We start from the raw sequence: 72,089 nt of genomic DNA, 5'->3' as shown, positions 1-72,089 counted from the left end.
TCTTAGCATTGGGTTCTAACAGTTCTGTTTCTAATTTCGATTTCTCCACCTGGAAGCCAATTTTCCTGTCATCCTCATCCTCCTGCCTTTCTGTCCAGGCTCTGTCCAGGATTCGGGAAAGCTATTCCTCCCCCAGTTGCACCAAGAGCAGAGAAAACAAGGTGGAGTCATTTTAATGAGTTTTATTCAATCTTAATAGCGAGAGATGAAAGAATGCCAACAAGCCTTAACAATGGCATTGCTCCAAACTGGGCTCCACACCCCCTCCTTCCTAGCAACAGCATCTTCACTTCTGGTGGCCACTCGTGGTCAAATGTCTCTGATTCCGTTGTTCCTGCACCCTTAATGAACACTGAGTTCTGGGGGAAGAGGGATCAGAAATACGATCCAGTGACAACGTGTCAGCTGGTTGCCCTTCCACATCACCCCCTTCTTCTAACACTTCCCAACACTTCTGTCCATCTGTCTCTGAGCTGTGACTTCCCTCAAACTCCTCAAAGCCCAGCTTTAATTCAATACAGTGGACGCTCAGGTTGCAAACGTGATCCATGCAGGAAGCACATTCACAACCTGCAGTGTCCGCAACCCGCAGTGCCGCATCTGTGCATGCACGGGTCATGATTCGGCACTTCTGCACATGCGCAAAGTGCAATTTAGCCCTTCTGTGCATGTGCATGTGTCGAAACCCAGAAGTAACCCCTTCTTCTTCTTCTTCTTCTTCTTCTTCTTCTTCTTCTTCTTCTTCTTCTTCTTCTGGTACTTCTGGGTTCGGCATGGTGCACAACCTGAAATCATGCAACCCGAAGTGTCTGTAACCCGAGGTATGACTGTACTGCATTTCTCTCCTTCTGCAGCATCAGGAGAAAGGGGGGCCAGTGATCTCCACCATTCCGTCTCCTCCTTCTCACTGTCTTGATTCCAATCTCTGACATCCTCCATCATATTACATTTAAGCATCACCCCCTCAAAAAAGAGAAAATGAACCACCCAAAAGTAGGCACATATTTGCATACCACCTACATACATTAATTTATGCATCTAGATTCAAAGTTACATTGGGAGGAAGATGTGGACCTTAGCACTTTCCAGAGCCAATCCTCAAGGGAAGATTGCATTGGGATTTCTGAAACATTGTACCCTGAAACACTGAAACAGCCTCGCAATCCACTGTCCTCACCGTATGGTGCCTGGCTGAGCATCTGAATACTATTCAAAGAGCAAAATACATCTCAATTTATATTTTCATCACAGGACTGTATGCTAAAAACAGGAGACACATGTTCTAGGAAACACACCGAGTCGGTTAGATTTATTTCTGGCATTGCCTCATGTGAAATATTTTAAGCATATCTGGCTATATCCAGCATAGACAGTAATTTACATGATATATAAAAAGCTCCCATCCTGTTAGAGAGAAGAGGACTCCAAGAGTTATGTTTATTATGAGATAAGCCTACTCCTGGGGAATGGAGACACTTAAGGTAGCTGCATCTTCTGCTTTGCGATGCTTCAGGTGGCTGACTGATGTATTATCTACCCCCACCCTGTGCTACACTTTAGATAAAATACATATAAAGTAATAAAATACCCATAGAGATGAACCATTTGGGAAAGTGGAAATTATATACATTTGCTTTACATTACAGCCTCAAAGCATCTGGGCTGAATTCCGACCATGTGGATTTTACCTCCCATCTGATCAGAACTGCATTCAGGTCGCAGTTAAGCTGTCAAGTACCGCATCATCATCAGTCCAAAGAAATTGAAAGTGCATATTAGCACCTTGTTTAACTACGAGCTGTAAAGGGAGGGTGGTGCAACAGAAAATTCCTGGCTACAAATAGCAAAACAGATTCCCATATTCTGAATGCAACTGAAAAATAACCACCTTCCAAGGCTATTGCTAGGGTGCATGGACAACTGTCCCCTCTCTTGAGTTCATATCACTCCTGTTTATACAGGTACTGTTTATACATTACCATAGAATGCCAGGTTGCCTGCACTATCTACTGGAGTAGAGAGCCCCAAGACATTTAGAAATCTATTGGATTTCATTTTGTATTAATTCTTTATCTACCTTTGATTCTTCCATTGCAAAACCTTTTTTCTTATCTATCTTAAACACCTTGTTTAATTGATAATATTGTAGCCAGCCTGTCAGGTGATGTTTTATTTCCTCGTATTTTTTCACTTTCAATTTGTTATGTTCTTCTTCTAAAATATCTTTATATGTAGCCCAGTTTGTATCCGTATTTTTCCGTTTCACTGCTTTCGCCTACAAAAGGGATAGCCACCAAGGAGTTCTGGGTTCCAGTAGATCTTAATATTTTCCCCATACCTTATATAGTGGCTTCCTTAGAACATGATTCAGGAAGGCTCTATGAATTTTAACTTTCTCATATCCCAGGTATGCATGCCACCCCAAATGATTATTGAAACCTTCCAGATCTAATAAATCTGAGTTTTGCAATATCACCCAGTCCTTTAACCAACTTAAGAAAGCCGATTCATAATAAAGTTTCAGGTCTGGCAGTGCAAGTCCTCCCCTGTTTTTGCTGTCTGTTAATAATTTATGTTTAATTCTAGGTTTGTCGTACTGCCAAATAACCTCGATAGGTCTTTCTGCCAAGACTTGAAACATCCAGTCTAAGTCATTCTAGACTACAGAAGCCAATGCCAGCTTCTATTTGGATCCCAGAATGTCCCGTTTTTTGGTCCAGATGACCCTGCTGACGATTGCCAAAGCACCGGACCAGAAGGTGCACGCCACCTGATGTCCTGATTTGGGGGATGAAAATGTTGGAGGGTACGGTGTTGTAATCAGAGGTGTAGATCCAAACTTCACCAGGAAGTGGGCTGACCATGACAATGGGGTAATATACACCCCTCCCCTTTCCAAATCAGCCCTTCCTCCATCTGAAGCAAAGTCCAAATCGAGAATGTATCCTGCCCTGTGTGTCACACCAATGACAACCATTGACCCCTTGGTCAATATGGAGGCCATGAAGTCCTGAGCCTCAGCATGTATGCTGATGTCACCAAGAACTATTTTTCTGGCTTCCTTGAAAACCACAGCTCAGAACACCTCTGAAGGTGGATGGTATACCAGCAGCAATGCTAGTTTACTGTCCCCATGGCCCAGCAGCCCATTGTAACTAGCTCCAAGACAGACAGGTTTCCTGGTGATGGAGATAGACGTCTTATTAATCACAGCAAGTTCCTCCTGTCCCACCATCTGGCACCCCTCCATTCTATGACTTTGGGCACAGCTGGATCACATCAGCTCCTTGAATTCCACCCACCCAGATCTCAGCAATGCACCACAGGCCAGTACCCTTATCCATGATCTAATCATAGAATAGAAAAGACTTATTTTGTACTAATAAGGCGTTAAACAAAAGTACACATTTGCAAAAAAGAAAAGAAAAGAAAAAAACTGAGTAACTAGTTCTTAAGTAGTCTCAGGTGAATTGTTAATAAGGGTTTGTAGGCGGCTGTGTTATAAGACTCTGTAGGCAGCAGGGTAATAGTATTATTTAATCTCCTCCACAGAAAATTACATTGCCTCTGCATGTTTAGTTGATGACGTTTTGGTGGAATGTTCAAAACAGATTTCATAGCCATGCTGGCTTAGAAGATCACTTCACAGAGTCAGATCTCATGTGAGGTGGTTGTTATACAATAGGGTAGGGAACTTTAGGTCACAGGACCAAACACGGCCTTCTAACCTTTGTATCTGGACCTCAGGACTCTCCTCAGACCACAATCCTTCTGGGGCCAAGGTCCCTTTGGACTCCCAATAAAATATTTTTAGGGGCTGCAGCCCAAAGTTAACGGGCTTTGTCTTTCAAAAGGTGTGTGTATGTGCCATGTCATGTGATTGATTATGAGGGAGGGGGCTTACCTGTCCCCTTCCCTCAAAAAAATTCAAGTTGGCACCGCTACCTGCCATTCACACTGCTCCCTTCAGGTGTTATTGCTATACACACACAAAAACCAACTGTATTCGCAATTGAATTTTCATTTGCAATGGTGGACCTTAAAACAAAATCAGAATGGTGGATATGCTAGCTCAAGATACAATTTATACTGTGAGAGCTTTTCAGCGGCACTTTTCAAGGCCAACTTTATACACCAGGAGTCATTTGAAAGAACCTCACACATGATTCTTTGATTTCAGACAGCACAGTTAAGCCTGATGTCATCTGACAGGAAAACATAATGGATTCTTGGAGAATTGGTAAAGTATTGTTTCACTTTGTCATTTCCCCCCGAGGTGGAGTGTTTTAAGAATTCATATAACCTTTTCACATCAATAAAACGTCTCCTTTCCATGACTTGCACTCACCTGCATTCTCATCTATTTTAAGAGCTTCCTGGGACTTATAAGAGCCTTAGTTCAAGTGGATGTCCCACTCACCTACTTTTGACAATGTTTGACAAGTAGTTGGAAACTGTGTGAGGTGTTCATGCTATTGTGCGAGCAAGAGTATTTAAATTATGCTTTTATGTTTCTTTTAAGCACATATGCATTTGAATATTATGTTTAGGATACAAGAGCTTCTGTGTGTGTGTGTGTGTGTGTGTGTGTGTGTGTGTGTGTGTGAGAGAGAGAGAGAGAGAGAGAGAGAGAGAGAGAGAGAGAGAGAGATTCAATACAACACAACCCAGAACATATGTATTGGTTATTTTCCCTTTACAGTGGTGCCTCGCAAGACGAAATTAATCCGTTCCGCGAGTCTCTTCATCTAGCGGTTTTTTCGTCTTGCGAAGCAACCCTATTAGCGGCTTAGCGGATTAGCGCTATTAAAGGTTTAGCGGCTATTAAAGGATTAGCGGATTAGCAGCTAAAAGGCTATTAGCGGTTTAGCGGCTTAGAAAAGGGGGGAGCGGGGAAAAATCGGAACACTTGCAAGACGTTTTCGTCTTGCAAAGCAAGCCCATAGGGAAAATCGTCTTGCGAAGCAGCTCAAAAACGGAAAACCCTTTCGTCTAGCGGGTTTTCCGTCTTGCGAGGCATTCGTCTTGCGGGGCACCACTGTATATAACAAAAATGAATAAAAGCCAGTAATGAATAAAAGCCAGCAATGAAAGAAAGCCAGTAGCTCTCTTGGTTAGAGTGTGGTGCTGATAACGCCAAGGTTGCAGGTTCAATCTCCATATGGGACAACTACATGTTAAATAGTAGTAGTAGTATTTATTTGTATACCACCTCTCATCTGCAGATCTCAGGGCAGGTCACAACATTAAATCACAATATAAAAGTCACAAATATACAAAGTAAACATAACAACAAACCAAGAATCACCCCTCCCAATTCTAACATATAAAGCCTGTTGGGAAACTGTGTACATGCAGCTACTCACACAGAGTCAATTACGGTTTGGCAGACAGCCAGAAGGTCATGCGAAGGAGTAAGTCTGCCTGGTGATAACAGAGACATGGAGACAGCTCCCTGTTTGGTCAAGCTCTCTCAAAGGAGTGATAATAATGGCCTACTAACTGGAATGTGTTAGTTCAGAATTCTGTGTGTCAGTGTAGGAGCTGTGAGCCGTGTCAGAGAGAGCTAGCTAAAGATCTGTGTTCTGTTCCTGTAACTAGTCCACTGTATATAATAAACACCTAACTACAAGTTCCTGGTTCGTGCTTCGTCTATCCTGTCTGCAGCCAAGTCGCCAATTGCTTCCGTGGATTCCTCGTTTACTCTGCAAGGTCTGGCTAAGGTCCTGCAACTAGTCAGAAAGTTGTGAAACACCAAATAGGTTTTGCCAATAAAGCCCTTCACAGATCAGGATTCCAATATCGTTCAGAGTTCCACTCCACATATAAGCCTACCTGGATTCTTTGGTCTTCATCTGAGGCCATTCTCTGGGTGCCCCCTCTGAGGGAGGTTCAGAATGCTGTAGCAAGAGAGAGAAACTTTTTTGTTTGGACTCCCCATGTAAAAGGTAAAGGTAAAAGACTCCTGGATGGTTAAGTCCAATCAAAGATGACTATGAGGTGCAGCACCCATCTCACTTTCAGGCCAAGGGAGCCAGTGTTTGTCCACAGACAGCTTTCTGGGTCATGTGGCCAGGTCATGACCGTGACAGGAACCAGAGCGCACAGAAACGCTGTTTACCTTCCTGCCACAGTGGTACCTTGTTATCTACTTGCACTGACATGCTTTCGAACTGCTAGGTTGGCAGGAGCTGGGACAGAGGAAGGGGAGCTCAACCCCATCGCGGGGATTCGAATCGCCAACCTTCTGAAAAACCCTCTTAAAAATAAGTAAATTAAGGAGCATAGAACTCTTGAAAGTGTCAGAGAAATTTCTCCTCCCTGCCAACGACTCCTTGGGATATTTTCATTCCACTCTAATCCCTTTACACGACTATTTCAAATGCAATTTTCAGTTCTGGTTAACACAACTTTCCTCTTCCACGCAAACTCTGCAATGGCAGCTGGGTCATGAGAGCACTGCAGATAGCAAACAGTTGGTGGTGCTTGCTGCCCTTTAAGGAACAGATGTAACTGCAGAGTTAGCAGCATCAACATCAGAACATCAGAAAAACCACAGCAGGCAACTTGTGTACAGTTTCATAGGAAGCAGGGATGATCCTTGCCAAGGAGCAGACACCAGCGGTACCACCGGCACACACTGATCCTGAAAGTTAACTTCTGGAGTCTCCTGTTTGCTTCCATCCACAAAAAAAGTGAAGTCATGAGTTAAAACGGTGAACAGAAAGGACACTGCCTACCAACTTATGTTCAGATTATGAGCAAACTTTGTGTATATGATGCGGAACAGAAAAATCACACACATGCAAAAGGGTAAAGGTAAAGGGACCCCTGACCATTAGGTCCAGCCGTGACCGATTCTGGGGTTGTGGTGCTCATCTCGCTTTATTGGCCGAGGGAGCCAGTGTACAGCTTCCGGGTCATGTGGCCAGCATGACTATGCCGCTTCTGGCGAACCAGAGCAGCGCACGGAAACATCATTTACCTTCCAACCGGAGCGGTACCTTTAAATATATATATATATATATATATATATATATATATATATATATATATATATATATATATATATATATGCCTGCATTCCTGTACCCGTGAAAATCTACGAAAGCAAATATATATATATATATATATATATATATATATATATATATATATATATATATATATATATATTACTTTTAAGCCTTACAAAAAGGAGAAAAGAAAAGAAAAAAGAAGAAAAAGCAAAAGAAAAAACAATACAGTACAATATATAAAAAATACACAACACAACATTAACACATTAAACAAAACGAAAGCAAAAACAGTTCAAAAAACGCACATCATACCATCTCAATATCCTCTCTTTCATTCCCTTGTTTCATCGACCTCCTCTCACCTCCCTTTTTGTATTTCATTTCTATTAATTATTTCCGATAAAAGCCTGATGTTCTGCGGCCACTCCTGGTCGTCACCATTATTTATCTTGTGAAGGTCAAGTTGGTAAAAATCTCACCTCAGTTCATTAGCTCCGTCGGGTGTTGCAGGAGGGTTCTCCGCGGGACTGCTTCCAAGGTAGGCAGGTAATTGAGACCAATTTGCTGAGCTCCTTTGCCGTGGTGTTGGAGGCCGCGGCGGCGTCAGCGGCGCCTTTCTGGCCGTGTCGCCCTCCTAGCTCAGTGGGAAGGCGTCCGAGATAACAAGGAGGTAAAGCCATGAAATGATAAAATAGGGCAGTAAAACAATAAAGTAAAACAATAAAAGGACCATAAAACTATAAAATGGTGAGAGCAGCTGCCTCACCCTGCCTCACAGATCGGTGGCCATCTTGGAATCCTCTATTAATTATTTCAGCAAATCCTTTCCATCTTTCTCTATTTTCTGTCATATGATTATCTTAACATATTTTAACCGTATTTTCCATTAATACTATAATACCTATTTATGCTTAATTCCTTAAAACATTTCTACTAAAGCCGTATAATTCCCTTCCAACATTTTTCTAACACTCATTAATTTTACATTATTTCCATATATAGATTTTAAACTTTTTCCAATATTCTTCCACCGTCTCTTCTCCCTGGTCTCAGATTCTGCCAGTCATTTCCGTCAATTCCATATAGTCCATTATACTGGTGATCTTCTGTCCGAGGCTCTTAACTCTTTTCCAAGTCCCTTCTGCAGGTCTTCTTCATATTTATACATGCACTTTACTTTGTCTTCTCCTGATCTTGTTCTTATTTTCCTTCCTTTGATGCTGAAAAGTGGATCTCGGGGAAATTCCCACCTAGCAATGTTTTTATTCCTTCTCGACAAGTCAGCCAAATCTCCATAGTTAAAACTAAAATTCAAAAGATATTTCCAGTCGTATTTCAAAGTTCCTCCAAGTCTGGCGGTCCCCACAACTCCAGTCTCCTCCTGACCCAAGTCCAGGTCCCAAAGGTCAATAAATCCCTGCATGAAGGGATCTATCCAACTTTCCTTCTCCAGTCCAAGCGGGGCTCCAATCCTCAAAGTCTGGCTTTCTCTAAATTCAGTCATAAAAGGCATCAACTTATAGTCATCAAATTGCATCTGTGAGGCTGGGGCTCTCTCCCTCTCCACTTGTACTACTTTAGGCTCTACTTTAGGTTCCACAACAACAACTTTCTCCCCCGCCTTCTCCTCAATTCATGTCAAAGTAGGTCCCTGTATCAATTCCTGAATAGCTTCTGTATTAATATTCACCTTTTGTCCCAAATTAGTCACTTTTTGTTCCAAGTTATCAATTTTTATAATCATCACATCCGTCTTCTTATGGAGCTGTTCCAGTGAGTCATTGATCTTACATAATGCAACCACTAAGGCTTCTTCTGTCAACATTCTTAGCGGTCCAAGGTCAATCCCAGATTCTCACAGTCTTATCTTGCAGCTGGAAATTCCCCCAGCTCAGCTCATGTAACAATTTCAAAGGCTTCCTCTAGGGGGAAACAATTTCTATTTGTATCAATCCTTTTAAGCACAGTTCAAGCAATAAAGTTAGTTTCAATTTTCAATTACTTTTACTCCTTTAACACAGAAGGAGACAATGGAAACAATGTATTTCTCTTCTTTAACTTACTGTCAACAAACGATCTATTCACAGTCAATGAGCATATCCAAAACTTCAGTCTTACTAGCAGCCCGTTTCCAGGTTCAGAGCGGTGGTAATTTGACTTTCTTCACTCTCTCCTGCAGGCTTACGCGGTCTAAAATTTCCCCCCTCTTCTCCTGCTTCCAGGGGGGGGGGGTTTGATGATTTTAGCCGATGGAAGTTTAATCCTTTATCAAAAGCTTTCCAAGACTTTAGCTTGCAGCCTCTTTGCTTCAGTCTATTTACAAAAGGGGAAGGCGGACTTCCTGTTTGAAACCTCCCCGTTTCGGTGCCAAATTAAGACGTTTAAAAATCCAATTTTCCGTTCTACTCACGGGTAGTTGTTTTAAGATCAAATTGTCCACAGGAAAAGGTCAGCACTCTCCGGCAACAGCAATGCGGCTTTACTCCGTGAAAGAAGCAGTCAATTCAAAGCACCGCACCACTCACCCCACGTTGCTCCGGATCCCCAAAACCGGGTTTCCCCGTGAGTAGGGGAGGCGCAAAAGGTGCCAGCCGAATCCCACGTTCACAGGCTTCTCCTGCCTGTGATTTTTTGTGGGTCCCCACCTTCGCCGTGGCGGCCAGACCCTAATTTCCACGAAGCAAATTCCTCCCGATCAGAGGAATTCAGCCATTACCGGAGGCGCTAACCCGGAAGTCGGAGTGGTACCTATTTATTTACTTGCACTTTGACATGCTTTCAAAGTGCTAGGTTGGCAGGAGCAGGGACCGAGCAACGGGAGCTCACCCCGTCACGGGGATTTGAATCGCCAACCTTCTGATCAGCAAGTCCTAGGCTCTGTGGTTTAACCCACAGTGCCACCCACATCCCAGTATGCAAAAGGGAGGAAGAACCAAAACAAGCTAACCAAAACAGACCCCCCCCCATAAATAAGAGATTGTAAAGTTTTCCAACTAGTTCAGGGTTCTTGACCTGTGGTCCATGGACCTCTAGGGCAGTGTTTCCCAACCTTTTTTGGGCAAAGGCACACTTGTTTCATGAAAAAAATCTCGAGGCACACCACCATGCCAGATGGGGAAAGGTCACTTTTTACTTATGTAAAAAAAAAAGAAAAAGAAAATAGTAACAGCATAGAAGGTAATGGTTAGGCTAGCATCCCTCTTCCAAATATGCTAGGTTTTTATTTGCAGGGACTGTTCTACATGGGAAAGCATTCAGCACTGTCATTCTCCCATCTGCCATCTGAATTGGTACTATTCTGGGTCAACTTACTCTGCTGCATGTGTAGATGAAAATGGCACCAAGTGTGGGGGAGGGGGCAGAACAGGTTTCAGATACAGGATATTAAGCATACACGTACTTCAGATTGAACTGGTTGCTTGCTTTGCAAGTTTTCATTTCCCAAATGACTGCCTTGGCAAGCGCAATACCTACCAGACTCAACGCCGGTCTCGCGCTGCCGCTTCCCGCGCTCTCAAGGACCCGGGAGGAGGAAGGCGTGAAGGGAATCCCGAAGGCGCGAAAACCTCGCGCATGCGCAGGCCTTCCGCCTGCGACAGCCCAGTAGGCCGGCCGAAGCGAGCGGCGATGGGATGTGGGAGGGAGCTCGCTCGCCGCCCCGCATGTGCCTATGTGGGGCACGTTACAGCCCCGTGACGTCAGCACCACGCAGGCAGCCAGGCAGGCAGACGGCGAGAGCCCCGCGCTGGGCGGCCTCTCCTCGCCGCCGCCGCCCCGCCTCTCGCCGCCGAACTCGCCCGCCTCCCTCCCACGGCACACCAGGCAACGTCTCGCACCGGTTGGGAAACACTGGTTTATCTCTTTGATGTCTGATGGGAGGGCATTCCACAGGGCGGGCGCCACTACCGAGAAGGCCCTCTGCCTGGTTCCCTGTAACCTCACTTTTCACAGTGAGGGAATTGCCAGAAGGCCCTTGGCACTGGATCTCAGTGTCTGGGCTGAACGATGGTGGCGGAGACGCTACTTCAGGTATACTGGACCGAAACCGCTTAGGGCTTTAAAGGTCAGCACCAACACTTTGAATTGTGCTCGGAAAGGTACTGGGAGCCAATGTAGGTCTTTCAAGACTGTTGTTACGTGGTCTCAGCGGCAGGTAGCAGCGCTCACAGCTTACGGACTGCACCGTGTAACAGGTGTCTGGCCCAGCAGCCTAAGGCGGACAAGCCACTGAAACAGGCATTCAGAATCCATTCATTTCATAAAACCTGCAGGGCTCAATCTCTGTGTTTGTGTATGTGTGTGTTTCTGTTTTGCCCAAGGGTCTGGGGGTGGGAGAGAGCTCTTTAGCATGATGCTTTTAAAACAATTAAATTATCAACAAACAAACCTGATGATACGAATAGCAACGTCAGGTGCTACGGGGGGGGGGGGGGAGAAGGGCGCCTACTCGGAAGTAAATACTGCGTCCAGGCGCAATTAGCGCTGATTTAAGGTGCACCAAGACTGCCTAAAAACCTCACCCAAGATATGCAACAAAGCGCTTCGTTGCAGAGGACAGAGTTTGTGCACCGTGGAGGCTGGAGGGCTTCTATTCTACATGCGGGGGTTGGGGGGGCGAGGAAAATGTGCTCCGGGGGGGGGCCGGGGAAGGCAAGAAAAGGAGCTGAGCTCTAACTATAGGCTCCCACGCTTGAGCAGGCACGACTCGGTGGGGCGGACCACCCTCTCTCCTGGAGGAGGAGGAGGAAGAGGAGGAGGAGATTCCCATCCACGGCGTGGCCTCCCGCGCTCCTGAACGGGAAATCTCTGCAGCCCAAGACTCTCTGCAAGGCAGCTCCTCCCTTCCTGCCTTGAGCCGCCGCCAGCCGCGCCCCCCTCCCCAGTTATCTGCTGCCTGCCAAGCCCCGCCCCTCTTCATTGTCCTCCCCTTCTGTTTATACACAAATACCCCCCATCTTCTTCCCCCTTCCCCTTCCTCCATCCCTCGCTTTTTCCCCTCTCTTTCCTTTTTTTAAAAAAAATATTTTCTCTTCCCCTTCTTTTTTCCACCCTTTCTTTTTTCTCTTTCTCCCCCCCCCTCCCCGCCCTCCTGCCTTCCTGGGTTAAAGGATTTGAGCAATGGGTCTGGAGGTGGAGCTCGTCGGAGGATTAGCCCGACTCGCCCGCCTCCCTCCCACGGCACACCAGGCGACGTCCGGCGGCACACTACTGTGCCGCGGAACACCGGTTGGGAAACACTGCTCTAGGGACTGACTTTTAGAGGTCTGTGAATCAAGTACAAAACCCCGCAAGATTCTCCAATGCAATAAATTCTATGTAAAATTTTGTGTTTATGTGATTATGTGCATATTTCTGGGGAAGGGGTCCATAGCTTTCATGAGATTTTCTAGGGGGTCTGTTACCCCGCAAAACATTAAGAACCACTAGGCTAGTTTGTTCAAGCATGTCCTAGCTTATGGCAGTTTCCATTGCATGGTCTCTTTTCTGCCTCCACTTTTAATAGTTAATAAATAAAGTTAATTTCTTAATAGATTTATTATCTTGAATTATTGGTCTATTTCACTTATCTCCATTCCTGAATCTTACGTTTTGTCAAAAAAAATAATCAGCCTTAAAAAATAAGAATCACATTAATGTGTTTACAGTAGTTCTACTCAGAAAATATATAATATGTAAGTTTTAAAATTATAGCTATGCCCAGAATTGTAAAGAACAATACTTTTTTTGCACAAGAAGACATTAAAAAAGATGTATGGCAGTTAATATACTGACAATCATTTTGACATCTGTTTTTACAACAGTTTACAATCATTTATTTATTTTGTCGATTAGTGTCCGTTTAGGTTCAGTTGTACACTTAGCGCTGTACTCCCAGTGTATTGTAAAGCTTAATTAAACCTAATATTTAAGACTCATGAGAGAGGTGGCTTCATTAGAGCTTCAGGCATAGTATTCCGTGGTCAAATACAGGCACTTTCACAAGCCTATTTATTGTCAAGTGGACCTTTGTTTCCAGAGGGATTTTGCATGCCACAGCAATGCTCAGCAAGAATACACACTCTGGGAAAGGAAGATAAAATTCAATGAAATTATTGACAGCCAAGAACCCTAGGAAACAGATTATTTTTAACCTGTATAGTTTTTTACTTTGAGTGTGGAAACGCTAGAAGTCATTAATATACTGGCTTTTATGCACTGGTTGAGCATTAGAAACTACAAACGGAATACAATAGGAAACAATGAAGAGCTCCTCAGAGAGTTTATCAGTTATGAAATAAATTTTCTTTATTTCTCTATGGGACTCAGGCCCAACTCAAATGTGATATTGGGCACTTAAGATGAAAAATAACTGTGTGGCAATGGATACGGTCAGCAACTTATTTAAAACAGGTTGCACACAGGTTCTGCTTGCAGTCTTCCAATAGGCCTCTGAGGAAGCAGGTTTACATGTGTTCATCTGAGACATGCTGACATCTGATTGTGTGATAGCATCAGTACTGTGTGGTGCTCAACTAGGCTCTATTGAAATTTCCGAATGGAGTCTTTGATATGGAATACAAATGTGCAATCCCATCCTGGACTACCAGTTGTTGCACACTAAACTAGAACTGGAGGGATGTTCAGCTATAACTGATAGCACCGAACTGTAATAAAAATCAATTCCTTTTCAGATGGGAGCATGAATCACTTCCTTGTTAACCCATAGAAACCTGACCCTAAAAGTATGGGTGGAATTTGTGATTGAAGCTTTACAACCCAATTCTTGTGTGGGGCTGTGTGTTTCCTCTTTGGAAGAGTCGTGTTACTAGATAGCCTTTCTCCCCCCTGAATAAAAGCCTTTAATAAGTACACCCTTTGAAACTCTTTGAACGCAGAGGCAGTGAAAAGAACTGAATTGCTCTGTAAATTGACCTTACCCATCCATGTTTCCTCCTTTCTCCAAAGTGCTCTGACCTTCCTTTCTTTATCTGTGATGGCACCTCGATGACCTGCTCTCCCACGGCACAGCCTCACAAAGCTTATCGAGCAGTTTGCGTACTCTGTGGTCCTATAAAAATCCCCTGTGGTTATTTTACTAGTCTGGTGAGGATTCTACGGCGCTATTTAGCCTCCAGTTTCATTTTTTGCAACCAAGCACTTAGTGGAGGAGAAGATTCATTTGCTACCACTGAGACAAAATGATTAATCTGTATTCATAATTAAATATTTCTGGGCTTCAGTGAATATCTGCATTCAAATTCTACATCCTCTTTTATCCGAGGGGTGAAGATTGTTATTTTCAGACTGGGGGATCTTGAGATTCCTCAAGGGATGATTATTAATATTAGGAAAGCTTTCCTTACCATGCAAGGTCTCTCTCAGCACTAACAATCTTCCCCTGCAATGAGAAGCTAGCAGGGGAGACTAGGTATGTGCAAAGGTTATCCATTCATCTTGCGAAAAATGAAATAAATGGGTTTCACTCATACATTTGTTATGAATCAAATGCAATAGGAACAAATCTGTTCCAAATGGGGGCAAAGATTTATTCATTTGTTTCTTTCATTTCTGCTTCTGCTTGAAGTAGTAGCCAAGTCAGTTTGAGATTACATACATGGATGAGGGAGAGAGATAACTATGTTATTTTAAGCAAAAAAACTGGTCACCAACTGTTGCTCACAGAGAAGAAGAAGAAAAAAAAGCCCTAATGAAAATTTCTTCCCACAAATGAGAAATACTTTATGACTCTTTTGCATTGTTTTGTAGTTTCCTTTACACTGAAAGGAATATGTTACATAAGTACTTGATAGACCTGACGGAGCCCAATTTGAGAAGAGCGTTTACTATGGCCCGTTTCCTTTTTTTTAATAAAATTTTTATTTGGTTTTCTGGTTTTATAGAGACAAAACATACACAAAGAAAAGACAAAAGACAAAAACATGTATAAAATCAGCAAATCCCCGTTTCATAAACTTGTTCCCTGACTTCCCCCCACCTCCCCTCGTGCATCCCAGTTTCAAGATTATATCAGCAAGTTGGTATTTCTCCTCTCAACATTCTTATTCATCTTATTACCTTTTTTATAATAAAAATTAATTTTCCTAAGTTGGACTTAAGTTCTCTTCCATCGATTTTCATTTTATCTTAATTAAGAGTCATATTAACCAAACCTAGAAGTCTTAAGAGTTTTTAAGAGTCCCTTCTTCCCTCCCTCCCATCCCCGGTTTTTGTCCCTTCCCAATAAAGATCCAGATTCGAGATTCTCAGCCTGGGTTCCTCACGTCCGAGGCTTTCAAATCCCTTTCAGTCCCTCTCCGCCTGTCCTGTTGGTAGTCCTTTATGTCAGTCGTCAGGTCTGGGAAAAGCTCTTTCACCATCAAAGTGTATCCTCTTCCCACAAGGGGGTTCAAAAGTAACTGCTGGAGAATTTCCACAAAGCCTATCTCTTCACAATCAAAGTCCAAACGGAGGCCCCAATCGTATTTCTTTATTTTAGTTTTCTGTATTCCATTTTGTCCCGGGACCTCCTCCTTCTTCTTCTGTGTCTTTCGCAGAGTTGTAGTAGATATGTTCCCAGCATTTCCTTGCTTGTGTTCCGCAGATGTCAGCTTTTGGTTGTTGCTTCCCAGGATTACTTCTTCTTTTTCTTGTTGTTTAGTCTCTTCCAGCTCTGTAGGTATTGTTTCCCATTCAGCTGTGGATTCTTTCTCATTGAGGTCCTCAATACTAAGAGCAGAGTTGCCTGTTCCCAAGGTCATAGTCTCAAGTTGTTTATTCATGGCCAAGCTCTGTTCTTGTAAGATTCCCACCAATTGAAACATCCTTTCGATTTCCACTAGTAACTTTCCTTCCACAGCCATTGTATCCATTGTAGTTTCACAGAATTCCCCCTAGGGGGAATCTGGTTACTTATTAGCCTTTTCACCAACAATCCTTTAACTGATTATTATTACTTTGTTTCCAACAGTTTTAGCTCAATTATAACTCGTCTTAGTCCAGAGGGATCTTAGATGACAAATTTTCCACTTTAAATCGGCCGTTTGACAGCTTTGACAGCTGTCAAACTCCGCAGCTCTTACACAGGCACCAAGGCAGGACGTTCCCGGGCCCGGGAGGGGGGGTTGTTTAAAGCAAAAAGAAGGTTCCCAAAACTCCACTCTCCAGCCCAAAATTTCCCTTAGTTAAATCTCGGAAGTTAATGTCCTTTTTAACTCACCCCACCAGGGGTAGGCTCTCCAGCTTAGCTCTTGCGCCGTTGCTTAGATCGTCTGCAAGGGGGGGGTGCGGACTTCCTTTTAGACACCCCCCGCTCGTCTCCAATTCAAGGTAGAATTTTTATAAAGTCCCAATCCGTCTTACTCACGGGCGATTCTTTCAGTCCAAATTTTCAAGGAAGGAAGTCAGCGCTCTCTGGTTATGGCTCGCGGCTTCGCTCCACCGAGGTAGCGATCGACTCTCAGTGCCACGCCACCCCCGTATCCCCTCCGCAGCCTTTAAAAAGGCTCTTTGCGAATCAGGGGGGGCGCTTAAGGCACCCGCCGAGTCTTCAGTCCGCAGGCTTCCGCGCCTGCGGTTTTTAAGGGTCCCCGCGTTGCCGGCGCGGCAAAGACCCATCCTCAGTGGAGCCGATTCCCTCCGGAGCTCGGAGGGAATCCGCCATTTCCAGATCGCGTCAACCCGGAAGTCCTACTATGGCCCGTTTCCATTCTATACCCACGGCCTTCCTGCAGGGGATTTACTCTAAGACCCCTATTACTCAGCGTTTATGTCCATGCACAATGAATGAAGTAGAGGACTTCATACATTTCTTTTTCTACTGCCCTATTTATGAGCCAATAAGATCTAAGCTCCTCCTCTTGATCCCGTCCACCATTACATCTAAGGAAGACTGTTTGAAATCGCTTCTTGTGGACGCAAATCCCCAAATTTCACGTGGGGTGGCAATCTTTATAGTGCAGGCTCTGAAACTCAGGGCTACTCTGATTGGGTAGTGAGTCCTAGACCTGGACCTGTTTTAATTCTTTTATTACTTTTTCAACCCAATGTGCCGAGCCTATTTTGGGGCCATTTTATGTTTTATATACATCCGCACTTTAGATTCTTGGCGCTGGCAACTAAATCTTTACATTATTGTCTTAGGGTAATTTAAATGTCATTACGCCAGTAATATCGCTTTGAATTTTGTTTGCTCGCTTGTCTCTAGTATTTTTGTCTTATTTTGCTATGGCTGTATGCTAATGCAATAAAGGTTTATTATTATTATTATTATTATTATTATTATTATTATTATTACATAAGTAAATAGTTATGTAATTTATGTAATGTATGTCAAGTAGCACAAAGATAATATACCGTATTTTTTGCTCTATAAGACACACCTGACCATAAGACGCACCTAGTTTTTAGAGGAGGAAAACAAGAAATAAGAAGCCTCCTGAGCGAAGAGGGAGCGCTCCAACCTCCCAACCTCCCGCAAGAGCCACACACTCTTTAAAGGGAGCGCGGCTCTTGTGGGCTTTTCTGGGAGGTGGGGGAAGGGACAGAGACTTGTGCTCTGTCCCTTCCCCCACCTCCCGCAAAAGCCAGGGGTAGCTGCGCGAAGCCTCCTCAGGGCAGCGGGATGAAGTCTGCACAGAGCTCCCTCTCTCTGTTCTGGCTTCTGGGATAGCCCGCGAAGCCTGCATTCGCTCCATAAGACACACAAACATTTCCCCTTACTTTTTAGGAGGGGGAAAGTGAGTCTTATAGAGCGAAAAATACGGTAATGCTTGGAGGAAACCAAATGGCAGTGGAACAGAAACAGCACAGACTGTGTTGAAAACAGATCAGAATGGAAATCACTTCCTTTTTGTATCCCTAACTGGTCATCTGTCACTTCTTGAGATTTCTGCATTGAAGGGGGTGGTCTAGTCGACCATCAGGGTCTCTTCCAACTCTACAATTCTCAGATTCTATGATAACCCACAACTAGTCCAGGACGTATGGATCAGGCAAAATCATCGTATCAGAATTCACAAAAAGCAAATTTCTCAAACATCCCTCCTCCAAAAGACATGGCTCCACCATCTATCACCACAAGATATACTTAATTCTGCCTTATATTTGGCAAAGAACCAAGAAAATGTTATAAGCAAAGCTTGGGGAAAGGGGGAAACTAACTTGGCTTGGGGCTGTTTGGAATAACTTCAATACAATGGATATCAGCTTAACAGGAAATATTCTTTCTAGCTCAGCCATGTAGCACACACATAGTTTCAAGATAATGCATTCTGTTAAAAATGTTGTTTCCTAAATGGGAGGTGATCATTATAATTTGACTCTATATGTTCATATTACTGCTTGATGCAATTACTATAAAAGTCTTACAAGGCAACAATCTTCCATAATCTTGCCACCGCTGAGTATTTTCCTTAAAAAGACCATAGAATATCATTATGAAATGATATTAAACTCACCATGTCCTACAGACGTATCCTTCCACCCCAAAATAGATGAGGCTTCAAAACAGCAGGGAGTTTATTGAAATATGGCACATGCTGTCTCCCTATTCTGTGAATAGCCATTAAAATCAATTAGTGCCTTTATTTCCATAGAGTCTCCTGTAATCATTTGCTCAAAGAGCTTCCCTAAGATTAATATTGCACATTTTTCAAGTCAGTCACAACTGATCATTATTATTACTTACCAAATAATCAGTAATATTCTCATCATATTTTGTTAAATCATTTATCATCTATCAACAGGTTGAAAATCCAAAAAGCTCTGTAACATCACAAACCGTTGCAGCCATAAGATTTTATTCCTTTGCTGCATCGGAGGTAGCTTGTGGAGAAAGTCAGATACAATTGATTTGAGTAATTTCCTGTACATTGTGCATTTTTCACAGTCCCCATTATCAAAATCCCAAGCCTTCCTTGCAATGCATTCAAGGGATTTGTGGAACATGACTTGAAAGATTTTGCCTTCATTAATATATGTTCTTTCGTCATAATCCACCTAAATGAGATCATCCACACAATGGGCCCTTCCAGATATACCACCTGAAATTTAAAAATAAAAAAATACCAAACAAATGCATGGCCCTGCCATGCTAATTGGAGAGCCTAAAGGCAGCCCTCTTTAGGGAAGTTTTTAATGTCTAATGCTGTATTGTTTTTAATATTCAGTTGGAAGCCGCCCAGAGTGGCTGGGGAAACCCAGCCAGATGGGTGGGGTATAAATAAATTATTATTATTATTATTATTATTATTATTATTATTATTATTATTATTATCTTGCCTGCACTCAAACCAATTCTCATGACAAGTAAGGTAAAGGTAAAGGTACCCCTGCCCGTACGGGCCAGTCGTGTCCAACTCTAGGGTTGGGCGCCCATCTCACTTAAGAGGCCGCTGTCCGGCAGCCAGCGCTGTCCGAAGACACTTCCGGGTCACATGGCCAGCGTGACAAAGCTGCTCTGGCGAGCCAGCACCAGCGCAGCACACGGAAACACCGTTTACCTTCCCGCTATAAAGTGGTACCTATTTCTCTACTTGCACTTACGGGTGCTTTCGAACTGTTAGGTGGGCAGGAGCTGGGACCGAAAGACGGGAGCTCACCCCGCCACAGGGATTCGAACCGCCGACCATGCGATCGGCAAGCCCTAGGCACTGAGGTTTTACCCACAGCGCCACCCACGTCCCTCTCATGACAAGTAAGTCCTACTAAATTCAGTGGTATTAGACCCAGGTTCTGAAGGAACCTGGGTGTAATTCTGAAGGAAATTAGCCCTGAGTGCTCACTGGAAGGACAGATCCTGAAGCTAAGGCTCCAATACTTTGGCCACCTCATGAGAAGACTCCCTGGAAAAGACCCTGATGTTGGGAAAGACGGAGGGCACAAGGAGAAGGGGATGACAGAGGATGAGATGGTTGGACAGTGTTCTCGAAGCTACCAGCATGAGTTTGACCAAACTACACGAGACAGTGGAAGACAGGAGTGCCTGGCGTGCTCTGGCCCATGGGGTCATGAAAAGTCGGACACGACTAAACAACTAAACAACAACAACAACACCCAGGTTCACGAGGTTCAGATATCATCTGAAGTCCACCTATGAATTTAGAAGATATGCCTCCTGGAGCTTTTATTTAGAAGATTGACAGACCACATTTGAGCAGAGCTTCCAGGATAGTTTGCAAAAGCACGAGGACATATGCAAATAAAACATAAGCTGGAGAAGAACCTTCAAATATAACATCAATGTATGGGCAGGTTTGGTGTGGACCTTTTCTGTACTAGGCAGATCAAAAGGAAGCCCAACCACATGGATAAAAGTAACAACAATAACCATCATGCACACAGCTTTTTGCCACTGTTTTCCAGAGTTTTGCGGCAGTGCTGCTATGTCCAACACGGGGATAGTTCGACACCATGCATGCTACACTGTCCTCAGTCATGAGCAGAGCCAATGATGTGTTTGCATGGTACCAGTTTTCCCACTGCCTTGTTCCCTCATCCTCCCAGTAAGCAACAAAGACAAGAAGTGAGCATAGCAACTCTGCCCCACTTTACAAGGAGATTTTGTTTGCCCGGCTACTTTCAAAAGCACAGGAGCTCTCCTATAACTGGAAGAGTGGCAACTTCATCTAGATCAGTGGTTCTCAACCTGTGGGTCCTCAGATGTTGTTGGACTACAACTCCCATAGAATCATAGAATCATAGAGTTGGAAGAGACCACAAGGGCCATCGAGTCCAACCCCCTGCCAAGCAGGAAACACCATCAGAACACTCTGGCCTTGCTAGCTAGGGGTGATGGGAGTTGTAGTTCAACAACATCTGGGGACCCACAGGTTGAGAAAGGCTGATCTAGATGTTTTGCCTTCAGAATCCAATTCATCATTGATGACATTCACATATCTGCTAACATTTATCTAATGAAAATAGAGATGACCTATTTAACAAGTTTGACCAAACTGCGGGAGGCAGTGGAAGAGTGCCTGGCGTGCTATGGTCCATGGGGTCACAAAGAGTCGGACACGACTAACCGACTAAACAACAACATTTAACAACAGCAACTGCGGCAACAACAATAATAGTAATTTTATTATTTATACCCTGCCCATCTGACTGTGTTGCCCCAGCCACTCTGGGTGGCTTCCAACGTATATAAGAAGATAACAAAACATTAAACATTAAAAAACTTACCTATACTGAGTTGCCTTCAGATGTCTTCTAAAGGTTGTATAGTCACTTACCTCCTTGGCTTAAGGTTCGCATAAATCCAGACCCTCCAACATTTCTCCAATTAAAATAGTGATATCCTACCACACACTACAACATTTCTCCAATGAAAATGGGGACATCCTAATGAAAAGCAGGACATTCTGGGATGAAATTGGAAACTGGGATGGCTTCTATAAATCTGGCACTGTCCTTGGAAAATAGGGACACTTGGAGGGCCTGTGTTCAATGAAAGTCATTTTCAGCTGTGATCACATGAGACAGCGGAAAGAGGGCTTTGGCACATTTTCATAAACAGATCCACACACACAGCACATCTAGTTCAGCTAGTTGTTACATTCCCATTTCTTTCTAAATTGCAAAAAAAGAGAAAGTTAAATCTTATGTAAGTGCAAGAAATTCCAGTTAACTTATGTGATAAAAAATGTTTTTCATACACTAATGGTCTCTTTCTTTGTCCAACATAACACATTCAGCTATCAGTTAGCTTAACTCTCATGTCTCCATAGGAGTTGTGTTTTCTTTTGAGCATTGAAATGAATAATTAAATATTATATATTTAACAGGTAATGAATTGCACACACTCTTTTTTCTTTTCCTTTTTGAAGGAAACCATCATCTTGCTGCAAGACAATTTTACTTTGCTGCAATTTGATTCATGATGTGAAGCACTTTAGATAATTTTCTTTGAATGTCAGCGTAGCTTTGTGTAGAAGTGAGAAGGTTCCCAGTAGGGAATAAATGGAGATATCAGGTTTTTTTTTGGGGGGGGGTGTTGTTTTTTTTAGGAAGATGAAATATGCACAGTTCATTTACTAAGATACATACAAATGCAACAATGCTAAGAGAAATGGCATCCTGAATGACTTACAGTATAATATAATCATAATGGAAAAGAGAAAACACAATTACTCTTCATCCTCTTGAGTTGTTGCAGACCTTCAAGTCCATAAGAACCTCATCCCCATAAGAACTTTTCTAGGAAAAGGAGTCTGATAGCAGTGTTCCCAGGAATCCTCCAAAATTATATTCCATGCCCAATATATTCTGGACATTTTGTACACCATCTTAGGGTGCCAACAAACTACACCCTGTGGTCATGTGTAAATTAAGAGCGCTTGAATAAATTTTTTGGTCTTTGAAATTCCAATACACATGGCCTTGATCCACACTCTCCACATTTAATGTGCAGTTTGGAACTGAGGCCTGCTCTGTCTCTCACCACTCTTGATGCTCTGCCCATTGGGTGGGAAAGGCACCCAGTTCATTCAGAAGGACCAAACTGACTCTTCACTCTTGCTTCTCCTTGGCGTTTCCTGAAGGCAACCAGCCTGGTTGAAGGCTTACACTTTCCCTTGTAACTCCAGATTGTCGTTCTCTGTTGCTGCATTGTAAAGAAGCAGGAGGAGGGGGCAGGTGGTAAGGCCATATATATCCTCTGCTGGCTCCTTCCTTGTGCTGGTGTCTGCATTAGCCAAGCACCCGAATCAGCTTTTTACCAGTCTTCTGACCTCAGCCACAAATACACTCCCACTCAGATTCCTTTTGGAGCCAGATGGGAAGCAATGTTGTTGTAAGGTAAGCTTGTCAGTTGATAAAAGAAATCTGAATTAAAGAAGTCAAGCTTCCAAAAACCTCATTCATTCATTCATTCATTCATATATAGATTTGATTTGATTTGATTTGATTTGTATACCGCCCTTCATCATAAGGTCTCAGGGTGGTTCACCAGACAAAAATGCAAGGTAAAAACACAAGTAAATAGTTAAAATATAAACAACAAAACAATAACTCCCCTAACACAAACACATTTAAAAGGCTGTAGAATATTAATCAGCCTTATGAAACAAAAATACACATTACAGATTATCATATAACACTTAAGAACAATTTAAAATATCCCCAACGCAAATAAACAACACCCACCCAAGTTAAAATCCCATCCCCATTAAACCATATTTTTAGCACAAGGGGGCTGACCCAGGCCTTTGCTCCACCCCGAAGTGCCGCCCCCAAAGGGATGACCCCCTTTGTGTTGCTCCTGGTCTGGAGATCTAGCAGAGGCCACAGGTCCAGCAGGCTGGGGTGGGATGGGGGTCCCCTGGCAGCAGCTGCAGGCAGGTCCTCATTCCTGTTAAGAAAACAATGACTGTTGCAATAAACCAGGCATAGGCAACCACGCCCCTCCTGATGTTTTGGGACTACAACTCCCATCATCCCTAGCTAACAGGACCAGTGGTCAGGGATGATGGGAATTGTAGTCTCAAAAACATCTGGAGGGCCAAGTTTGCCTATGCCTGCAATAAACCATCCCTGTCTGCATCTGGTAAGTTTTAAGTTGTAGCACATAAAGGACTAGCAGGCATTCAAGCAAGGCACTTTCAGGTGCTTGAAGGTGTCATGTTGCACAACAGCCTCCTGAGAGAAAGGAGCAGTAAATGCCTGAGTCCCTCACAAGCAGAAGTGACACAGAGAAGAAAGTGAAACGTTCTCCCATCCTTACTGTGAGTGGCCCTGAGCTATCAGATTAAACCTAAATGCTTTTACATCACAAGAAGGCAACACATCACAATATTTCTCAATAGAGGCAGCTGTCAGATTCAGCTGTGGCACAACCAGCAATGAAAGGTCAAGCATTGTACACCCATGCCTGAACCAGCCGCGCATTTCTTACTAATATGGCATTGCTGACTTTTAATTAACAACTAATTTTAACTTACATATTTTGCAAACCAATTCCGTTTTCAAATTTTAAAAGGCATGGGGATTAAGAAGTGCATTTAGGCTTGCAGAAGAGAAACACAATTAAGCACATGGGGGAATAGACAAATGAGTCTTGGCAGTTTCATGGTTCTATTGTGCATATTGCCAAATCAATCCAGCCTTGAAGGGGTTTGGATTGGCATCAAATATTTTAAAGCAAATCCTGTCCATTTCTTTACAACAACTGATTTTTGACGTGCTAAACAAATGGGGCGTAAAATCCCAGCTATCGTTTCCCATTGTGGATTTCCCATTGTGGTTGATAGTCATATGAATTATGTATTTTCCTCCAAAACGGAGGAAGCCAGGGTGTTCACACATATCTAACAAGGCCACTGAATTTAATTTGATTTCCAATTATTAAACACATTGTTGAAGGATACTGAGCCATCACAGTGTCAATGCAAATGTTAGGAGGGGAATCTTGACCCCTTCCAAACAACTGCAAAAATAACTTTGGATGAAGTTAAATGTTAATACTTTGACCTCTTAGTGATTTGTCACTGTTGATTTTCACTGCAGTCAATAAACAAATTATCAGCTCAAGGTCATCACCTGTAACAGAATCCTTTGAATATTCCAAGGTGCAATTTTTGGACTATATTCAGTGATGGACCTTATTATTTCCTAGATTATTCCCAATTCCTGTTTCTGAAAAAGCTTTAATTGTAACTCCTGGCCAAAATAAATGTGTGGAACCAGCATGAACAAAGTGAGATCACCACCAAAAAATCACCAAAGGTTAGATTACAGGCTTTAATCTATGTAGAGATGGATGTTCTTGAGGGCAGGTGAGGGAATTATATGAAACTTAAGGATGGACAGCCTGATGCATTATTGGGTTAAGGGCATTCTTCAGGCATCTTCAATTGTCTTTGGTTTGTCAGGTCCTTGAAGGTTGCCCCTTAGGACTGATATGCACACTTTGGTGAATGCTGGACATTGAGGCTGGGATGCACGTATCAAAGGCTCACTTAGCAAGGGAAGAGATATTTGCTTCCAGTCCTCGGATGGAAAATCCCAGACTATGGCTGTAAACATGCCCAGATCTCTGGAGGGATGTGTTCCTACCAGATTTCTCCAGGAGTTCACCTGCACATACTTTCTGAATTTAGCTAACCAGGTTACAGATCTTCTGTTCGTTATATTTAAGAAATAGAACATTTCTGCTATTACATTGGCTCTCAAGTCTTTGTTTTGTGGTGGGGAGGGGGATAATGAAGCCATAGCAAGCTACCATAACCAGGTTTTTTATCATTCTGCTGAAGAAGGTCAGCAGCACGTTCCCAGATTTATTCTTTCTTTGTTGTATTTGTTCTAATCTTAAAGGAAGTTTCTATTCAAACTGACATTCAAACAACTTCTATATAAACCAAGTTCCAAATTAAGAACTGACTTTCCAATTTGTTCTGCATACGTGAAGTCTTCCTTTACTATTAGTTCTGAGATGCTTATAGAAAAGCAGCTTTCGGATGAGGGAATTTATAGGGAAGTGGTGGGATATATAACAGGGATGGGAAATTCATGGCCCTCTTGATGTTCTGTCTGATGACAGCTTCACTCAAACCCTGCCAGCATGGCCAGTGATCATGGGAGATGAAATCCCATCTCATCCATCCTTACGGGGTCCTCGCTGCGAGATCACATTCACCCGGTGCTATACCAGCTGCACTGGCTCCCGGTGGAGTACAGGATCAGGTTTAAAGTGCTGATTTTAAACTTTAAAGCCCTATACGGCCTAGGACCCTCGTACCTATGGGACCACCTCTCCTGGTATGTCCCACAGAGGAACTTACAATCTTCAAACAAAAACATCTTGGAGGTCCCAGGCCACAGAGAGGTTAGGCTGGCCCCAACCAGAGCCAGGGCATTTTCAGCTGTGGCTCCGATCTGGTGGAATGCTCTGTCACAAGAGACTAGGGCCCTGTGGGGCTTGACATCTTTCCGCAGGGCCTGCAAGAGAGAGCTGTTCCGCCAAGCCTTTGGCCAGGGCACAGCCTGACTCCCTCCTTTGGCAATCTTCACAGAACTCTAGCCCAATGGTTGCCATCAATTTGATTTGAAGTAATTTTTTAATGAAATGATTTTAGAATGTTGTATTATTTTATTGTTGTTAGCCGCCCTGAGCCTGGCCTCAGCTGGGGAGGGCGGGATATAAATAAATTATTATTATTATTATTATTATTATTATTATTATTATTATTATTATTATCCCATCCATGATATACAACATCTAGAAACTTCCAGGGGGAGACACAACTAGAAGTGGAATTTGAAGCAGAAAAATATGGAAGGCACAGACTTCTGGAAAGGATAAACTATCCCTGATCAGTATTTATCCACTCTAATGGGTTCTTTCTGAATTTGCTTTTCTATCAACAAAATGGCTCCTGTTGTCTTTAAACAACAACAACCAACATAAAATTGTGTCATGAGTCATGTGGGCTGGGGAACCTGTCACCCTCCAGATTTTGTTGGACTCCAATTCCTGTCGGCTCCAGCCAACATGGCCAATTGTTGCTCTGTAGAAAAGCAATAACTTTTAAACCAATTTAAATATGTAGCATTGCTAAGTCCCATATACAAGATTTTGCACAGTGTAGGTGCAGTTCAGTAAGAGTAACTGCAAACAAGCCAACCTGAGCTCCTCCCCTCAAAAAATAATAATCTTATGTATGGCATATACAGTGGTACCTCGGGATGCAAACGGGATCCGTTCCAGAGCCCTGTTTGCATCCTGAAGCAAACACAACCCGCGTCCGCACATCTGCACGTCCGTGGGCCGCGTTTTACCACTTCTGCGCATGCACATGATGTCATTTTGAGCATCTGCATATGCGCGTGCGGTGGAACCCGGAAGTAATGCACTCTGTTACTTCTGGGTCGCCGCGGAGCACAACCCAGAAATACTCAACTTGAAGCACATTTATCCCGAGGTATGACTGTACGGTGCCAAATGTAAGCAAGTTGCAATCTAAAAGGCATATGGCATTAATAAATGGTGTGGTGAGTGAAACATTTAGCTCGCATATTGTTTATTCATGGCTCATAAAGCTCACTATATGCATTATAACCTTAGGGCATTTTTAAATATGGTCTTGACCCTGAGTATTTTATCATTTGACTGTGCATACAGGAGGTCAGCAAAATAACATAATTGAAACTTCCCTGAGGTTTATGATGGGACAAAATGAGCCAAATGTTTTATCCAGAATGACAGTGAGCTATCAGTTGGCTAGAAACCCTGAAATGAAAGTCATCAGTTGACTGGCGTTTAAAGTAAGGTTACCAGATTTTTTTTCAGTGAATCCGGGGACACTTTTCAAATTCAGTGGGAATGATAGGATTTGGTACGGGGACTGATTTGTAAATCCGGGGACTGTCCCCGGGAAACGGGGACGTCTGGTAACCTTAGTTTAGAGTATACTAAAAGAAGTTCATAGCAGAAAATACTCCCCAGCCTGTCTTGCATGACACAAGAAAGGTGATTTGCCCTTACTCAGGATGCAGCACAAATCTTATTGGCTGTGGAACCTTTGCCAATTAGGTGTAGGAATGGCCACTGTATTGGAAATACACAGAGGAATATTGAGATCAACAAGAACAATTATCTCTGTCCCTTGATACCTTGTTTAGGACCCGTGAAAGGGCTTGAATTGACTTGATACTCAGTCATTGCAATATTTGGTCTTATAAGCTGCATCTTTTAAGAAGTTAATTTTATATGAGAAGGTATTGTATGAAAATGAGAAGGCATTGAAATAGCCTTGCATTACAATTATAATAAACAAATGAGGTCCCAGTATTTGTCAGGCATAACACATTAAAAAGATTACAGATAGGTAGCCATGTTGGTCTGCCATAGTCAAAATAAAAAAATAAAAAAAATAAAAAATAGACATTAAGAGTCGTCAACAGGCTCATCTCAGCTATCTGCCAATCTCCCATTCCCACCATCCTTCTGAGTTATACCCCTCCCCACCTTCTCACTATATAGAAGGATCTGGCAACTTCTGTTTCAGTGTATCTGAAGAAGTGTGCATGCACACGATAGCTTATACCAAGAACTAACTTAGTTGGTCTTTAAGGTGCTACAGGAAGGAATTTTTTTTACATTAAAAAGATGTGTGACATCTTTCTCACACCCCACCCAATCCCCCAAAATGGGTGTGAGGAACTGGTCTGGTATTCAAACAGCAAAAAAGGAATTATGTCCCGGGATGAAATATGCCAATATCTCAGTGTTCATATCAAGGAACTGAACAGAACCGTGAGTTAAGCCTAAGGTTTCACTTGGTTCAGCAAACGTCCAAGACAGCACTTCTTTGCAATAGATCAATACATTTCTTATGCAAGGATCAATATGTGCAATGCATTTTAAATGTTGTGTTTTTCCAAATGTGTTTTTGCCGCATATATTCCTACAATAGCACTGTTGTAGCCACAAGCACACACCTTCCCAACTGATCTTTGGAACAGCTGTGTAGGTGAAAATAGCAGCATCACAAACACTTTCCCCTTCAATCGCTATGACTACTGTGGGAAAAGCCATATCCGTTCAGAGACATTGCATCCAATCCATTAAGTCATTTCCCTTTGGTGTTTTAATTAAATAAAGGAGGTTAATTGCTGTGGAAATGGCTTGTCAAGGCACAGTCAGCACAAGCATCCAGAAAGTTTGGCGTATTTGACCTGAATAATTAGAGCCGCACACTTCTGCCGCTGACCTGAACTTGTTTAAACACTAGTGGGATAGGCAGTATACATTATTCCTGCATTCTTGTTTGCTTTGGAAGTTTCCACTCCCTTCTTTTCAAAGAGCAGCGTCTGCACATTTTCGCTGCTTCCCTAGTCCTGGTCAGTAATTCGATCAGCCAGAGAAAAAAGTTCTGGATAATCTGGTTAGTCCTCTGCACCCTTGTGTAATCTGCACCGCTCTCCTGGCTCCATCTAAGACATGCTGTGTAGGATTAGAGTTGCTGCTCCCACTATTGGCACTACTGGTGCACCCCTCCTGTTAAGTTGTGGGTAAACATATCAGACGACACAGCAATTCTTCAAACAGCTCTTGTTTATTCAGAGGCCAGAACAGAACTGAACTGAAGAGCTCAGTCAGCCTGCTTATATAGAGCTCCAGAACAATATAACTGTAGCAACTTTCTAAAACTATCCAATCACTGAACGTCACTTTCGATCCTTCATTTGCATACAAACTATCCAATCACTGAACGTCACTTCCAATCCTTCATTTGCATAACTATCTACAGTATCCCCCTGCTGGCCCAGGGTGAGAACTTCAGTACATAACCCCCCCCCCCCAGAATATCAAGCATTTTTTTAACCCCCACCCTCTCAAAGTATCTCAAAGCCACATTATTCTTCCCTGTCCCAAACACATGTTGTACTTCTGTTTGAACTCAAGGAAGCTCTGCAGACATTTCTGTCAATCTACTGTTCTTTGTCCAATCAGGTCTCTGCACCACTTAGCCAATCCTAATCCAAAAGTATAGCTATGGGAGGGATAGTGACTGGGCCCAGGTCCCACAATGAGTTTCATGGGCGCTGTTAACTCTGGTTTCCCAGGTCCTGGTTCACTTTATATCTCCCCCCACCCCCATTATTCCACTTTCTGGAAAGAATATGTCAAAGGGAATAAGTTTGGAGGAAAAGCAATAATAATTTCCCATAGCTCTGGAAGTTTGTGTGGTCCCTTGTTAACAGGAGAATGGCCCCCTTAAATGAGATTTCCGGTCCTGAGTTACTGTGGCCCCTCAGGATTTCCCTGCATGCTTAGAGATACAGATTTGGTTCACAGTTAAAGGCAAGAAGACTTGATTAGTGCTATTCAAAACAATATGCAAATCCAAAGAATGGCATCCTGTAGATTTCCAGTTCTCCAAATGGAGTTGTCTGTCTAACTAAAGGAGGCAGGGTGTGCTGCTGAAGATTGCAGTAAGGAACATTCCAGACTCTCCGTGGTGCCACACATTTGTGGTTTTACCTCTCTTAATCCTAGTAGAGTGACAGTATGAAGTGGGGGAATTATAGACTTGGATTGTTAAAGGGTCCTAGCTTGGAAGTGTATCATCTTGTTGTTGTGGAACTATGCCGACAAAGTCAGCACTGAACATTACTGACTGCAGGAAAAACAATTTTGGTCAATATCTAATGCACGAGGTGTGAATAACTTCTACTTCCTGTTTCCACTTCATTGCAAAATAATGCATTTATTCATTTCTTTTAACGTTTAGCTGTTCTCGGGGACAGTATTTGTTCAGTTGTTCTTCCTGTTCATTTCCAGGACTGCTGCCTTTTTTGTACTATGCTATTATCTTGTTTTGGAACATGGGTGGTGCTGTGGGTTAAACAACAGAGCCTAGGACTTGCTGATCAGAAGGTTCGAATCCCCGTGACGGGGTGAGCTCCCGTTGCTCGGTCCCTGCTCCTGCCAACCTAGCAGTTCGAAAGCACATCAAAGTGCAAGTGGTAAATAGGTACTGCTCTGGCGAGAAGGTAAACGGCGTTTCCGTGCGCTGCTCTGGTTCACCAGAAGCGGCTTAGTCATGCTAGCCACATGACCCGGAAGCTGTACGCCGGCTCCCTCGGCCAATAAAGCGAGATGAGTGCCGCAACCCCAGAGTCGGTCACGACTGGACCTAATGGTCAGGGGTCCCTTTACCTTTATTATCTTGTTTACATTATCCAGTGCTTTTTTTTCTTAAAAAATGTTTAGGGGTACTCTCATTTTGACTCAAGAAAATCACAATTTTATTGTTTAAATCAGGAAAAATAAATACAGTAAATGGACAAAAGTACAAAGGTTCACAAAATGTTTAGGGGTATGTGTGCCCCTGCGTCCCCCCAGAAAAAAAGCAATGACATTATCCATTGTTTTGCCATACCAGTAATGCCTACTCTTAAAACAAAGCAAAACACAAACCCTGCTCACTCTTGCAATGTATTCTCCCCATATATATATATATATATATATATATATATATATATCTAATTGTTATTGTTTTCAAAACTGATGTCTTTCTCTATTATTGATCACTTGTGTCTGTCTCCGTGTGTGAAAAATGAACTTCTCCTACTGGAACCGCAACACCTCTGTGGATGTTTTTATTGCTGAGCGATGCAGAGAAACAACTTGTTCAAACAGTAACTGGCTCAAAACGTTCCAGCTCCTTGAATCTACACTTATTATATACTTGAGTGCCCTCATTCAGCAGGGAACTCTGTGCATAATGATGTTGACAAGAGCAACAGAGACCAAACAAATGCCATCCCTCTGGCATGTACTGAAATTGCATAAGCATGCCTTTCCTCATGGCCACAGGAAAATGATCATGCCTTTTAGGCAAGATCGTTTCCTTAATATATATGGTGTTTTCACCAACCTGTTACCCACTCCTTTGTAAGAACAGAGCTCCTATTTTCCAGGGACAGCCACAGATTTACAGAAGCATCCCGGTTTCTGATTTGACCCTGGAATGTTCCATTTTTCCTTAAAAGGTAAAGGGACCCCTGACCATTAAAATCCAGTCATTACCGACTCTGGGGTTGCGGCGCTCATCTTGCTTTATTGGCCAAGGGAGCCGACGTACAACTTCTGGGTCATGTGGCCGGCATGACTAAGCCGCTTCTGGCAAACCAGAGCAGCCCACGGAAATGCCATTTACCTTCCCACCAGAGGAGTACCTATTTATCTACTTGCACTTTGACGTGCTTTCGAACTGCTAGGTTGGCAGGAGCAGGGACCGAGCAACGGGCGCTCACCCCGTCACGGGGTCCCTTTACCTTTACCTAGATTGCAGTCTCTTGGGAGTCCAACTAGATTTCAGTGGGGGCGGGGGGTTGACAAAAATTTTCCCACACCAGGTACCAACTGACCTTGTTACGCCACTGACACTGGGGGAAGTGGGACTGGAGTCTGATTTCAGATAGTGGAACAGTGGTCTGTGGGGATCTGTCCAAGCCAAGACGCAATAATCAGAAGCATGGGAAGCTTCAGAGCTGGAGGAAGAGGAGGCAGGCTGGGCAAGTGGAAGCCAAGTATTTCTCAACCTTTCCTTGCACCACTGTCTCCTAGAACCAGGAGAGAATGGACACAGGAAGAGCAGAAGCAGGAGTCATCTCTGGCCATGTGCATGCAGCCTGTTGTGGGCGGGGACGTAAAACGATCTGGGCCTGACGTCATCATAAGGACATTTGTTGGAATTTCTTCCATTCAAGGAGACTACAGGTGCCTGTATGACAGAAACTCTTCTTGGACAGCTTGAGCCAGTGTGGTGTAGTGGTTAAGAGCGGTAATCTGGTGAACCCGGTTCACGTCTCTGCTCTTCCACATGCAGCTGCTGGGTGACCTTGGGCTACTCACACTTCTTTGAAGTCTCTCAGCCTCACTTACCTCACAGAGTGTTTGTTGTGGGGGAGGAAGGGAAAGGAGAATGTTAGCTGCTTTGAGACTACATAGGGTAGTGATAAAGCGGGATATCAAATCCAAACTCTTCTTCTTCTTCTTCTTGAGCAAATGAGATTTTTGTTTGAGAATCTGTGTGGTCAAGGTTACAATAATGGGAAGAACATGAAAACCAAAGAAGATGGTATGCAAAGGACAGTGCTGGACATAAACTCACATACATTTTCTGTGCCTTGCAATGATGCTCTTTAAACTTGGTACTTGACATGAAGTCAATGATGACGTTGACGACATATTTTTTTAATACCCCACCTTTTTCCCTGATGGGACTCAGGGTGGCCATGATGCCACTAAGTCTGGGAGCCACCAGTTTCTTCAGTTTGATTCAACAAATCTTTAACTTTTCTCTCTGAATCAACTCAGCAATGACACATTCTACCCAGCCTTGTATCAGACTCGGACATAACTGTTAAGCCATTGAGTGAAACAAGATGAGCGAGTCAGATCAATGCTTTGAAACTTCTGAGATATCGTCTTGGTACTATGTGTGATGCTTTAATAGAGATCTTTGATGACACAAGCCTAAAAGGTTCATCTGGAAATACTTCCCAAATTGAAGCTAAGGCCTTTGCTGATGCCATTTGTAAGTTCAAGTTTGTGGTATCTCTTATTAGGTGGTACAACACCTTTTTTGAAGTCAATTTTCCAAGGAAGCTATTACAAAGCAAGGAAGCTGATTTAAATTCAGCTGCAAGCCAGTTGCAAGTGACCACAAATTACCTTGTGGCCTGCAGGTGTGATGAGGGCTTTCAACAAGTTTTGATAGATACTACGGAGCAAAAGGAGCTACTTAGGAATACTACCAAACTTTGAGACATAACGAGTTAGAAAAAGGAGAAAGAAACAGCAGTTTGAGGGTGGTGATTATCTCTTATTTATATGCTGCCCATCTGACTAGGTTGCACCCGCGACTCTGGGTGGCTTCCAACAAATTAAACACATTAAGCACTGTAAAACATCAAACATTAAAAAAACCACACCTCCCTATACAGGCAAGATTGAAGAATTAGCCCAACAAGAGCCAAATCAGAAAAGTAGGTTTCTATGATGCTGTCTTCGATGTGGCTTCACAATCGGTTGAAGAGAGATCCAACAGCTACAACAATATAATTCCCTATTTGGCTTCCTGTATGATATATGCAGTATCAAGGTGTACTTTAGGCCTGCAATGATTTGGGGGGGGGGGGGAATCATAGATGCACAATGGAAAAAAAGATACGGATTGGAAACAAAGGTGTGTGTGTGTGTGTGTGTGTGTCATATATATATATATATATATATATATATATATATATATATATATATATATAGGTTTTGGTATCTTCGGGTGTCTTCCCGTGTAAGAGTTGGGGTGTCTAGGCGACGTTTCGACGAGGTCTCACTCGTCATCTTCAGGCTGGTGCTTTTGGCTTCTGTTCTAGTAACAAGAAGCCAAAAGCACCAGCCTGAAGATGACGAGTGAGACCTCGTCGAAACGTCGCCTAGACACCCCAACTCTTACACGGGAAGACACCCGAAGATACCAAAACCTGCATTCCTGTACCCGTGAAAATCTACGAAAGCAAATATATATATATATATATATATATATATAGTCCCTGTGTCTACTCTGGCAATAGAACTGCAGGACCCAATAATGTCATCTATACCTTTTCAGTATTCAAAGCAATATATGCTATTAACTTAAAGCAATGCCCTTCTGTATTGTAGATAGGACATAACATGCCTGTCTCTGTGCAAAACAACAAATTGGCACAAATGGAAAAACGGAAATATTCAAAAACCAGTGAGGGTACATTTTCGACCTCCCTGGACACTCTGTAACTGACTTTAAAGTGGCCATCCTCAAAAGGAAGGAACTTCAAAGGGAGACTGTAATGTGAAACCACTGAATTGCAATTTATCTGATGGCTCAATTTGATCACTTGTGGTTTGAATCAGGACAAGGCTCTGCTGATGTATATATATACTTTTACTTTTGTGGAGGACAAATGACCTTACAAAAGAAAGTGTATTTGTCTTGCAATTGATTGAGACAAAACTTTTTTTTTTTTAAAAAAAGGTCCAGTTACACCATTAAGACTTACAGACATATTCTTATTGAAAGAGCATGCTATTTTGTAGGCAGCGACATAATTCAACAGCTGCCAGAGTATACCAGTATGATGGAGTGGCAATTTATTTGCCACGTCTATAAACTATCCTAAGTACCCTTTAAAATGGAGTGGGGGAGGGCAACACAAAATTGTTGAGTGTTGCATAAAGGTAAAGGTAAAGGGACCCCTGACCGTTAGGTCCAGTCGCAGACGACTCTGGGGTTGAGGCGCTCATCTCGCTTTATTAGCCGAGGGAGCGGGGATTTGAACCTCCAACCTTCTGATCGCAAGCCCTAGGCTCTGTGGTTTATTTTTTTTTTTTTTAATAAAAATTTTTATTGCGTTTCTTTCCATAGGTTAACAAAATAGTTTACATAGCAACATGCAAGAAGCATTTTTTTATATATATATAGGAAAAATAAGAAAAAGAGAAAAAAAGATTAAATATCTTTCACAACGTCCTTCAACAATTCACTTTCTTTTGGACCTCCTCACATCCTCTCAACATTGCATTCATTATTCTAACCAGTTCAGCAATTTGTTATCTTGTTTCACATCTTATTGTACCTTTGAATTTATTATGTTACCAATTTCAGAAGTTTGTAATTTGGTTTTAACACTTTTAATAAACATAATATTTTGTTTCTAATTTATCTTGTTTTTTCTTCATTACTTACTTTATCATTCACTTAGATAGATTGCAGAGGCGTAACGTTTCTTAATCGTGCACAGTCTTAACATTCAAACAACTTATAATATTTTTGCAAATAGTCCTTAAACTTTTTCCAGTCCTCCTCCATTGTTTCTTCGCTCAGATCTCGAATTCTGCCAGTCATTTCTGCCAACTCCATGTAGTCCATCAGCTGCGTCTGCCAGTCCTCCAGTGTGGGTAAATCTGGTGTCTTCCAGAACTTTGCAATAAGAATCCTTGCTGCTGCAGTTGCATACATAAACAAGGTTCTATCCTTCTTTGGCACCTTCCGGTCCACCATGCCCAGGAGAAAGGCCTCTGGTTTCTTGGAAAAGGTATATTTAAATACCCTTTTCAGCTCATTATATATCATTTCCCAGAAGGCCTTTACTTTCGGGCAGGTCCACCAGAGGTGAAAGAATGTCCCTTCTGCCTCCTTACATTTCCAACACTTGTTATCAGACAGATGATATATTTTAGCCAACTTGACTGGGGTCATGTACCACCGGTATACCATTTTCATAATGTTCTCTTTCAAGGCACTACATGCCGTGAATTTCATACCGGTGTTCCATAACCTTTCCCAGTCCTCAGACATAATGTTGTGTCCTACATCCTGTGCCCATTTTATCATAGCAGATTTCACTGTCTCATCCTGTGTATTCCATTTAAGCAGCAAGTCATACATTCTCGAAAGTACCTTAGTCCTTGGTTCTAATAACTCCGTCTCCAGTTTCGATTTCTCCGTCTGGAAACCCACTTTTTTATCCATTTTAAATACCTCTTGAATTTGAGCATAGTGTAACCAATCTCGCACCTTACTTTTTAATTTATCCTGGCTTTGGAGCTTCCAATTGTCTCCAACTCTTTCAATTAATTCCCAATATTTTGGCCAGTAGGCCTCCATATTGGGCCTTTTTTTAGAGATCTTGGCTTCCACTGGTGATAACCACCTCGGGGTCTTACTTTCTAGTAAGTCCTTGTACTTCATCCAGACGGCAAAAATTGATTTTCTGACAATATGGTTTTTAAACAGTTTGTGAACCTTCGCCTTGTCATACCACAAGTATGCATGCCAACCATAAACATTGTCAAACCCTTCCAGATCTAGGACATCGGTGTTTTCCAACAAAAACCAATCCTTCAGCCAGCAGAAGGCTGCAGCTTCGTAGTATAACCTTAAATCCGGCAGGGCAAACCCCCCTCTTTCTTTTGAGTCAGTTAGTATTTTGAATTTTATTCGGGGCTTTTTGCCCTGCCAGACAAACTTAGAGATGTCCTTCTGCCATTTTCCAAAACATTCCATTCTGTCCACGACCTGAAGGGTTTGAAATAAAAATAGCATTTTTGGCAAAACACACATCTTTATAGCTGCAATTCGGCCTGACAAGGTAAGTTTCAATCTTGACCAAATATCCAAATCTTTTTTAATTTCCAACCAACATTTTTCATAATTATCTTTGAATAGGTTTAAGTTTTTGGTGGACAAAGAAACCCCCAGGTATTTCACTTTTTTAACCACACTTAACTCTGTCTCTTTCTGGTACCCCTCTATCTCTGTAGGTGTCAAATTTTTGACCAAAACCTTAGTTTTTTGTTTGTTTAGCTTAAATCCCGCCACCCGACCAAACTCCAAGATAAGTTCAAGAACTCTTTTTGTGCTAGATTCTGGCTCCTGTACTGTCAAGACTAGGTCATCTGCAAAAGCTTTCAGTTTGTATTGTTTCGCTCCGACCACTATACCCTGCACCAGCTGGTCCTCCCTGATCATATTCAGCAATACCTCCAGAACAGAAATAAATAACAGAGGGGATAGAGGGCACCCCTGTCGTGTCCCTTTTTCAATTTGGAGTTCCTCCGATACCACATTGTTCACTATCAGCTTGGCTTTTTGTTCTGAGTAGATTGCTTCTAATCCATTTTCAAACCCCCGTCCCACTCCCATCCCTTTCAAGTTTTTCTTCATAAACATCCAAGAAATGTTGTCAAATGCTTTCTCCGCATCAATAAAGATTAAAGCCGCCCTAGTGTTTCTGATTCGCAACAGCTCCAAAATATCAATAATGTTCCTAGTGTTGTCAGACATGTGTCTACCAGGGAGAAAGCCTGCTTGGTCCTTGTGAATTACTTCATTTAGCACATTTTTAAGTCTGTTCGCTAAAATGTCTGCAAATATTTTGTAATCCACATTCAAGAGTGAGATGGGACGGTAGTTCTTAAGCTGAGTCTTTTCCCTTTCTGACTTGGGTATCAATGTGATAAATGCTTCTTTCCACGTGTCCGGTGCCCTCCTCCCCTCCATGATCTGGTTACAAACCTCCAACAACGGTTGTGTCAAGAAGTCCTTCAAAGTCTTATAATATTTGGAGGTGAGTCCATCCGGGCCTGGAGATTTGCCAAGTTGCATATTTTGGATGGCACCTTCAATTTCCTGTTGAGTTATTTTGCTGTTAAGAATTGATCTTTTGTCTTGACTTATTTTAGATAATCCATTTGTCTTCAAAAATTGGTCTATTTCCGATTCTTTCTGAGGCCCCTGTGCATAAAGCTCTTTGAAGTATCTGTGGAAGCACTTTCTTATTTCTTCTGGTTTCTGAACTATTTTTCCTTGAATCTCCAAGTTTGTAACCGTATTTAACCTTTGTCTTTTTTTCAACTGCCAAGCTAACAACTTTCCACATTTGTTTGCTGATTCAAACGATCTCTGCTTCATTTGTTTAATTTTCCATTCAATCTCTTGATTGATCAGTTTCGAATATTGTGCTTGATGGAATTTGATCTCTCTAAGCACCTCTTTTGACTTTGGTTTGGTTCTCAGCTTTTTCTCTCCTTCACTTATTTTCTCTAAGATTTTTTCCTTTTTTCCGTTCCAAAATTTTCTCTTTATTGTATTCTGTTGTATCAGAAACCCTCTCATTACAGCTTTACTTGCGTCCCAGATTGTTCTTTTCTCCACCGTAGTGTTCAAATTTATTTCAAAATAGTCCTTTAGCGTTTTTTGGGCCTTCTTAACAATCTCTTGATCTCTTAGCAAGGTGTCATTCATTCTCCATCTGAAGGATCCAGTTGGGATAAGTCTCAGTTCCATTTTCAAGGCATTATGGTCGGAGCAGGTTTTTGGGCAGATTTCCACTTTTCTTGTTTTCGGTGCCAGCCCTCTAGATATCCAAATTTGGTCAATTCGTGTCCATGACAGATGGGCCTCAGAAAAGAAGGTTCCTTCTTTACCCAAGGGGTTCCTTGTCCTCCAAATGTCAATCAGGTCCATATTGTCTGTCATTTCAAAAAAGGTTTTAGGGAGTCTGCCGTCTGTTGTTAAGTTTTGATTTTGGGATTTATCCATATTTGTTGACACCACCCCATTCATATCTCCCATCACAATAATATTTGAATAGTCCAAATAGTCCATCATTGTCTCATGCAGCTTCTTGTAGAATTCTGATTTTCCATCATTTGGCGCATAAATTCCTAATATCAAAATCTTCTCCCCTTGTGTTTGAATTTCAATTGCGAGAATTGTTCCATGATCATCTTTAAATAGAAATTTTGGTGACAGGTTCTCCTTTGCATAAATTACAACGCCTCTTTTTTTGACTTTGTCTGATGAAATAAATTCTTGGCCGAGTCTTTTGTTGATTAATACTTTCCTATGGAGCCTAGTCACATGTGTTTCTTGAAGGCATATTACATCCAATTGTTCTTTTTTTAGGATATGAAATATCCTCCTTCTTTTTTCCGGGGAGTTCCCGCCATTTATATTCCAACTAAGTAGCTGCAGAGACATCCTATTCTAAGATGTTCTTAGGATGAGGTGTCTTCCTTTTGCTCAGATCCCGAGGGTGCAGGCGTTGGCCCGCCTCCAGGCAGTGTTGGTGTTGGTAAGGCTGGAAGCCAATCTGCTCCTTTTTGGAGATCTTCTCCGTGGTCGTGAAGGAACTTTTGGTTATCTTCAGGTGTTCTAATTTTAACCTTCCTTTCTTTGTAAGTGAAGGATAATCCTTGTGGAAACTCCCACCTATAGGGAATTGCGTTGTGTCTCAGCAATTTTGCTAGTTCTGTATAGGTGGCTCTGAGGTCCAGCAACTGTCTCGGAATATCTCTGTAAATTTCCACCCTTTTGTCTTGTATTTCAATTGCTTTTTTGAAGTGAAGACCTAGGATCTTATCTCTCTCTTCCTTTGATCTTAAAATTAACAAACAGTCCCTGGATCTGTCTTTCCTTGCCAATCTTCCCAGTCTATATGCCGAGACAATCCTGAAATCTGTATCTTCCTTTAAACCCCAGAACTTCGAGAATTCCTGTGTCAAGTATCCAATCAAGTCTCCTTGCTCGAGTTCCGGGATGCCTCTCAATTTGATGTTACTCTCGCGATTTTTCAGTTCCACCATTGACAGATAAATTTGTTGTTCACCCACCTGTTTATGCAGGGGCTTAACTTCTCCTTTTATTTCTTCAACTTCTTTTTGTAAGGCTCCCACTTTCTGAATTGCTTCTCCAGCTAATTCCCGATTTTCCGCTGTTGCTCCTTGCAAATTCTCTATAGCTTGCGTGTGCTGGGAAACTTGTTCAGTCAATTTTTGAATTGAGGAGGTCGCTTTATCTATTTTCAAAGACTGGTCGTCCACCTTCTGGTTTAAACTTGATAATTGCTCCAATATTTGTTTTAATAGTGTATCTGACCCACCTGCTGCCATATCTTCCTCAGTTAGCTTCTCGGTTATTTCCCCTTGCTCCCTTTGAGTCACCAGTACAGCTGGAACCGACGATCGGCGTCCTTGGGTCAGTGTTGTTTGTACAAATTGTGTTGGTTTTCTTTCCTTTTCTTTTTCCTTGGCCTCTTTAGATTCCTTAGCTTTAGATGCTCTTGTTCTCCCTGCACCACTCATTACACATCTGTCAGTGTTCAAGGTCAGATTGTCTATTGTTCCATGGGAGAGACAAATTCAGTTATAAACAACCAGTGAAGTGGAATTCAAAACAAAAGTCAATTCCCAGGATTTTGTAATCCGAAAGCCCTGTAGGGGGAGTGCCACCAGGTTTCAAAGACAAAGAAGGAAGTAATCCGCCATTAAAGTTCCAAATTATTTCAGTTCAGAAAATCCGATAGTCCAACAGTCCCTTCAAAGACTCAAAGTTCCCCAAAGCACCCTTTATAGCTCAGCAGAGTTTCGCAAGAGGTGCTTGCAACAGTATCACATCCAGTCTTTTTCTGCTCAAATGTATCAGTTACGCTCCAGCAAAGTTTTTGCAACTGTTTCCGCAGTTTAACACAGTCTCCCTCTCTGGCAGCCCGGCGATCTGGCTTAGAAAAACAGCCCAAAGAAAGAAAGAGATAGGAGGAAAGTCCCCGTTTACTACTTCTTTTGGTCAATGTCCATTTCCACGTTCAATTAAAAAAAAAAAGAGCAGGTCTAGTAGCACGAAAACGTTAAAGCTTCCCACAGTCCCGTTTCAAGCGCTTCCGCTTTTTAAATCTTTGCTTTGATCTTGTCAGCAATGTCGGAAGACGGACTTCCCTTTTCTCGTCTCCCGTTTTCAGCCAAATTAAACAAATTCTTTGCCAAATTTTAAACCCCTTTACTCACGGGTATGTTACTTGCAGTTTGGTGTTGGTTTTAGGAAGAAGGATCAGCGCTCATCTGTAACAGCCGCGCGGCTTCACTTCCGCGGAAAGAGCGATGAACTCACAGCACCGCTACCCCTCCTTCACTCCGGGTCTCCTTACGGGGTCCCTTCTGTGTTTTCAGAGCAGCTTCTGGTGCCCGCCGAGTCCCACGGCCACGGGCTCACTCTACCCGTGGTTTATCTTAATGGGTCGTCGCTATGCCGCAGCGACCGACCCTTTTCCGCGGAGCCCCTCTTCAGAGAACGAAGAGGACCGCCATTACAGTTTCGCGCCGCCCCCGGAAGTTCCCCTAGGCTCTGTGGTTTAGACCACAGCGCCACCCGTGTCCCTTTACTTAATACAAGCAATACAACCCTTAATACAACCCCTTAATACAACCCTTTATTTAATACAAGCAAACTAAAATAAAAACCTAATTCGCCCACAATAGATCTTTATGGAAAAGTTGATTTACTCAGCAGTAAGCTCAGTGGATAGCTGTGGATAGGATTGCAGCCTCAGTCACTTTGGATGTGTGAAATAAAGGTCACATGCATGCCACACATTTAAAGCACTATTGTACAAGTCGTGATTTTCCTCAAAGAAATCTGGAGAGGGTTTTTTTGTTTCTTTTAATGATGCTGATTATTATTAGGGGACTACTGTTCCTAGTGCTACAATTCCCAGGGTGGTTTATCAATGAAGTCCTTTCCTCAACGAACCCTGATAACTGTTGCTCTGTGAGGAGAATAGTGGTCTCCCAGCAACTCAAATAAAAGTTTGCCTCCACCTGTCTGCTCGGAATTTTTATTTTTATTTTTTTTTATAAAAAAAAATATTCCATCTCCTGTGTGCTTGGAATTTGATTGGGGTGATAAGACACAATTTGCTGTTGTATGCATATGAGAATTCACCCGCCTAGGAACAGATGCACACTGTGAGGACTGGGCCTTCAAGATAAAGCGGCTTATTAGCTTCATGCTGTGTGAGCCACTGGAGTGATAGCTCCAGAGTTAAGACCACCATTTCAAAAAGCACATGCTACAAACCGGAGTGTATTCATCCTTCAAATGCCAACACTGCTGTCTCATCTCATTAGGAATTTAGAAAAATTGTGCTAGTACTTTATCAATAAGCACAGAAGGATTTGCATGAAATGGTATTCCGAGGTGCTGACAGAAATTTAATTATTCTCAGTTTTGCCATATTTAAGAGGCTGTCTAGGGGAGAGGAGTTTGGGGGTGAATCCTAATGCCCTATATGTGGCTTAATTGGTCTACTTTCTTGAACCAACCATGAAATATCACAGATATTGGGTACTACATCTATATAGATCAGTGGTGGTACTAATACTGAGGGTCTCTCTCCTGATCCAGTCAGGAATTATAAACTTTGCTGCAGTGGGAGACGGGATTGTTCTATTTTTGTCTTTGCTCTCTAAAATCCCATGAAATTGTTAGCATAGAGGCTGTATGCACTTCTGGGGGAGTAAGATACATTAAACTCAATGAGACTTACTTCTGAGTAGTCATAACGGTAAAGGTAAAGTACCCCTGACAGTTCAGTCCAGTCACGAATGACTCTGGGGTTGCGGCGCTCATCTTGCTTTACTGGCCAAGGGAGCCGGTGTTTGTCTGCAGACAGCTTTTCCGGGTCATGTGGCCAGCATGACTAAGCCACTTCTGGCAAACTAGAGCAGCACACAGAAACACTGTTAACCTTCCCACCAGAGTGGTACCTATTTATCTACTTGCACTTTGACGTGCTTTCGGACTGCTAGGTTGGCAGGAACTGGGACCCCGTCGCACCCAGTCGTGGGGATTTGAACTGCCGACATTCTGATTGACAAGCCCTAGGCCCAGTGGTTTGGACCACAGTGCCACCCGCGTCCCTTCCGAGTAGACATACATAGTGGTATTGCAAGAGTTCTACTTTACTACTATCTTCCTTTTCCATATTAGGAAGGTTGTTCAGAGCAACCTTTGCAACTTCAAGGCTTGCCACCTGTCCATCATTTGTACAGATAGTCGATTCAGAAGCTCTGCATATAATAAGCAGTATATATATATATATATATATATATATATATATATAGGCAAAGGTTGTCAAGGCAAAACTGTCCAAATAAACTTTAATCAGTCCTCGAGTTTCACAAATAGTAAGTTTGAGAAATATCTCTAAACCAGTGGTTCCCAACCTTTCTTTTTTTGGCTATGACCCACCTAAGCATCTCTAAAATCCTGATGCCCACCCTCTGTGACATACAGTATAATTCTTATTCTTCAAAAAATGAACTCCTATTCACATGGAGGAAGTCTAAAAGGCCATTCACTTTTAATAACTCATTCTCAAATTGCCCACTTTAAATATCAAATCGCCCCCCTGTGGGGCGTGTGCCCCATGTTTGGAACCATGGCTCTAAATGCTCTACTTAGCAAGCATAACGTACTTTGATATATACATATGTTCCCTTGCCATAATCACTTTGTAAACAGAAAGTAATGTGTAGAAAAATAGGGTCTTAGAGTGGTAACTGATGTGGTTCTTCCAGAGTTCCATATGTTGTTGGGGCACAGTTCTCATCAGCACCAGCCAGAACAGCCAATGGTAAGAGATGATGGGGTCATAGCTGTCAACTTTTCCCTTTTCTTGCGAGGAATCCTATTCGGAATATGGGAATTTCCCTTTAAAAAAACAGCTATGCATGGAGTTTGTATTCCAACGGCAGCTTTTGGACAGGCTCAGAACCCATAAAGGGATTATTATTATTATTTTGAAAGCAATTAACATTTAAAGGAATGCTAAGCTTCCACTAGATTCTGATAGACCAGCCATGAGCATGAGGCCATCCCAGGACAGCAACAGCCCCTGAAGCACCCTAGTTTGAGGCTTCCTTTGGCTACTTCTGGCAGGGATGCAGTAAACTTTAGCATCTGCCAATCATTTGGACAGATGCATTGGAACATTCCTCACTAGTGGGGTTTTCCTGCCCATGGCAGAGGAGGTGGGGCCTAGGAGGGCAAGGCAGAAGGGCATGTCCACCCCATCTAACATGACTGATTGGATAGATGAATTTTCAGAGCAGTGGGGTGGATGTCATTTTGATGTCTAGCTGAGAGGAAACAGGAAGCCCACCTAGTGGTGGAAAGCAGTCTCCTCTATACGGAGAGCAAGACCTGGATCTGTGCAAAACCATTGCAAGGGGCCGAGGAGGAACGGATTGGGACCAGACTGGACTGAACTTAACTTTTGGGGGAGGGGGGTTTCCAGCAAAAGAAATTGAGAATCATGACACAAATGTGTTGTTGTTGTTTACCTTTGCAGCTCTGGTAATGCTTATGTCTCAGGGTTTCATGCTTCAAGCCTGCAGAGAAAAACTGGAGATGTGCAGGAATCACCTCGACAAATTACAAGTTGTTTGCGCAATATTTGGAAGCAGTAAAAATCTGAGCTTTGCAGCCGCCTTGCTGTATAATTACTTGCTGAATCTAGTCTACCATTTGCAATGTTGCCATGGATCTCTGGAAGTTCCTAAGCAAATCAGAAGGCAGCTCATTAGGTGGGGAGGAGCGTCACTGTTGCTCACTGGGAGGGAGATGGGTGGGCAGTGGGAAGGTCAGTACAGTGGAACCTTCCACACCAGTGGAACCTTCCACAGGAAGGCTAGTGTTGCAGATCTGCCTCACCTGGTCAGCCACTTTTTGTCTTCAACATCTCAGATTCACAATTAGTCTGTACAAGTACCATGCTCACCTGTAGCTTAAGCCAAATTGTAAGCTCAGCCCCCAAGCTAGTTGTCTCCTAGCTTGTTTGCTATCAAAATACCAGTGGGAATGTTTTGTTATTATATGTTTTCCATGCCCTTCCATTCAGTTTATTTGATTTTCAGGATCCCATCTATAATTGTGTAGAGCATTACCATTTGTTAAGTCCTATTCTGCCCAAATCTGCAGCCCCCTATTGATTTTATTCATAGCTCTTGCATGCAACAGCAACTCTGCTACAAAAAAAGATATAAAATTTTAATGGAAATTCAAAAACAACCTACAGCTCCAGTGTTTTAAATCTCTCTTTCTAGATACTTTTGCTTATCTTTTAATATTTAAAGGTCAGGGAAGAGGTGTAAAGCCTGTATCTCTGCCATGTAGGAGTTTCGTTATGGCAACACTGCAAAGGTTAATAATAGCAACAATAATAATAATAGGAGGAGGAAAGTAATTAAATAAAAGTGAGACGAGTCAATAGAGAGTGTTGATAAGTCCAAAGAGCTGTAACTTCAATGTGGTACAAGTGACTCAATGACAAATAATGTTTTGGGGAGTAATAGCTGTGAATGTGAGTACAAGGGCCTATTGTATATGACAAGCTGCTTGCAATAATTCCAGCAAATCAGGTATGCACAACTAGTGACCCAGCAAGCCCAAGGAAACCACGCATTGCAGTCTACCAAGGGCTTGATGATGCCCTGCTTTTTGCTCCTTGCCAGGGAATGTGAAAGCAGGTGGACTGTCAAACACCAGGCTGGCTGCAACATGCAGCTGGTAGCCCCAAAGTGGCTTGTAGGCTTGTAGGCTGAGTTAGGTTTCACCCTGTATGGGGTGGGGTTGAGGGTTGGGATTGGGACTGAACCAAAAGGTGGGTGCGCACATACATGAAGCATACCTTCCACCTTCTGCATTTCAGAAACTCGGACACATGTCTTCTGGGACACACTCCTGGAAAAGTCAGAAGACCCACATCCCACTCTCCCTCCCCCAGTGCTTTTGGGGGGGGGCATGATCTCATGCAGTGCTTAAAATTGTGAGTCTGCAGACCCTCAAAAGCGTTTTTGGGGGACGAAAGTGTGGCACCTAAAATGGTCAACATGATGTCATGTGAAAAAGCAGGATGTCCTGGTTTTTTTCAGGACACTGGGGGTTATGCATAAAACACTTCCATAGAAACACTGGTGTGTGCATGTTGTGTTAGCAAAAAAGAACACACACAACTCTGCCATTTAGTGTTAGCCCATACTCTGTTCTAGCTGGGCCTGCCTTTCCAGCGTCATGGGGCTACCTTTGAAAGTAGACTAGGAAACTGCAACTAATCCAGAATGCGGCAGCTAGACTGGTGACTGGGAGAAAATGACCAGGACCATATAACACCGGTCCTAAAGGATCTACACTGGCTCCAAGCACAATTCAAAGTGCTGGCACTGACCTTTAAAGCCCTAAACAGCCTTGGCCCTGTACACCTGAAGGAGCGTCTCCACCCCCATCGTTCAGCTCGGACACTGAGGTCCAGCTCCGAGGGCCTTCTGGCAGTTCCCTCACTGCAAGAAGTGAAGATGCAGGGAACCAGGCAGAGGCTTTAAGACCATGGAGCCTGCAGATAGATGAAAGGGAGTGGAAACAATCTTGTATTTCTCTGAATTGTGTGCGTGTGTATGTATGTGTGTGTGTGTGAGAGAGAGAGAGACAAACTTCTGATACATTGTGTTTCTTGCCAGGGTGAAGAACCTCTATTTTATTTTATTTTTTTGCATAAGATATACCATCCATTTGAAAGCATTCAACATAAAAAGGAATCACTCCCGTTTTTGTTTTGCTAAAGTAAGGCCATCTTAGCAGCAGCAGAGCAGCTGTCTTTGAAAGTCATGTATCCATAATTCACAGCTGGCAATGACACTAGTCATGCCATGGTACTCCTTTAATGGCAGTAATCCTGAAGCGCCACAGATCCTAATTATTGGAGCAGCAGTGGTTCTTAATTCATGATTGCATCTTCCGAGAATGAAAGAGGGGGAGGGGGTAGATGGGTGGGAAAGGTAACTAGGCATAAAATGTCGAGTGGAGTGGGCACCACCCATCAGCCCCAATGGTGAACATTAATTTGAGAAGGAATGTTCCCTTAGTGGTTATAATTACCTCAGCAAGAGACCTGACAATCACCTACCCCTTTGCTGCTGGAGCACAGGCATGCATGCTCTAATTATCAAATAGTCTCAGGCAGCAACACTATCCAGAGTTGCCTGGGAGCAAGTGCCATGGATCTCAGCAGGGCTCTCATTTGACCAAACACCCTTCTGATTGTGCTTGTTCTCAAATCACCTACCTGACCATGGTTTCAATTTGACAGATGATGGTCCTCTCAGAGCATATGTTTTTAAATATATGTTTGTTGGGGGAATAGGGACATGGGTGGTGCTGTGGTCCAAACCACTGAGCCTCTTGGGCTTGCCGCTCAGAAGGTCGGTGGCTCGAATCCCCGTGATGGGGTGAGCTCCCGTTGCTCAGTCCCAGCTCCTGCCCACCTAGTAGTTTGAAACCACGCCAAAAAGTGCAAGTAGGTAAATAGGTACCACTCCGGCGGGAAGGCAAACGGCGTTTCCGTGTGCTGCTCTAGTTTTGGTGTTCCATTGCGCCAGAAGCAGCTTAGTCATGCTGGCCACATGAACCGAAAAAACAGTCTGTGGACAAACGCCGGCTCCCTCGGTCTGTAAAGCAAGATGAGCGCCACAACCCCAGAGTCATCTGCAACTGGACTTAACTGTCAGGGGTCCTTTACCTTTACCCTTTTTTGTTGGGGGAAAGCCTATACATGCAATAACAGGGTCACACGGACATGCCCCTGTTCCAGCACACATATGTGTCAGGGAATGGTCTGGATCTGAGGATTGGGGAATGCATTTTCATGCAGAGCAGCTTCTCTCTGATGAGGAACTTGAGAGGGAAGATTTGACTGCATTGTCTCCAGCGCTTTCAGAAGCAGGAAGAGACACAGAAATAGAGCAGATTAGACAGAAGTTGTCTAGCTACGAGATAATGGAAAGAGAACCCGGAGGGAGGGAACAACCAGCAGAGACATCATGAGAGAATGTGGAAGACCCCCCCTTCCCCAAGGACTAGGAGGTCTGTCCATATTAGAGAACAAAGAATGCAGAGAGGAGAAGGAACTTCCCATTGGTACCCAGGATGTTGCAGGGAACGGAAGGGGCAGGATTTAGACTGGCAACTGCTCTCCTTGTGGAGGGCTGTGGGTTTTTGGTTGCAAACAAATGACTGAAGAAAAAGGACTATAAATATAAACTGCTCGTTAATTCTTGTCTTTGAAGTTACCGAAGGGAGGAGAGGACTCTTCAAGCCTAACAATGTGTAAGAGGTTATACTGTGAACAGATCATCCTTGGCCTCACACAGATGTATGCAATGGCCAGCTTCTCTTCATTATCCTGGGGCTCAGAAATTTTCCTCTGAATCTTGATTTGCAATAATAATAATAATAATAATAATAATAATAATAATAACAACAACAACAACAACAACAACAACAACAACAACAACATCAACAACAACAAAAAGTATACATTCAACAGCACCTCAGCAGCATTTGTTGATACCTTCAAAAACTGTACTTAAGAACATGAGACTAACCTGTTGGGTCAGACCAATGGCCCGACTATTATAGCATCCTGTTCTAAATGTTTACAGATCAACCATTTAATTATTTGTTCCAGGACCTTTCTTGGTTTCAGTGTCAAGCTGACAGGTCGGTAGTTATCTGGGTCTTCTCCCCCACTTTTTAATTTTATTTCAGAGAAAGCATTGCAAACATCCCAAAGTCATTTGGCTGACTACAGTTGCAAACACAGGACTGGACCAAACGGAGACAAATGAGTTGCTGAAGGCCACAAACTGAACACAAGTGAGAGGTGGGGTCTGAACCTGAGGGCAATCAAATCATTCATTTGAAACACACATACTCACCCACAAACCCCCGCTGCTGCAAAAAATGCTCTTACAAGAAAATGCTGTTGCAAAATATATATATGCCAAACCTCTTAATTCCATACCTAAATCATCTCCAGATCAATTCTTCTTCAACTAATTTACTCACATTTATTGCCCACCCAAATTATCTTTAAATCAATTTTCCTCCAATTTATTTATCCCCTCCTTCCATCCATTACTCATCTGGCTCCCACAGATCAATTCCTCTTCAATTAACTGCAAAACACTCGTTTCCTTTCTGCTACCCGAATAATAAAACAAGGGGAATCCCTGGGAGTGGCCACCAAGACCATATAATGCCAGTCCTGAAAGACCTACATTGGCTCCCACTACGTTTCCAAGCACAATTCAAAGTGTTGGTGCAGACCTTTAAAGCCCTAAACAGCCTCGGCCCAGTATACCCGAAGGAGCGTCTCCACCCCCATCGTTCAGCCTGGACACTGAGGTCCAGCTCCGAGGGCCTTCTGGTAGTTCCCTGACTGTAAGAAGTGAGGTTACAGGATCCAGACAGAGGGCCTTCTCAGTAATAGTGCCCACCCTGTGGAATGCCCTCCCATCAAATGTAAAGAAAATAAACAACTATCTGACTTTTAGAAGACATTAGAAGGAAACCCTGTATCAGGAAATGATTAATGTCTAGGTTTTACAATTTTTATCGCACTGTAAGCCAACCAGAGTGGGTGGGGAAACCCAGCCGGCACTTAAAGAGAGATGACTGAGTCATAGATACCAATTTATTATATAAAAAATGGAGATGGAGTGTGGGCAAATCGGCCCATTTCCGTTTCTCAGTTGTCCATTCTCTCTCTCTCTCTCTCTCTCTCTCTCTCTCTGTGTGTGTGTGTGTGTGTGTGTGTGTCTGTAAAGTCCTCATGAAAATTCAGCAGCATGCAGTATGAATTTCTACCAGTACACATCTGTGTGCAATTTTGCCCAATACAACTCAATTTTTATTGCGATTTTTGCATTTTTATGCACCCTTTAGCACAGCACATGCATTTTTGCATGCACTGCTTGGCTGGAAAAGTGCCAGTTTGTGAGCAGAATCAGAACTTACAGGGTTAAACAGTTCTGTGTGACGTCTCACATTCTGAGGCGTGGTTATGTTCACATACGGGAATCTTTCTTTGTGTGTGGGTTACTTTCGTTTTTGGCTGAGAGGTGAGAAGGATGCCTGCTCTTTCGCCGGGTCTGATTTATGATGTTTTTCTTCTCATTAAAGGCTGTTAGAGATTAGCAAGAAGCCTGCGTAAAGTCTGATTTATTATCCACACACAAGGCAACACTTTCTGCCGCTACGGAACTCTGCTAAGAGCTGCAAAGAGAGCTCAAGTTTTTTCTATCGGCACAGGTGTCCATCGGCACAGGGGAAGTGTGCCGGGCGCCATCTTATCTCAGCACAGTTTTGATGCATGGCTGCATTTAGTTTATGCGTTGTTTCAGCTTAGGAAGGTTTGCCTTCTACTGTGAACTGATTCAAATTTCTCCCTCATCCCCAGTTTTAGGTTCCTTCCGTGGCAAATTCTCACACAGTGTGGGTGGGTGCTTGCATTCCCTAATGCTCTTCTTATTCTTTTGCCCATTTCGGCATTTCCTCTAATGCAATATTTATTTGTCGTGTTAGGTCAACATTTTGTGCTTCACATTTGTTCCTAGTTCATCTGCTCTTTTCCAGCACAAAACCTTTCATTTCCCCTTTCTCCTGAAGGTTAATAATTCCTTCCTCCCTTCCACCCCGAAAACACACACCTTGCAAATGCACAGACTCCCAACTGACACTTCTGGCTCTTGAATTGCTGGCACAGTTTGATTGTCTCTGAGTTCTGGCTATTCCCTGTTGCTTCAAGCTATGGGCTTGACAGTTAAGACAATATGGTGTGGGTTTCTTTGGAAGAAGAAAAAACTGAGCAAAAGAAAAGCAGAGGCTATTGTGTTTTCATAGACTTGCAAAGCCTGAAGAGACCTAAAGGCTCTCTGTGCCAGAGCTTCAGGCTGCTCCTGTCACCCACTCAGCCCCTCAGGAAACTCTGCATTTACATTCAGAATTTCTGTTCATATCCATATCCAATATCCATTTTCTGTCCACATCCTTCACTGCATAATTCAGATGAGAAGCAGAACTCAAATTGAATTCCAGCTCTTCTGCACTGTGCTTTCCTTTATTTTATTTTATTTTATTTTACCCCCCCCCCCACCCATCTGACTGGGCTCCCCCAGCCACTCTGATTGGCTTCCCTCAAATATTAAAGCATAATAAAAAATCAAACATTAAAAAACTTCCCTTTAAAGGGCTGCCTTCAGATATTATATATATATATATATATATATATATATATATATATATATATATATATATATATATATATATATTTGCTTTCGTAGATTTTCACGGGTACAGGAATGCAGGTTTTGGTGTCTTCGGGTATCTTCCCGTGTAAGAGTTGGGGTGTCTAGGCGACGTTTCGACGAGGTCTCACTCGTCATCTTCAGGCTGGTGCTTTCGGCTTCTTGTTACTAGAACAGAGCTCTGTTCTAGTAACAAGAAGCCGAAAGCACCAGCCTGAAGATGACGAGTGAGACCTCGTCGAAACGTCGCCTAGACACCCCAACTCTTACACGGGAAGATACCCGAAGACACCAAAACCTGCATATATATATATATATATATAACAGTATTTATAGGAACTCAAACACTGAGATCCTGCTCTGTTCTAGTAACAAGAAGCCGAAAGCACCAGCCTGAAGATGACGAGTGAGACCTCGTCGAAACGTCGCCTAGACACCCCAACTCTTACACGGGAAGACACCCGAAGACACCAAAACCTACATTCCTGTACCCGTGAAAATCTACGAAAGCATATATATATATATATATATATATATATCCTTTTTTTTTTTAAAAAAAAACATGTTTCTTAATTTTCCAAATTATTACAAATCAAACCAAATTACTTAAATTTAATACAATTTCTTAACATCGGGTTTCCCGCTCTTGTTGCAAACATATGTCAATCATTTCCTCCTGTAGCCGCATCTTCTCTTGTTTAATGTCTGATTGTTGTCCTTCACTAGACATTAGTCCATTACCTTCAGGTGTTTTCTAAAAGTTGTGTAATTCTTTATCTCCTTGATAATTCTTTATCTCCTGATGGGAGGGCGTTCCACAGGGTGGGTGCTGCCGCCCAGAAGGCCCTTTGCCTGATTCCCTGTAACCTCACTTCTTGCAGTGAGAGAACAGCCAGATGACCCTGTGTCCAGGCTGAATGATGGGGGTGGAGATGCTCCTTCAAGTATACGTGCACTGAAAGAAGGTATGTTGAGGGTTACAGGGCTTGCCCCATAACTAGTGTGGTGCCGTCATCACATTCACCAGATACCTACACAGATTCTACGGCTGCTGGAAGATATTCTATGCTCCTGCTGTTAGGTGCTCATTGGAAGTGGTAGGTTGGAAGGCATGGAGGCCAACAGTAGGTGGTGCTATCTTTAAAGACAACCAAGGAAGATTTGTGGCAATTGAAATTCAAATACAAGGAGAGAAATTTTTAATAGTAGGAGTTTATGCCCCAAATGAGGGGAAAGCTGAATTCTTTAAAACGTTGCATGAGACCTTGATGGACTATTTGGACTATAATGTGATTTTGATGGGAGATATGAACGGAGTGGTATCTACAAATATGGATAAGGCACAAAGACAGGTAGTCACTAAGGATGGTAGACTACCGAAAACCTTTTTTGAGATGACAGACAACTTGGATTTAGTTGCTATCTGGAGAACAAAGAATCCCTTGGCTAGAGAGGGAACCTTCTTCTCTGAAGCCAAAATGACATGGACAAGAATTGACCAAATATGGGTAACTAGAGGAATGGCACCAAAGACAAGAAAAGTGGAAATTTGTCCAAAAACCTGCTCCGACCATAATGCTGTGAAGATGGAGATGAAACTAACACCAACTGGCTCTTTCAGATGGAGGATGAATGACACCTTATTTAGAGACGAAGAAGTGACTAAGAAGGCCCAAAAAACCTTGAGAGACTATTTCGAGATAAATATGAACACTAATGTTGAAAAAAGAGTAATCTGGGACGCAAGCAAAGCTGTTATGAGAGGGTTCTTGATACAACAGAATGCAATAAAGAAGAGAATTCAAAATGAGAAGAAGGATAAAATATTGGAGAAAATAAAGGAAAGTGAAAAGAAATTGAGAGCAAAACCAAAGTTGCAAGAGATCTTGAGAGAAATAAAGTTATATCAAGTACAATGCATGAAAATGATGAATCAGGAGATAGAATGGAAAATTAAACAAATGAGACAAAAGACATTTGAGTCGGCTAACAAATGTGGGAAATTGTTGGCCTGGCAAATGAAAAAAAGACAAAAATTAAACACTATTATAAATTTAGAAGTGGAAGGAAAGAACATACAGAACCCAGTCGAGATTAGAAACTGTTTCCAGAGGTATTTTAAACAACTATATACACAAGGGCCACAGAAAGAAATTGATATAGACCGATTTTTGAAAATAAATGGATTGCAAAAAATCTCTCAAGAAAATAAATTAATGCTGAACTATAAAATAACTGAACAGGAGGTAGAAGGTGCCATTCAGAATATGCAATTAGGTAAATCTCCAGGACCAGATGGACTGACTTCTAGATATTACAGATCCTTAAGAGAATGGTTAGTACAACCTTTAAAGGAAGTCAGTAATGAAATAATGGATGGGAAAGGGGCACCAGAGTCGTGGAAGGAAGCGTATATCACACTTATACCGAAAACAGAGACTGAAAAGACGCAGCTTAAGAACTACCGCCCCATATCATTGCTTAATGTGGATTATAAAATCTTTGCAGACATTTTGGCTAAAAGACTAAAAAAAGTGTTAGTGGAAGAGATTCATAAAGATCAAGCAGGCTTTCTCCCGGGTAGACACTTGTCTGATAATATGAGAAACATAATCAATATTTTAGAAAAATTACAAGTGAATATTAATACCAAGGCAGTTTTGATATTTGTGGACGTGGAGAAAGCTTTTGACAATATTTCTTGGAGTTTTATGAAGAAGAATCTACAGGGGATGGGGGTAAGTCAAAGCTTTGGAAACAGTATAAGTGCAATTTATTCAGAACAAAAGGCTAAATTAATTGTTAATAACGTGGTGACGGAGGAATTTAAGATAGAAAAAGGGACACGACAAGGTTGCCCAATCTCCCCATTGCTTTTTATATCGGTCCTGGAAGTCCTGCTGAATATGATTAGAAGGGACCAATTGGTTAAAGGTATACAAGTCGGAGCTAAACAGTACAAATTGAGAGCTTTTGCAGATGACTTAGTATTGACATTACAGGAGCCAGAATCTAGTACCAAAAGAGTTTTGGAACTGATTCAAGAATTTGGTCAGGTTGCAGGATTTAAACTGAATAAGTTAAAAACAAAGGTCTTAGAGAAAAATTTAACAGCGATTGAGAGAGAGAGGTTTCAGAATGAGACAGGTTTAACAGTGGTTAAGAAAGTGAAATACCTGGGGATTAACATGACAGCTAAAAATGGGAATCTATTTAAAGACAATTATGAAAAATGCTGGACTGAAGTGAAAAAAGATTTAGAAATCTGGTCAAATTTGAAGCTTTCACTGCTAGGCCGTATTGCTGCGATAAAAATGAATGCATTGCCTAGAATGTTGTTTCTGTTTCAAACATTGCAAATTTTGGATAAAATTGATTGCTTCAAAAAGTGGCAGAGAGATATTTCTAGATTTGTCTGGCAGGGCAAGAAGCCTAGAATAAAATTTAAAATACTAACGGATGCAAAGGAAAGAGGTGGATTTGCCCTGCCAGACCTTAAACTTTATTATGAATCAGCAGCTTTTTGTTGGTTGAAAGAATGGCTGCTTCTTGAAAACACAGACATTTTGGATTTAGAAGGCTTTAATAATGTATTTGGATGGCATGCATATTTGTGGTACGATAAGGTCAGAGCACATAAAGCATTTAAGAATCATATTGTCAGGAAAGCACTGTTTAATGTCTGGATAAGATATAAAGACCTACTTGAAAATAAAACCCCAAGGTGGTTGTCACCAATGGAAGCGAAGGCTCAGAAAAAGCTCAATATGGAGGCCAAATGGCCGAAATACTGGGAAATTTTGGAACAAGAGGGAGACAAATTGAAATTGCAGAGTTTTAAAAAATTAAAAAATAAAGTGCGAGATTGGCTTCATTATTACCAGATAATGGAGGCATATAATTTGGACAAGAAAATTGGCTTCCAGGTGGAAAAATCAAAATTGGAAACAGAACTGTTAGATCCCAAAACCAAGATTTTGTCAAAGATGTATAACTTGCTGTTGAAATGGAATACTCAGGATGAAACGGTGAAATCTGCTATGATTAAATGGGCACAAGATGTTGGACATAACATAATGATGGCTGACTGGGAACAGTTATGGACCACAGGTATGAAGTTTACGGCATGTAATGCCTTAAGAGAAAATATTATGAAAATGATATACAGGTGGTACATGACACCAGTCAAGCTTGCAAAAATTTATCATTTGCCCGATAATAAATGTTGGAAATGCAAAGAAACTGAAGGTACATTCTTTCACCTTTGGTGGACGTGCCCAAGGATTAAGGCTTTCTGGGAGATGATCTATAATGAAATGAAAAAGGTATTTAAATATACCTTTCTGAATAAACCAGAGGCCTTTCTCCTGGGCATGGTTGGCCAATTGGTGTTAAAGAAGGATAGAACTTTCTTTATGTATGCTACAACAGCAGCAAGAATACTTATTGCAAAGTATTGGAAGACACAAGATCTACCCACCCTGGAAGAATGGCAGATGAAGGTGATGGACTATATAGAACTGGCGGAAATGACTGGCAGAGTCCGAGACCAGGGAGAAGAGTCGGTGGAAGAAGATTGGAAGAAATTTAAAGACTATTTACAGAAATACTGCAAAATTAATGAATGTTAGAATGATGTCGGAATGAAGTTAAGTGGTTTTAGCAGCAATGTTACAAAGGAGTATGTAAAAATGGATTGTTAACAGGTGAGAATCTAAAGTTATAATATATTAAGATAAAGGATTAAGATAAAAACAAAGAGGGAAAGGATTTGCTGAATTAACTAACTGAACTGGAATACAAAAAAGGGAGGTGTGAGGAGGTCAGGGAAACAAGTAAATGAAAGACAAGACATGGAAAGATTGGTTTGTTTTTAATTGTTTTTATTTTTCTGTATTTTGTATTTTCTTTTTTCCTTTTTTCGTATTTTTTTAATCTTTTCTGAAACTTTAATAAATATCATTTAAAAAAAACAGTAGGTGGTGCTAGAACTAATGGTCAGCAGAGCCAAATGATTTAAGTTTTACCCCCTTCCTCTTCCCTGATATGTTCTACAAAGGCAACACTGAGAATAAGGAGGCAAAGGAGCAGGACAGCCAGTGTTACACCCTAAACTTGAAGAAAGTACAAAGACAGGTAGGTGGAGGCTCGCAGGGGGTAAACTTAGGTTGGTAGGACGTTGCCTTCCTTGAACCCCATGAAGACCTTTTGGCAGGGCTTGTCAGATGGGTAGGAGAAATAGGATAAGAGCGGCAAGCTTGAGGTTGGGGAGGGGATGAATAATATGGAGAGTTTGTGCTGTTGGGAGATGACCCTGGCCCACTGATGTCAAACAACCTGATAATATCCAGCAAAGTTTCTCAAAAAAATAAACCTTCCTGGCACTTGTTGGTCACTTCATGATGAAGCATGTTACAAGATTGTACCGCACTGATTACTGTGAGAGATGACACCACAGAGAAATTTGTAACTTGCTAAAGGATTGTTAAATAAACTGGAGTATTTGGAGAAAGCAATAATAGCACAAATGTGGGTCTATTGACATTGATACTGGTACTGTGGTGGAACTGTTTAATACATTGACATTGTGAAGGATACTCATGGTATGTTTGAATTTTTCAAAAAGGCAGCTATGGAAAAGTTAGGTTTGAGCAACAATGATGATATGTCTAATAAAAAGCAGAAGAAAGGGAAACTTCAGAGTGATGAATCATACAAAGGTGAAACAGACTTTGATGCATGTGAAAGCTTCAGAATTAACACATATACTGTGATAATCAGTAAGCTCCTTTCAGAACTGGAGAGATGAAGGTTTGAGTTTGAGTTCCTATTAAAAATGCCAGAAATGGAGCCATTAGAAGCACAGACACGTGCAAAAGATTTGCAATCTTGGTGTCAAGATGACCTGACAGACTCGTTCATTAACGAATGCACCCACTTCAGAAGTTATTTATTAAGTACTGCAGAAGCACCTAAAAGCATTTTGAAGATACGTGCTCAATAATGAGAGACAAGAATCTGCAATGAATCTTTTCATGTGTGGACACAGCACTCAGAATATTTCTCTGCACAGCAGCCACCAATTATATATTTTTGACTATAAGGTCTTTCTTAGTACTAAGGAGACTAAAAATATATTTGCGTTCTTGAATGTGAGCAGAGCGACTCACCGCACTAGCCCAGCTGAATATTCAAGTGGAGTTGACAATCACATAGACTATGAAAATGTGATGCAGAATGCATGCCCCAAAAAATGTCCCAATGATATAAAATACAACAATTGCTGGGTTTTTTCATAGAAAATATGTAAAGAAACAAATGTTCCATACATAAACACTCTAATAATATTTCCATGTAACTTGCTCAAAGTATATGGTTGTTCTTATTCAACAAACTTATACCCTCCAACATTGCTCAGATAAAAATAAAGGCATTTCTCCCCCCCCCCAACTGATCCTGTCTGTTTTATTTTTGTTTTCTTCTGCCCCCACCAAAAAAAAAAAAGTTCTTTATGTGTATGTGCTGATTTTAAACCAATAAAGATTAATATTAAAAACAACAACCAACCCCCATTTTTGTCCCACGCAGAGCATTTCCACCGCCACAGTACCAATGGGACATAGCACACACACCCTCCGCCATCCTGAGAAAACTCCTCAATCCTGATTTTATTTTATTTTTTGGTAGATTTACAAAAAGAAAAAAGACACATCAGTATCTAAATTTTAGAAAGGGGAAAGATTAGACATGGATTCACAGAACATTTTTTTCAAAAGAAATATCAAGTCTCCTTGTGCTCCACTCCACTCATCCTTTCTTCCTGCCCAGGATGACCCTGCCCTCTGCCTGCCCCCTCAGAGCTGGGGTGTCACCTGGGGCTGGACTTCAGCAGCCTCTTCTCCTCCTCACCCGCTCTCCCGCAGCCACTATAAACTGTCCAAGGAAGGAGGCTATGGTACAACAATGAGTAAACAAACAAACAAACCCTTGTGTTGCAAAATATGACTCAGCAATACAGTGGTACCAGTGTGGTGTAGTGGTTAAAAGCGGTGGACTCATAATCTGGGGAACTGGGTTCGCATCTCCACTCCTCCACATGCAACTGCTGGGTGACCTTGGCTACTCACACTTCTTTGAAGTCTCTCAGCCCCACTTACCTCACAGAGTGTTTGTTGTGGGGGAGGAAGGGAAAGGAGAATGTTAGCCGCTTTGAGACTCCTTTGGGTAGTGATAAAGTGGGATATCAAATCCAAATCCAAACTCTTCTTAATTCGTTCTGGAGGTCCGTTCTTAACCTGAAACTGTTCTTAACCTGAAGCACCACTTTAGCTAATGGGGCCTCCTGCTGCCGCCATGCCGCCGGAGCACGATTTCTGTTCTCATCCTGAAGCAAAGTTCTTAACCTGAAGCACTATTTCTGGCTTAGTGGAGTGTGTAACCTGAAGCATATGTAACCTGAGGTACCACTGTATCGAAAGCAACATGATGGCCAGAAACAATTACAGTATAGAAAAGTCTATGGAATAATGCAAAACATCAAAACTATCAAACTGAAGTCTCTGAAAGTCCTTGAATAAGTCATGGTGCCAGACTTTACCCGGTGGAGATCAAGCTTGTAAAGTTTTGTATAATCGGCAAATGTCCAATTCTGATGTCCAACTCTGAACTCTGCTGAACAGTGTTTCTGGATAGCGACTACTGTTTCGCATGAGCACTGTTCCAGAGCATTTTTCATTCTCATGTATATTATATCTACTCAAAAAAGGATTGCTTAATGAAGAAATTACACATCTTTCTACTTACGAGTGTTTGTTGAACTAATTGGTTGATGAAGAACTGAATGAAACAGTAGTTGCTATCCAGAAACACTTATGCAGAATTTACTATCAGAATTCATAAGCCTCTTCTGCTCATCCGCAGCAGACACCATAATTACGCCACTGAAAATGGATAGCTAAGTTCTGGAAATGGAAACATCTGAAAGCATGGACAGTTGTTACAGTTCTGGAGGGATGGCCACAATAAGAAGGCATGCCCAGTCCATAATTAATTAATTAAATTTATTTTTACCCTGCCCATCTGGCTGGATTTCCCCACAGAAATATTAAAACACAATAAAACATCAAACATTAAAAACTTCCCTAAACAGGGCTGCCTTCAGATGTCTTCTAAAAGTCAGATAGTTGTTTATTTCCTTGACATCTGATGGGAGGGTGTTCTACAGGGAGGGTGCCACCACCGAGAAGGCCCTCTGCCTGGTTCCCTGTAACCTCACTTCCCGCAGTGAGGGAACTACCAGACGGCCCTCGGAGCCTGACCTCAGTGTCCAGAGAAGGAGGTGGTGATCACTGGACCATTGTGGGTGGAAATGTACCTTTCATATACAAATTATAACTAAATAATAAACTGGAAGCTAAACATATAGCTGCAATCCTGAGCATACTTGAAAGTTAACTCAATCGACATCAACAGGACAGGTCTACACAACTAAGCCAAAGGCAGACCACTTGACACATATTGTAACTCACCAGGAACTCAGTGAAGCTTCAGAGTTATCTGCCTGCCTGGACTGTCCATTGCTCAATGGCTATATCAAGGGAAGATGGGCCTTGAGAGATCAAAAACCACAGAGACAAGGTTCACACCTCTACACAAAATCTCAAACACCAGCTTCTCGAGGAAAGCAGTTCACGCATTCAGCTGTCAAGTATACTGCAAATTGAGTATGCAAGGAAATCAAGTGCCATGAGGGTATATGTGAACCTGTCCCAGTCTATCAATTATGCTGCAGTTTTTATTAATTTAAAAAGTAACCAAAGGTCACGACTGGCGATGCTCTCTCCATCATGAAGTGGCTCTTTGTACTTTCATTTCCTAATTGCTTATTCAGGCTCAGTTGCCTCTGTTTGCTTTAACTGTGGAAACCCTTGTTGACATATTCATGTAAGCTTTTACAATCTGCGGTTTACTGTACCCGGCTCCCCAAGGAATAATTAATATCTCAGCCTAGATTGTCTTTGGCAGCTGAAAGGCTGTTTCTCACATGGCATCTTATGCTATTATCTTGCACAGGTGTTGCAGCTGCGAAAGGTCCACTCGTTCCAGTGTCTGGCGCACATGACTGACACCCCAGGGACTTGGAAAACATCATTTGAGAAACCTGCTCTCTGTCACCTGATACACACTTCCAAATTGTTAATGGTCTCATTAGGCATATTATAGGGAATGGCCAAGTTATTAATTGTGGCTACTCCTATGTGTGGTCGCCTTCTGGGAATCTCTCAGATTCAAAACCTTTAATAAGATGTTTAGGGGCCTTGGTCTATTTGTAAAAGTATTTGAACACCAGTTAATTTTTTTTTTAAAAAAATATTTTATATCACACCTTTCCCCTCAAGGAGCTCAGTGTGCTGTACAATGTTCCTCCTTCCTCATCTTACCCTCACAACAAGACTGTGAGGTAGATTCAGCTGAGTGACAGTGCCTGACCCATGCTCACCCATGGATGGGGGATTCGAACCCCAGTCTTTCAGGTGATAAAGGTAAATGTAAAGGTACAGGGACCCCTGACCCTTAGGTCCAGTCGTGACCGACTCTGGGGTTGCGGCGCTCATCTCGCTTTATTGGCCAAGGGAGCCGGCGTACAGCTTCCGGGTCATGTGGCCAGCATGACAAAGCCGCTTCTGGTGAACCAGAGCAGCGCACGGAAACGCCGTTTACCTTCCCACCAGAGCGGTACCTATTTATCTACTTGCACCTTGACGTGCTTGCAAACTGCTAGGTTGGCAGGAGCTGGGAGTGAACAACAGGAGCTCACCCCGTCACAGGGATTTGAACCGCCGACCTTCTGATCGGCAAGTCCTAGGCTCTGTGGTTTAACCCACAGCGCCACCCGCGTCCCACCCGCGTCAGGTGATAGTGTCACATTAAAACCATTATACCGCACTGCCATAATACTGCATATTACCTCTTATTTGTTTGCTGCCCACAATCCACCATACACATACATACATACATAAATGCAGTCATGGAAAAAAGAAAGTACACCCTCTTTGAATTCTGTGGTTTACATATCAGGGCATAACACTGGGGAACAATTTTTTTCCCCCATTTTCTGTTACATGAGATTTTTCAACTGTTCTTATATGTTCTTTCACTGCTGATTTCAAATCTGAAATCGATTTTCAAGTACATGCTATATTTTTCAATTTCCAACTTTTGACGATATGTCATATTTACACAGGGGATAAGTGGACACTGACACGTTGATCTACCCTAATCACATGGTAATTATTGTTTTGCAAGCTTATTTTTTCTTTATTTTTATAGTTTTGTAACCTAAATATTTATATTTTCATATCAGACCATGGCTTCTTCAAGTAGACAAAAATGTTGAAAAATCCCCAGTATACTCTGTATCTCAAGGGAATACATTTTTTTTCCATACCTCCAACTGTACATAGATATACATGTCATTTTCAATGCTATACATGTCATGTTCAATGCTATATGTCACTTACATTTATACTCATATTGTACTACTTTGGCTATGTGTTTAATAAAATATTGAATTCTTGCATTGTGAAAAACAAAGATTATGGTGAAAAGTGAAAAACATGAATTGCAAAAACAACTGGAGCTTACAGAACAAAACCAACTTCAGATATGAAATCAGCATATCAAAATTATGTTAGAACAACTGCAGGTGTCAATGCAATAAAAATTTTGTTCCCCAGTGCATCTTAAAATAGATAAATACATCCTTAGATGAACAACAACGCATGACATATTACACCATGTCATGCTTTAGTTAACAAAAATAATGCCCAAACGGACACTGTTGACAATTCCCCCCTTTTATGGTAAGTAGTTGGAGGACCAAAATGGATTGGGCCCATCTGCTCCTTGTTGGGTTATGCAGGTGTTATAGATGAAGCTATAACACCTATAACACAGAGCTATAACACAGAGACCCAGTTAGGAGAGTGAGATCACTGTCTGTTCACTATACAGATCATTCATGTTTGGCTATAGGCACTTAAGAGCTTGGATGTTGTCCCAGCAATGACCTGCCACCAACTGAGGGTTATGTACTTCCGGATCTGTCTCCATTGTCAAAGCATTTGGGGCTTAAGAGGGCATAAGTCTCTTCTGTAGGTTTTGGAGTTTGGATCCTTCTTGCTGCCACTCAAGATGGTGCAATCACAAAAGAGTTTGCTTCTGCACTGCTGAGACTTCTGAAGAAGAGTCATCCGTTTCCGAAGAAGATTGGAGGGCTATCACCAGAGAAAGTGCAGGTGTAGGTAGCACTGTTCCCTAGGGCTTCCTTCCTGTCAGAGTCTCCAGTTGGCTTTTTGGGGGGTTAGTTTCTCCACCCAGTGTCTATCCTGGCTGTCCTTGGACTGCTCCTTTCATGGTAGATGGTCAACTCCTGCATTGTGACACCAAGCCACGTGGGTTTATGCAAAGGAAACATCAAGGGTGGGGGGAGAGGGAGCTAACTTCAACTGTGTTAAAACAAATAAAATGATATTAAACAATGTTCACTGATGGTGATATTGGAGAGGCACCCCCCCCCCTGAAAATTCACAAGGGTAAGGAGTGAAATTCCCCAGCAGATCGAGAGGAGTTAGGAAAAGAAAATGTTCGTTCATATACATATCAGAAAATAATTTGTAAAATGCCCAGTAAAATCTACAGATTATATTTATGGTCATGCCTGTTTATGCCCCAAGGAATAATAGAAGTGACCAAAACTCAGAGCAAAAGCAAAGAGAGTCTATCTCGGTCATGCTAGGGCATAAGTAATCATGCCCAAGACATATAATTTTTGAAGAGTTCACCTACTTCACCCCCTCTTAATACATATTCCCTGGTGCTTTCATTCTGATGGAATGAAATCTGAACATTTCATGTATTTCATCTGACACTTATGAAAAATGAGAACTGCATGTGTGCCTTTTCACCTTAGCATTTGGACTAGAGATTTGTATAAACATGTCAGAGCCTCTTGAGCAAATTCTGTGAACTGAAATTGGCAAAGGCTAAGACAGTTTCGTTAAAGGTATAAGGCATTTCTAACTTTGAACAATGAAACTTTCAAAGGCTGCTTACAATAGCAAAGCCAACAAAAAGCATTGTCAAGCAGATCAGAACACGGAACCATACAATTGTGTACAAAACAAGAGCAAGCACAAACAATGGTAAGGTTAGAACAAAAGGGGTTTAAAGTCCTCATTTTAAAAAAGGAAAACATTGGCTCATGGGAGAAGGAGGGATCATGGGGAGGGATCATGGTTTTACCAGTATGGTGGGAGAGGTGGAAAGCAGGGCTTATTCCATCCACTCTGCTGAAAAACCAGCACCACCAGTCTTCCTCTCCCTCAGCTGTCATCTGGCAGTATCTATTCCATCAGGTTGCCTCTGTGGGAAGGATAAGAAGTAGGCTCCACCAGGCACTTCCAGACTCCTGCTGTTTCTATGCCAGCTGGCCATTATAAAGGTAAAGGACCCCTGGCAGTTAAGTCCAGTCACGAACGACTCTAGGGTTGCGGCGCTCATCTCGTTTTACTGGCTGAGGGAGCTGACGTTTGTCCACAGACAGTTTTTCCGGATCATGTGGCGAAACCAGAGCAGTGCACGGAAACACTGTTTACCTTCCCACCGTAGCGGTACCTATCTATCTACTTGCACTTTGATGTGCTTTGAACTGCTAGGTTGATAGCAACCATTATAAGAACTACTAATTAAGAATTGGCAAGCGAGTGGACTTTTTCTCTCTTCCCTCCCTTGCTCTCTTTTTTATGTGTGCCATTTTTCTGGATTGTAAGACTTCAGGGGGTATCTGACTTGTTTTGATTTATGGTATATAAGCCAGTCCTGGTCTGAAAAGGCTGAAGATACTTGCTACTACAGTGGTACCTCAGGTTAAGAACTTAATTTGTTCTGGAGGTCTGTTCTTAACCTGAAACTGTTTTTAACCTGAAGCACCACTTTAGCTAATGGGACCTCCCGCTGCTGCCGTGCCACTGGAGCACGATTTCTGTTCTCATCCTGAAGCAACGTTCTTAACCCGAGGTAATATTTCTGGGTTAGTGGAGTCTGTAACCTGAAGCGTCTGTAACCTGAAGTGTATGTAACCCAAGGTACCACTGTACCTTCATTAGCCTCCCTTTGTATACCAGTGGCTGGGGCTTGTGGACTTCCCAGAAGATTTTGGTTGGCGACTATAAGAAACCAGGCCTCTGTTAAGAAACCAGGCTACATAGGTCTCTGTTCTGACTTAGCCAGGTCCTTTCTACATTTTTTTTTTCACAGTGGAAAAAAAAGAGATAACAAATGTACAGGAATGATTATTCCTTGTCATGAAACTTTCTGTATTGTCAGGAAAGGTGTAAATGGACTGAACATTCTGCTGACAGCACAACAAAGCTCCCACCCCCTTTTTTCTTCCTTCCTTTTTAAAAGGGGCTTTTGCTATTTTGTTAGTGATGAAAAACACCATTGCTTCCTAGTAAATAAAACACAGGAAATGATTCCTAAGCAATTTTGGTGTAAACCAGGTTAATATATCCTCAGGAATGAATTTTTCATAAGCAAATGTGTACTGTTCACACTGGTGTTCTGAGTGCTTAAATTGATTTTTTTTTATGGTGAAGTCACAGTTGCCCTTTTGGTGGAAGCAAATAATTTAGGTCTGTATGAAGCCAGGCATCAAGACTGCTGGCCAAATGCTCCTCTAAGCTCTGAATGGCATGGGATTATATAAACAGTGAAATCTGGGTGCTTAGTAGGCATACTTAAATTCAGTCCATTAGGAGGCTGTGTCCTCCAACCCAGAGACTATAGGGTCAACTTCTTGGGCTGGAATTGAGCAGGATGTTCTGTGGACCAGGAAAGCACAGAAGGTTTGGTTCTACATATTTATACCAGGCCTGGCCAATCCAGAGGTTCCACAGCTCCCACCAATAGCAGAATCTGGCAGTGCACATAGAGATGGGTAAGAAAAGTGATTTCCATTAATGAGAAGCTACCTAATTTGCAACTCTTAAACCATCTTGCAGTTGAACTTCTAAATTTCCACATCTCCAAATTCTGAAGTGCAGTTCGCCAACCAACCAAAGTGTTTGGAAATGTATGTATTGGGGGAAATGAACATAAAATTGCATTAATGAAAATAATATACACAATGCCTTGTGTTGGGGGAACTTGCTTGAAAAATGTGCATATTTGTCAAAGCTGGATACAAAAATGTGTATGTTAGGAAAAACATGCCTGGAAATTTACAGGAGGATTTTTTAAAAAAATAATAATAATACTGCAAATTGCAGCAGAAATGTGTAGAACTGAATTTAAGACTGGGAAAAATAGAAAATGAGCAGAACAGACAGGTTCATTAATCTCTAGTTGCATACTGCCTTTTTCTGTCTGGAGAATTCTCAAATCTTGCTATGCATAATATTGGGGTGTTTGATAGGTTGGAGCCAGTCTACAGTCATATGGTTTCCAGGTCACACCAGAAAGCAGTAGCCAACATTTCAAAAACAATACCTCTCAATTATGGTTGAGTTTGAAGCATTTCGTAATTCAGAGCCTGCTCCAGGATACGGAAGACTTTTGGCGACAAAATGTCCTCTGGAAGTCCACGCCCACCCCCCCCCCCTCGTGGGCTTATGAGGCAGCAACTGCAGGTATTCTTATCAGTGCCACACACTGAGATCCCATGACCATTTCCCACAATGCCTCAGAGCAAAGCTACATTGGGGACACTGTGGGAAATGAAAAATGCTGTTCTTGTTGTTTAGTCATTTAGTCGTGTCCGACTCTTCGTGACCCCATGGACCAGAGCACGCCAGGCACTCCTGTCTTCCACTGCCTCCCGCAGTTTGGTCAGACTCATGTTTGTAGCTTCAAGAACACTGTCCAACCATTTTGTCCTCTGTCGTCCCCTTTTCCTTGTGCCCTCCATCTTTCCCAACATCAAGGTCTTTTCCAGGGAGTCTTCTCTTCTCATGAGGTGGCCAAAGTATTGGAGCCTCAGCTTCACAATCTGTCCTTCCAGTGAGCGCTCAGGGCTGATTTCCTTCAGAATGGATACATTTGATCTTCTTGCAGTCCATGGGACTCTCAAGAGTCTCCTCCAGCACTATAATTCAAAAGCATCAATTCTTCGGCGATCAGCCTTCTTTATGGTCCAGCTCTCACTTCCATACATCACTACTGGGAAAACCATGGCTTTAACTGTACGGACCTTTGTTGGCAAGGCGAAATGAAAAATAGCAGCTCCCCATTCAGAGCTGATCAGAGATCCCCAGGCCAGGCCACAGTATTTGCCAGGCGATCGCACGAGCTGTTTCTAGGGCTGAGGAAAGAGCTCTATCGTCGCTGCTGTTGAAAATGCTCAGGTCATATTGGAGTGCTGAGGCCTTGCACTTCTGTCCCCAGACTGCAGGTTATCAGACACAACAGCAAGTGTCACGAAATAAATAAAAACCACATCAAAGCTGTCTTTTTGGCTGCAGGTGCAAATCTGCCATGCGAAAGTACATTTGCTTTCTACAGATATGAATGGAAAATGACAAGGATGCTTTGGTGTGGATAGTTTTGAGCAAGAACAGTCCTCCCCCCCTCCTCTGTGGCTCTAAGGTACCAACATATCTGGGATGGGGTGGCGGGGGGGGGAGAGAAGGAAAAGAAACCCAACCTGACTGAAAATGTAGAGCTTTTGAGATTTCATCAATTCATTTCTTTAAATGTAATTGCATCCCTAATCAGATTATATATTTTCAAGCCTCCATATAGTCTCATGTCCTCAGGCTAGCTACATTCTCTCTTTTTCCTCTGCTCCCTGCCCCCTCCACATCTTCCAGGAGAGGGAATACAGTTTCCTGCTATTCCTTAAGTGCACAGCTACTTTTTTTTGCATGCTTCAGCATTCAGAGATGAATAATCAAGTTGAAAACTTCACTTTGCAGCAAAGCTCTCCAGCAAAGCAAGGTGACCTTCTGTCAGTTTCCATTAAAATTTTCAATCTCAGTACATCTCACACAACTAAATATGAATGCTAACTCTTATTTAAAGCGGGGGGTAGTATTATAATTCTACTGTTGTCTAACTCAACTAGGTACTGTGACACTCATGCCAGAATATGCTGGGCCCGATTTCTTTGCACAGTGGTACCTTGGTTTTCAGGTTTAATCTGTTTGGGAAGTCCTTTCCAAAACCAAAGCGTTCCAAAACCAAGGCATGCTTTCCCATAGAAAGTAAGACAAAATGGATCGATCCATTCCAGACTCTTAAAAACAACCCCTAAAACAGCAATTTAACGTGAATGTTACTATCTAACGAGATCCTTGATCCATAAAATGAAAGCAATAAACAGTGTACTGCAGTCACACAATCAATCAATCAGTAGCTGAACTGGGTCCCACACAGTCATAAAAAAAACAAACAAAAAAGAGGCGCAAAAACAAAAATGCAAAATAAATAGCAAAAACAGACAGGCCTCAGCCTAACACTCAAAACGGAAGTATGGCACTCAAATGGGAAGCATAACACTCAAAATGGAGCATGTTTGGCTTCCGGAAAATTTGTAAACCAGAACACTTACTTCTGGGTTTGCAGTGTTTGAGTTCCAAGTTGTTTGAGTACCAAGGTGTTTGAGAACCAAGGTACCACTGTAATGGTCCAGAGGATAGAGAGCTAGACTTCAGTTTAAGAAAACTGGGTCCAAAACTGTGGGCTGTTTCCCATGTGGCATGAGTGGAGTTCTACTCACACAACAGGACTTCCATTTCCTCTCTCTGTGCCCACTTGCATGCTCCCAGAATACTCTCCGGAGGGTTCTCCAACCTTCTGGAGCTAATTTTGAGGGTACATTAGATGGGAGGGGGCTGTAAGGGACAGGTGAGGAAGTTCCAGTGAGCACATTGAACTTTGTTGAGCTGCAGCATTGGATACAACCTCAGCGTTGCCCTGCCCCCCATCTGAGACTTTGGCAATGGGACCAGCTGTCTTGCTTTCTGCACCATTATGGCAACTTCCTTCTCTGCATTATTACTGTGACGGCAATGGAGATAGATGAAAGGCAGTATCAGTGGGGAGGTCAGTACAGCAAAAGTAATCCTGTACTGACCCTATTAAGGGACGCAGGTAGTGCTGTGGTCTAAACCACTGAGCCTAGGGCTTACTGATCAGAAGGTCGGCGGTTCGAATCCCTGCGACGGGGTGAGCTCCCGTTGCTCGGTCCCTGCTCCTGCCAACCTAGCAGTTCAAAAGCACGTCAAAGTGCAAGTAGATAAATAGGTACCGCTCTGGCGGGAAGGTAAACGGCGTTTCCATGCACTGCTGTGGTGCGCCAGAAGTGGCTTAGTCATGCTGGCCACATGACCTGGAAGCTGTATGCCGGCTCCCTCGGCCAGTAAAGCGAGATGAGCGCCACAACCCCAGAGTCATCTGCGACTGGACCTAATGGTCAGGGGTCCCTTTACATTTAGGCAACATTAGGGGCCAATAGATGCTGCTTCTAGCATGACTACTCAGTTGGAGCAAGTTACTCTTCCGCAGTGGCGTAGCGTGGGTTGTCAGCACCTGGGGCAAGGCAAGTAATTTGCGCCCCCTAACCTGTGGATGTGCGCCCCCTAACCCCCAGATGTTGCGCCCGGTGTGGCCGGCCCCCCTGCACCCCCCACGCTACGCCACTGCTCTTCTGGGAACAAGTATGTTACTATCAAAACTTGCTTCCCTCAAATGCTGCCAGGGCTCTTTAATTTTGTTCTGCCTATACACCAATTAACTTGTTTGTTTCGGGGTTGGGAGTAGACTATTATTTTAAAAGGAGCATTTTGTAAATTCTACTCTAATTAGACCCATTGCATTTAATGGAACCCCACATCCACTGTTCTACTAGATCTGACCTAATAATAATAATAATAATAATAATACCACCCTATACCCACAGGTCTCAGGCCAGTTCACAAGACAAAGTTACGATATAAAAACACAAATACATAATAATCAAAGTATAAGCAGAATCTCCCCCCCCAACCCCCCTGCTATATTAAATGGCATTGCTTCATTTTATTAACTTGTTGATTTGATTTAGCTTGTAGATTTACACTGCTGCTAGCCATCCTGACCAATATGCAGGGATATAAATTTGCTTCTACAAATCAATAATATAGTCTCCAAAGTAAAGTGTTTTCTTTTTTTAATTGTCATTGCTGAAAAGTTAACGGTGGTCATTATCCACTTATTTGTTGCTAAAGTTTTGGAAAAGACAAATAAAATAGCAGCTAATCATCTGGTCAGCAATTGCTGGGTATGTTTTCTTTAAGCATCTTAGAACCACTACAAAGAGCTGAAGTCGCCTATTTTTGCAATCTGTCTTTTGATTAAGCATTGTATCTGAATAGTGATATATTGTTTAAGAAATAACACTTTACCATATATATATATATATATATATATATATATGCTTTCGTAGATTTTCACGGGTACAGGAATGCAGGTTTTGGTGTCTTCGGGTGTCTTCCCGTGTAAGAGTTGGGGTGTCTAGGCGACGTTTCGACGAGGTCTCACTCGTCATCTTCAGGCTGGTGCTTTCGGCTTCTTGTTACTAGAACAGAGCAGGATCTCAGTGTTTGAGTTCCTATAAATACTGTTGAGGGGGTGTGGTGTATAGCCTCCAACGTTCTGGGCAGAGAGGAAGTTCCCAGGTTAATGTGTCTTTTCTTCTTTTGTTCATTAATTACTTGAGGGATATCTTGAGTGATTACTTGAGTGATATTCTGAGTACCACTTAGGAGGGTCATTAGGTGTGGATTAGTTGCTAAAGCTTTCGTGTCTTGACCTCTTGACCTTGTGAAGAGTTTTTCTGAGAAGATGGCTGTACTGCACTTAGTTGTGCTCTGGCTTGGCTTCGTGTATAGGGGCGAGCTGTGGTTTTGTGCCCTGTGCCAGCCAGATCTGTGTAGGGATTGCAGGGGGGTGCAGCATCCGGAGGTGCCACTATGGTTTGGCTACTGGATGGTGTCTGTAATTTATCTGTGGAGAGGGTCTGGGTTTGGGTCTGGTGTGGTTGATTGGAGATGGCGTTCTGTGTGCCTCTGGTTCTGGTGTCGGTTTTTGTGGGGAGGGCTAATTTCCAGATGTCTGGCAGGCGGGACGTGTCGTCACGCTTGTTCATGTTGTGAGGGTGTTTCTCTATCTCGATGGCTTCCATGATTATTCTCTTGTGGTGATGTTCCATGTTAAAGAGCAATTTGGAATCTGCAAAATTAATTTCGCCAACGGATACCAGCAATATATATATATATATATATATATATATATATATATATATATATATAAAATCATTATACTCTTAGGCTCCGACCTCTTGATATATAATGAAATATGAGGTCCACATATAACTGATATAGCAAATCACACCCCAAGGGAATTTTTAAAAATGTAGAATGAAAATATATGCATACAACCATCTGTTGGACCTGAGTCACACATGGATCGGAACAGAATCAGGAATCGATCCAGGGTGGGTGGTCTCAGATTTTGCCTGGTCAGCTTCATCTGATCTGACTTGTTGGTCCAAACAAGTATGATGGTGTGCTAAATTCACCACACTCGTCTGACTTGGGAGTATCTATAATTGCCTGTATCCACGGCAAAATATTTTGCACCAAACTCTCCTACAAATCAAATTGCATCTACTCTCAGTTACACTAAATGGTAGAATCTATAACAAGTGCAACATAGCTTTAAAAAAAAATCCTTCTAAGCTTCTTTCTAGGACAAACATTAATTATATTATTTTAGCTTGTGGCAGTTTTACACCTGCTCTTGATTAAGTGCCAACAAAAAAACTGCAGACTCAGTAGTATACCTCAGAAACAGAAAGTCTTTTTTCATTTATATTATTTAAGCCTCTCCAAAAGGACATCAATTTTAATTGTCTAAAAGATGCATAAGTAATAAATAGGGGGAGGAAGGGAAGAATCATTAACCATTGTCAGATAAACTTATTAAATTCTAATTCATCACTGTTTGACCCCCTTGTACATTTCAATAACAGATATGAGCAATTTCATCAACAATAATTACACTAAGAAGAATTAACATTTCAATTATGGAGAATGCTTACAAGGTAGGACTTCGACAATCCAGTTGTATTTAGCCGTGTCCCGAAGGCTAATTTGAAAACAATGGATGATCATTATGATGGCATAATTAAGTCTGTGGGAAAAGGACTAGGGAGGAGGAGGAGAATGAAAGAGGGGGGGAAAAACCAAGCAAAGCTTGGGACTCATATAAACTGATTGTTCCATAAATGCTGAAGAAGTCCAATTCCTCCCAAACATAAAAGGGGTTGAGGGAGGGGCGTTTCATTATTGGCAGAATACGTGATTTGCATAGAGAAAATTCTACCTTCAGTTCCTAGCATTTTCAGTTAAAAGGGTAGCAGATGATGTGAAAGACTTCTGAGATTCCAGACTGGCAATGTCAGTAAGTTAACATTCACATCAAAAACAGCTTTCCCCAAAGAATCATGGGAACTGTAGCTTACCCACTCACAGAGCTACAATTCCTAGTTCCCATACCTTGGATTATGTGGGGGAAGACATGTGCTCTAAATGTCCTTTTCATATATTTTGTGGATGTGACCTCAGAGGAGACGGTGACTGGGCAAGATGAACCAATAATCTGACCTGCTATAAGACAGCTCCCAATGTTCCTATATATTCACCATTCAGCTCTGCAAACTTTGTTTTCTTTCATTTCTTTCAGCCTGAGTTTTCTGCCTTGAAAGCATTTCAATATCTCCACAGCCTAACTTAGTAAATGCCACCTAAATACTTTTACAAAAAAATGACAAGCCTTCAAATTCTGAAGCTTCATAACTCCGGAACACCAAACGATTTTATTACATCGGCTGATTTGGTTTTTTATTCTTTCAGCTAGATGGCACAATCAGCTGAGAAAGACCAACTCAATTCTTCTCTACATTCGCAGCTCACAGCTTGAACCAAATTGCAGCTTACCAAATTTTGTTGGGAAACATTCCCTCAATTTCCAGCTTATTCATCATTCAAAACTGTTTGCGAAGGGTTGATTTGTGGATG

Source organism: Podarcis bocagei, assembly GCF_964188305.1.
Source record: "Podarcis bocagei genome assembly, chromosome: 9".
Lineage (NCBI taxonomy): Eukaryota > Metazoa > Chordata > Lepidosauria > Squamata > Lacertidae > Podarcis > Podarcis bocagei.
Note: the sequence above shows the minus strand (reverse complement) of the source record.